Raw genomic sequence first — 72,089 nt, forward strand, 5'->3', positions numbered from 1 at the left:
GCGCATAGTGTCTTCCAAAAGTAACTCAAGAACTTGACGTCACGATCGGAGACAATCGTCTTTCGCAATCCATGAAGTCGCAAGATTTCCCTACAAAAGAGATTAGCAATATGTGAAGCATCGTCTATCTTGTTGCAAGGAATGAAATGTGCCATCTTAGAAAATCTGTCCACAACAACAAAGACGGAATCCTTGCCATTTTGAGTTCTAGGCAAACCAAGTACAAAATCCATGCTAATGTCTTCCCAAGGTTGGTAAGGAATAGGAAGTGGCATGTAAAGGCCATGGGATTGAGCTTTTGACTTAGCTTTGCGACATGTAGAGCAACGGTTGGTGAAGCGTGAGACATCACGAAACATCTTGGGCCAAAAGTAGTTCTTGGAGAGCGTGGCGAAAGTCTTGTCGCGTCCAAAGTGTCCCATGAGTCCGCCTCCATGAGCCTCTTGCAAAAGGAGCAAACGAAGAGAAGACTCGGGAATGCAAAGTTTGTTAGCTCTCATAAGATAATCATCCTTTAGGTAGTATTGTTCCCAAGACGTGTGTGTCAAACACTTAGTGTAAGCATTAGCAAAAGAAGGATCATGCTCATATAAATCTTTTATATGCTCAAAACCAATAACATTCAACTCAAGTTGAGTGACAAGCATGCATATGCGTGAAAGTGCATCCGCAACAACATTTTCTTTACCCTTAATGTACTTGATCACATAAGGAAAAGATTCAATGAATTCACTCCATTTGGCATGATGCTTGTTCAATTTAGTTTGACCTTTTAGGTACTTAAGCATTTCATGATCGGTATGGATGACAAACTCATGAGGTCTAAGATAATGTTCCCAAACATGTAGCACACGCACTAAAGCATACAATTCTTTGTCATAGATGGGATAATTAAGTTGAGCACCGGAGAGTTTTTCACTAAAATAAGCAATGGCTCATTTTTCTTGCATCAGAACGCCGCCAATTCCGGTACCACTTGCATCACAATGAACCTCAAAAGTTTTGTCAAAATTGGGCAAAGCAAGAATCGGGGCATGAGTAAGCAAAGACTTGAGTTCATCAAAAGCGATGGATTGCAAAGATCCCCAAACAAAAGGAGCATTCTTCTTACTTAAAGCATGTAAAGGAGCGGCAATTGTGCTAAAGTTTTTCACAAATCGGCGATAAAATCCTGCTAGGCCAAGGAAACTACGCACTTGATGCAAATTGGTTGGTTGGGGCCAAGTTTTAATTGCCTCAATTTTAGTTTCGTCAACATGAACACCTTTTGAAGAGACAACAAATCCCAAGAAAACCACTTTGTCAACACCAAACGTGCATTTTTTTAAGTTTGCATAAAGGCTTTCCTTGCGAAGGGTTTGCAAAACAGATTTAACATGATTAATATGGTCTTTCATTGTTTTGCTAAACACAAGAATATCATCAAAGTAAACCACAACAAATACTCCAATGTAAGGTCTAAGCACATGATGCATAAGACGCACGAAAGTACCGGGAGCTTCCGATAGACCCATAGGTCTCATACAAGCCAAATTTAGTTTTGAAAGCAGTTTTCCATTCATCACCTTCTTGAATGCGAATTTGATAATAGCCACTTTTAAGGTCAATTTTTGAGAAAAAGTTGGCTCCGCTAAGTTCATCAAGCATATCATCTAAGCGAGGAATGGGATGCCTATAGCGAACGGTAATAGCATTTATAGGTCTACAATCGGAACACAAGCGGAAACTTCCATCGGGCTTAGGCACAAGTATAACGGGAACGGCACAAGGGCTTAAGCTTTCACGTACATGACCGTTGTCGATTAGTTGTTGTACTTGTCGTTGGATTTCCCTTGTCTCTTTGGGGTTGACACGGTATGGAGCTTTGTTTGGAAGTGGCGCTCCGGGGATGAGGTCGATTCGATGCTCAATGCCTCGAAGTGGAGGTAGACCCGTAGGTAGCTCATCGGGGAAAACATCTTGGAATTCCTGCAAAAGAGATTGAAACACTAAAGGTAGCTCGTGAGAAATGTTAGATTTTGGTTCTCCATCCTTGCACACAAGGACAAAGTGCATCACACTCGATGGGTTCTCACATACTTCTCTAATCTCACTTTTGGTGGCAAATAGGATGAGGTTTTTCTCTCTAGGCGAAGAGGCGCTCATATTTGTCTTGTGGCTCTCACTCACTTTTGGATGGGTCACTTTCTCAATTTTCTCTCCATGGTGGGTGGCTTGCTTGTCGGCTATCACTTGACTAGGAGGCATAGGTCGTAGCACATACTCCTTCCCTTTCATCTTGAAGCTATAGTGATTGGTGCGCCCGTTGTGTATGACACCACGGTCGAATTGCCATGGTCGACCAAGATGGAGGTGGCAAACGGTCATTGGGACCACATCACATTCCAAAGTGTCTTCATAAGCACCTATTTTGAAAGAGACTTGGACCGTATGCTCGACTCGTATAGTGCCGGAATCACTTAGCCATTGAACCTTGTAGGGGTGCGGGTGCTTCCTCTTGACCAATTGAAGCTTGGAGCATAGTTCTTCACTTGCCAAGTTGTGGCAACTACCTCCATCGATGATGACCTTGACGGACCTTCCATTGATGTCGGCCTTTGTGTGGAAGATGTGGCATCTTTGGTCTTCTTCTTGTTGATGTTGAAGTGTCAAGACTTTGGAGACAACAAGAGCGGGGCTCGAATCCTCATAACAAAAGACTTGATCATCTTCATCTTCGTTCACGCGCCGGTGCATGGCCACTTGCTCAAGGGCTTCCATCTCCTCTTCACTCATTGAGTCATATGTGCCGTCGTCATTGAGGATCATGGTGCGCTTATTCGTGCATTCATAGGACTTGTGGCCTCGGCCGCCGCAAGTGAAACACTTGAAGGAGCTTGTTTTGACGGTCTCATCGGTCGGAGTAGATGATGAAGCACGCGGCTTGAAGTTGCTTGTAGTAGGAGGAAGACGACTTGAACTTGTCGGATTTTTCTTGTAACTTGACTTGTCGTCGTTGCTTGGAGAAGGTTTTGTTGACGTAGATGTTGGAGGAGTCGTTGAAGCTTGGATGTTGGAGAAGCCGTAGGTCTTGGATGAGTACTTGGCGTACTTGAAGTCATCTTGCACTTGACATTCCGCCTTGGTTGCTTGATGCACGAGCTCAATGAGGTTGGAATATGGTTGGAAGTCGGCGATCTTCTTGATGGGATGATTGAGTCCATTCAAGAAACGTGCCATTGTTTGCTCATCATCTTCCTTGACATTGGCTCGAATCATGGCAATCTCCATTTCCTTGTAGTATTCTTCAACACTCTTTGTTCCTTGCTTGAGGAGTTGTAGCTTCTTGAAGAGATCGCGGTTGTAGTAGGTTGGTACAAAGCGTGCCCGCATGACATCCTTCATTTGAGCCCAAGTGGTGATTGGAGGTTCACCTCTTGCTTCACGGTGTTCAAGGACTTGTTCCCACCATATGAGCACATAGTCTTGGAACTCAAGTGATGCCATAGCGATCTTCTTCTCTTCCTCATAGTTGTGCAAACGAAAGATTTTGTCGACCTTCAATGCCCATGAGAGGTACTCTTCCGGATCATTGCTTCCTTTGAACTTGGGCATTGTGAACTTGAGCTTGCCATAGCGTTGCTCTTCATTGTGTTGTTGGCGATGGTGATGATGACGTCCTTGACGTGGGGGATAGTCATCCTCATGTTGCTCTTGGCGCGGAGGAAGTCTATGATCAACTTGCTCTTGTTGAACTTGAGGTTGAAGTGGAGCTTGATGAGGTTGTGGAGGAATTTGTGGCGCTTGACGTTGCACTTGTGGTAGGTAGTTCCTTTCTTGGATTTCTTCTCGAAGAGCTTCCTCTTGATTGCGCCGTTCGCGGTTGCGGTTGGCGATGGCTCGACTTGATTCTTGAAGGGCATGTTGCGCCTCAAGCGCTTGCACTTCACGTTGTTGTTGTTGAAGACGTTGAGCCTCGGCGTCTTGTTTTTCTTGTTGTAGACGCGCTCGTTCTTCTTCTTGGCGCCGTAGTCGTTGTCATTCTTGAGCTTGAGCAAAAGCCACTTGGTTTGATTGAGGACGAGGGACTTGCTCATCGACTTGCTCTTGTGAATGCTTGTCTTGTAGTGGGTTCCGAGATGCATGACGGTCTTGACGCGCGGCTCGTCGAAGAATGGTCAATGACGGTGTACTTGAGCCGGAGAAGGTGTCATCAGAGTGTCGACTCGAGCGGCTCCGTCTTGAGGAAGAAGAAGTGGAATGATGCCGGTTCCTCATCAGTGCGCGAATCTCCTCCATTCTTGCATCATTTTCTTGCTTGTGAGAGTTGAACTTGTCGTCAAAGTAGTCTCTTGTACATTGCTCGGAGAGTCGCAAGTCGGTGGCGAGGTTGTCAATGCGGTCGCTCATAGCTTGTTGCTCTTGGTGTAGCGCCCTTTGAGCACCAAAGAGGTGGCTCTTTGTGACGAATGATGACATGTCGTCACCGTGCTCGATGAGAGGTGGATTTGTAGAAGAACTTGGCCTATCCATCATACCAAGTAAAATGTAAGTGGAAGAAGGAAAAGAACGTGTACCAAATGTACCTTGACCGATGTTGAAGATGAATCAAATTCACTCAAATGCGGACAATGAAATAGCACTGTTAGTACCAATTCTTGTCGGTTCTCACACCTACACAAGTAAAAGCTTTTGGTGGAGCTTGGTTAGGATGGTGGCACAAATTTGATGCAATAGTAAGTGAGCTTCAATAATGTTGGAAAAGATTCACAAATTTGCAAATGCAACAAGTAGACCAAGCAACTATGGGTACACGGAAACACACACGCAAATAGATAAGTGGGATTGTGCAATCCAAAAGTGAGCCAAAATGTGGAGACCACGAAAATGCTCTTGTTGCACAATACTAGAGAGACGCTAGCACGATTGCATAATAGGCGGATACGCAAACTTGTGCACAACCTACTAGGCAAAAATGCAACTATCTCTATCCCAAGTATGCTATATGTATGATATTTCGGTGCAATGATCCAAGATGATCCAATATGACAATCTTAATGTAGTATGATGCTATGGTTCTTGCTCATAAGCTCTTTGCTTATCTTTCCTCTTTGCTTAAAAGCTTGGGTGGCTCTTTCACTTTTGAGCTCTTTTCTCATGCAACACTTCACGAACCAAGGTAGCAATTGCGTATGCGATGATAACTTTGTGACACACAAGTTGATCTCAAGATATGCACCACTATGGTATAATATGTATGCTATATGGAGTATGATCACTAATGTGCACAAGTCACGTTGCCAGCAATACTCAACGGCTAGTCTCGATGGGTAAGCTACGCAAAAGTAGGGACATGTGGGTATCAATGCGATTGCAAGGTATGACAAAGATGTCGTCGAAGTTACCGTCCTTGCGATGATGAGACCCTTGGGAAGATGAGCCGTGGTAGTGATGACGTCAACCGTACCTAGATAGCCGAAACACAAAAGGATACGGAATCCACAACTCAAAATCTCAAGGACCAAAATGTGTCAAAATCGTCATCGGAGGTATCGTGGAAGATGTTTGTGTATGTGGGTTTGGAAGATGTGGTAGAATGTGGGAATGTGGAGGTGGGGAACTGTCGAACTTCAGCTTCGTCAGGGTTTCACGGACGTCCGTGATTTTACGGTCGTCCGGACTTCGTCGGACGTCCGGCCTTTTCCGGTCGTCCGGAGCCTGGGCAAAAATCGGGCTCGGGGAGAGGAACTGCGAAAAACTCCGGGGAAGAAGAAGATGGTGAGGTCGAAATCGAGCGGTTTGGTGGATGGAAAAGGGTGGGGAGGGTGAGAAAAGCTAGATCCACGCGCAGCAACACAAATCCATGGACCAAATCCAACAAAATCTCAACTCACAAACAAATCACAAAAAATTTTGGGGCTATTTTTGGTGGGCAATTTTCGGAATTAGGACGAAAACAACAAAATCAAGCTAGAAAACATGGGGTAGGGGCTCCAAAAACGTGATCAACGTGGCTCATGATACCAAGATGATGTAGGGCAGAACCCTAGGTGGATGATCTTTCACGTTTGGAGGGATCCCACGGGAGAAACACGAAGAACACGCGGAAGCACAAAGGGGAAATCACGGGGAGGACGAGAGAGAATCACGAAACCGACAAAGAATAGATCACACGAGTGCTAGATCACCGAACACAAAGAGATACATATGATCCACAATCAACAAAGGTAAGGATACAAAGGACAGTTCATCTCCTAACGGAGGTCTTGATGGTCTTCCCTAGAAAGGGGTCTTGAATCCGCTTGGGGGATCTTCTCCGAAGAGGTCCTGAACTCCGAGGAGAAGTATCCAAGTGGATGAGCAAAGGCTCTCTCACAAATATGAGCTAATCCAATGCTGCCCGTACAAGGAGGTGGGGGTGTCCTATTTATAGTCTTAGTGCAAATGGAAGTCGAAACGAAGGGGTACAAGGGCTCCAGCCCACAGGTTTGGTCAATCAGGAGTCGAACGTCCGGAAGGCGTCGGACGTCCGGAGGCTCGTGACAGTCCGGTCGTCCAAGCGGGCTCGGACGTCCGTTGTTTCAGCTCGGGTGTAGGCGCGTCGGTCGTCCGTAGGGGTTCGGTCGTCCGGGGCTTCAGGAGGGTCCGGTCGTCCGGGCGCGCTCGGACATCCATAGTTTCGGTTCGGGTGCTTGGCGTCCGGTCGTCCGGTCCACTCCGGGCGTCGGTAGATTTGGTTCGGGTGACAAAGTGTCGGACGTCCGGAGGGGTCCGGTCGTCCGTGTCCTAGGACTCGTCGGACGTCCGGACATTGTCGGTCGTCCGACGCCTGTAGCTTTGAGGCAGCTCTTCTTCTTGTTCATCATGATTGGGGTCCTCGCCGTCTTGCCTCTTGGGGGTAGCTGTTCCGTGCCTCGTTTCCAGGCACCTGATAACACACAGAGTTTCTGAATGAGGTAGTAGCCATGTCTCGTGAGTAGGAATAGGAAGTTCGGAGAGGAGCGAGTTCACCTTATCTTCAATGGCCTTAGCTCGAGCTCGTGTCATGGGTCCAAGTGGTGTTGAGGGAGATGTAGGCATGTCCATGGGGATGAGTGAGGGATGCTCCGCATCAAGGTGGCAAAGCCCATGAGTGCGAGTTGACGAACGGAAAGTAAATTGAACGCAAGGGACTCAACAAGCATGACTTTCTCGATCGTTAGATCATGAGAAATGACAACCTTGCCAAGACCCAATACCTTATAATGTGAGGCATCACCCCATTCGACATTGGTAGGCATAGATGGGATCTTGTGCATGTCCACCACCAAGTCCTTGCTCCCGGTCATATGACTTGTTGCTCCACTATCGAGCAACCATGATCCCCCACCGGAAGCAAACACCTACAAGAGATCAATGCTTGGTTTTAGGTACCCATTGAGTAATGGGTACTTTGATGTTAGTAACAAGGGTCTTAGGAACCCAAATAGACCATTCAATGTACTCATAAGGAGAACCAACAAATTTAGCATAAACATGCCCATCACTAGCACGACACAACACATAAGATGGGTTAAAGTCGCCGGCTTTGTTGGGAGAGATGGATTTGCACTCTTTGGCATCACCACTCTTCCCATTGTTCTTCTTCTCCTTAGGGGCACCTTCTCCCTCCTTCACAAAGGTTTGCGTGAGCGGAGGAGGTCGATTGGTCTTGCTCTTCTTCTCCTTGTTCTTCTTCTTGTTCTTGGACTTGGGTGAGAACCCAACTCCCTCCTTGCCCACAACTTCCTTTTGATTGCTCAAAAGGTCATTTAGGTTCTTCTCGCCTTGTATGCATGACACAAGACCTTTCTCGAGTTGTTCCTTCAACTTGGCATTCTCCTCCACAAGATGCACATGCTCACAACATGGGTTAGTAGCATTTGCATTATCAATTAATACCATGTGAGGAAATGTGGTCTTTTCCTTGGTTAGCTTAACTTGGAGTTGAGCATGAGACTCCTTGAGGGTAGCATGAGCACCTTTCAAGACCTTGTGGTCCTTGTCAAGTACATCAAACTCCTCCGTGAGTCTAACATGATCAACCCCAAGTTTAGCCTTCTCGGAAGCTAGAACACGAGACACAACAAGAGCATGATCAAGATCTTTCTTTAGTTTAGCATGACCATCATTGTGTGACTCCTCAAGAGCCAGACGATGCTCACGCTCTTCCTCAAGAGCATTAGAGAGATCCGATATCTCATCGGCATAGTCACGACTATGACTTTCCATCTTATAGATGGTTTCTTCGTGAGCCTCGATCATGTCATTGGCTTCACCAAGTTGTTCCAAGAGAGCAACAAAGTGCTTCTTGGATTTGCCCTTGAGCTTACTCATGAAGGACTCAAATTCATTGATCTCCTCATTAGACCCCTTACCATTATCAAAGTCATCCGTTGAAGGAGGGTTAGGAATAATGGTGGTTTTGATGTTGGAGGTTACCTTGTTGGTGGCCTTAGCCATGAGGCACTTGGCGGTGATGTTCTCGTTAGGTGCATCGAAGAGAGACACCCGGGGAGTTGTCACAATGGCAACGGATGCCATGGCCATTGTTCCACCATCTTCATCATCATCGTCATCCTCACAGTATTCTTCTTGAACCACCAACCCACGAGAGGGAGTCTTCTTGGTGAAGTTGTTCTTGCTGGGGAAGGACTTGGCTTTGTCTTTTCGGATGAACTTGCCACCATTGTCTTCCCGCTTCTCGTAGGGACAATCTGCAACGAAATGGCTAACATTGCCACAGTTGAAACAAGTTCTAACTCGTTGCTTCCCCTTGAGGCCACTTGAGTTGTTCTTGTTGAAGTTGGGTCTTGTATTCTTCTTACTCCAAAACTGTCTTGAGGCAAGAGCCATGTGCTCATGATAATCATACTTCGTGTCCTCGGGGTTGCTCTCCTCATCTTCCTCTTCTTCTTCTTCTTCCACACTAAGCTTGGCCTTCAAGGCAAGATTGGGCTTCTTTGCCCTTTGAGAACGGAGCACCGCATTGTCCGCGGTCTTGTCCAAGATGCTCATTGCAACAAACTCATCCAACACTTCACCAGAGGTCATGGAGTGGAAGTCTGGTCTTTGGCGAATGACGGAGGACATGGCCTTGTTGTAGGGCATCATGGCCTTGAGGAACTTGAGCTTGATCCAGTTGTCATCCATTTCCTTTCTCCCATGATCTCGGAGTGCGACCGCGAGTTTGGCCACTCTTCGAAAGAGCTCACGAGGTTCCTCATCCTCTTTCATTGCAAACTCACCGGCTTCATCTTGCACCACTTCATAGTTGGAGCGCTGAATGCTCGCACTTCCTCGATAGAGACGCTCGACACATTTCCATGCTTCTTTAGCCATGGCATGAGGTCGAAGATGAGGGAGATCTTCGGGAAGGATTGCATCTTGGATGATGAAGAGAGCACTCTCATTGAATTGATTGTCCACTTCTTCTCGAGGGGTGAAGTTGCTTGGATCATGAGGATAGAAACCTTCTTCAATAATTCTCCAAAGGTTAGTGTTCACATGTTTTAAGTGACGCTTGAAGCGATAAAGCCAAGCGTCAAAATCTTCATTTTTCACATATTTAGGAGGAGGACCGGCATGATTCAAATGAGTAGAGGGGATCGGTCCTCTATACACTGGGGGTTCCACATTGGCAAAGATGTCGGTGCCATTTCTACCACTAGTAGATAGACTCTTTTCACTGTTAGCTTCCCCCTTGTCGGAGGTAGCATCCGTCACCTTGTTAGTGGGATCACCCACTTTCATCGGTGAGGTAGATAGTTTAAGTCCGTCTAAGAAATCAGAAAACATGCTTTTAACCTCGGCCGTCATGGAGGTTTTCAATGTGTCTAAAGCCACATTGAATTCCTCACGAGAGACCGAGGCTCCCCCTTCGGCCGAGGATGAGATGGGATTCACACCGGAGTGCTCCTCCGCACCGTCGTGGATGTCAACCATACTCTTCGGATGGCAAAGTCCTTAATAAAGAGACGAGGCTCTGATACCAATTGAAAGGATCGATATGGTTGACTAGAGGGGGAGGGGTAAATAGGCAACTAACAATTTTAGACTTTTCTTTTACAATTTAAACCTTGCAATGAAATAGGTTGTCTAGATGTGCAACTACGTGGACAACCTATATGATGCAAAGACAATACACACACAAGCAAGCAATGGATATAACTTAAGTAAGCTTGCAAAAGTAAAGGGACAAGATAACCAAGAGTGGAGCCGGTGGAGACGAGAATGTGTTACCGAAGTTCCTTCCTTTTAAGGGGAAGTACGTCTCCGTTAGAGCGGTGTGGAGGCACAATGCTCCCCAAGAAGCCACTAGGGCCACCGTAATCTCCTCATGCCCTCACACAATGCGAGATGTCGTGATTCCACTATTGGAGCCCTTGAAGGTGGCAACCGGACCTTTACAAACAAGATTGGGGCTATCTCCACAACACTTGGAGGCTCCCAACAACACCACGAAGCTTCACCACAATGGAGTATGGCTTCGAGGTGACCTCAACCGTCTAGGGTGCTCAACACCCAAGAGTAACAAGATCCGCTAGGGATAAGTGGGGGGAATCAAATTTCTCTTGGTGGAAGTGTAGATCTGGGCCTTCTCAACCAATCCCGAGCAAATCAACAAGTTTGATTGGCTAGGGAGAGAGATCGGGCGAAAATGGAGCTTGGAGCAACAATGGAGCTTTGGGGGAAAGAGGTCAGTCAACTTTGGGGAAGAAGACCCCTTTATATAGTGGGGGGAATAATCCAACCGTTATCCCACTCACCAGCCCCGCACAGAGCGGTACTACCGCTAGGGAAGGGCGATACTACCGCTCCGGGCGGTACTACCGCTCAACCCAGCGGTACTGCCGCGCTGCCAGACCCCAGGGCGGTACTACCGCTAGGGAAGAGCGGTACTACTGCTTAGGGCGGTACTACCGCTCCTACTGCCGCCCGCCCTTAGTGCCGCAAAACCCGACACGAAGAACTTCGTTCGAGAATCGAAGCGGAAGTAGCCCAGGCACTCAGCGGTACTATGGCCGAAAATCCCAAGCGGTACTACCGCTGGGAGCGGTACTACCGCTCTAAGAGCGGTACTTCCACTGGGGAGCTTCGGCGGTACTACCGCTGAGGTCGCGGTACTACCGCTGGGGCAGAGAAACGCATAGCAAGGGGAAAACAGCAGCTCCAGAGATGCGGAAGGAAAGACGACGGGTGTGATAAGGATGTGTACGTGTGATTCCACCCAAGTCTTACCAAAGCGGATCCCCTCTTGATAGTACGGTGACTCCTACGAAACTAGACCACCAACAACGAAAAGAAGGAGCTACACCGTCTTGAGTACAACACCGAGGGGAGGAAATCGTCTCGTGCCAATGGATGAATCTCTGAAAGAACTAAACGCACACGATTAGTCCGCACAAGCATTGTCATCAATCACCAAAACATCTTGGGGATAAATATGCCCTTACACCCCCTTTCCTTCTCCCTCTCCCTCTCCTTCCCCCTTTCCCCCTCCAGTAGAAGGAAGGGGGGCGAGTAGGACTAGGAGTCCAAGTGGGATTCCTCCTTACTTGGCGCGCCCTAGGCCGGCCTCCTCCCCTCTCCCTCCTTTATATACCGAGGGGTGGGGGCGCCCGTAGGAGACACAACAATTGCTCTTAGCCGTGTGCAGCGCCCCCTCCATAGTTTACGCCTCCGGTCATATTATCGTGGTGCTTAGGTGAAGCCCTACGCGGATCACATCACCATCACTGTCACCACGCCGGCGTGCTGACGGAACCCATCTACTGCTTCAACCCTCTACTGGATCAAGAGCTCGAGGGACGTCATCACGCTGAACGTGTGCAGAACTCGGAGGTGACGTACGTTCGATACTCTACCGGTCGGAACGGGAAGACATTCGACTACATCAACCGCGTTGAGCAACCGCTTCCGCTTTCGGTCTACGAGGGTATGTGGACACACTCTCCCCCTCTCGTTGCTATGAATCTCCTAGATAGATCTTGCGTGAGCGTAGGATTTTTTTGAAATCGTATGCTACGTTTCCCAATAGCCCCATCTCCTTCGCCGTTGCCGCAGACGCCATCTCTCCATTCTTTCGCCGCTTGCCGCTCTGGTTGCTTTCGGAGGTTGGTTCCTCACGACGGGGGTAGCAGGGGAGAGGAGGAGCGACGCGCGGCGGCGATGGGAACATGGAGGAGTTCTGTGGTGGCTGGGGGAGGGGTGGAGTCGGAGACGTGATGTTTTTTTTCTCAACTGAGACGTGATGTTGGTTTGGGGGTACGACGTCGTGGATTAGTGGGCATGCGTGGGACCGTACGTTGGTGGCAGACTGACAGAATATTTAATCTCGTCCATTCGTTTCGATGACAAACCACCGAAGTAATACGGGCTCTTAGATATAATTAAGTGGGTTACATCCAAGGGTGCTGATTTTCTTGTGTACACTAAGTTTGGTGGGTTTAGACTAATTCATGTTTGCTCTTTTTTTTAATAGTAGTATATAGAGTATAGATATAGATTTTTATTACTTCGCCTGTTACGAAAAAGCAAAAATAAAAAGAATTTCGTGTATGTTGGGCCAGCCCAGTAGCGACCGCAGTCAACAATCCCGGGATTCCATCTGCCACGCCGACAATTTCTGTTTGGAAACACTATCAGGGTTTAAAATACATCGGGATCAAAGAGTTCGATGTGCTGATTTCCGGAATTGCAAGTTCAGGATTTGATTTAGCTTTCGTCTATAACTTTAAAGTTTGTTTTAGACTTTTTCCTTTCTTTCATCATGTCATGCAACAATCACATCCCTGTATGCGCAACTTCGGTGGGCGAAATCCAATGGTAGGCATTAAATCACGCTGGAAAACCATAACAAGAACGTTCGTATTGTAGATTTTCTGTTTTTTCATATTAAAAACACGTTCAAATAAGGTCATTTCCAATTTCCAAACCGTCGCGCCATCGCGGACAGTTCCATTTGCTGATTTGCGATCGTTATCGAACTGTTTATAAACAACAAGAAGAAATCAATGAAAAAACCGGTGGAATCAATGGACGTCTAGAAGCTAGTAGTGTTATCACGCACGCGTCACGCTCGGCTCTCGAATGCCTCGTTCCCCACCTTGATGGCACCAAAACCACCGCCGCGCGCGGCCACTCCGCCCACCGCCGCGCCGCGACTCCTCTGCTCTGGCCGTTTCAGCGCGCAGGCGCCAAACTCGCACGGCCCGTCCTCAGCGATGGTCACCATCGTCGCCGAGCGCTTCCTCCGCGCCGGGACGGCCGCAGTTGCCAGGCTAACGTGCACCTTCTTCTTCGCTGCCCCGACGTCCGCTGGCTCGGGCGCGACGCGGCGCTGTTTCGACGCGGCGCGGACAAGGTCGTCGGCGCGATCCGAGTTCGCCCGCAGGTGCATGGTCGTGGCCGGCCTGCCGAAGCCGCCGGGGCCGCGTCCACCCACGACCGCCCCCGCTGGCATCCGGCGCGCGCATCCGGACATGCAGCTCACGTAGAGGTCGCACGCTCTCGACAGCGCGCGCATCGGCGCGCCGAGGCAGAAGAAGCACCCGCTCGCTTTCCTGCCACCCTTCTTCATCCTTCTGCCTGCGTCCCGGAACTGTGTTCACTTCGCACAGAGAAAAGCACAAGATCGAGCACTATAGCTTGCCTTGGAACTCGATGGCTGGCTGCGTTATGAGAGTGTACAATGGCACCTCGACCACCTCGTGATATATATACGCTTCCATTAATTCCATCGACGTTCCGTCCGCGTAAACAGCCGCTTGGTGTTGACCTTTTTTGCGTTTACGTTCATATCCGTGGGGTCGCCAGGTTTCTGTACCGGCGGATAAGAGGGAAATGGTCAGAATCTGTAACTATTTTGATGGATTCGTAGGAATTTGTCCACGGGTTTGGAGGGGGGAAAGTCCATTTTAAACCTTGAACTTGTAGAGGTTGGGCGAAACAAACCCTCAAGTCAAAATTCTGGTCGATTGCACCCTGAACTCTACAATCCCGGTCTAAATCGAACCCTGACATCGTTTGAACCGGGATTCGTCTGGTGTGCCGGCCCGCTAGATTATGTTTTCGTTCAATAACAAAAATTCCTAAAAAGCGCACACCCTGGGGAGCTCCACGTGGCGTGCGTCCAATAGTCAGTCTAGCCTTCGCTAAAAGGGCACGCAAAACGGGCCGGCCCATTAGCATGCCTCAAGCGGATGCGAAAAAAATAACGAAAAGTAATAGCGAGTGCATGAGACTCGAACTCCCGACCTCACCACGAATAGAAACGTCAGTGGCCAGTAGTCCGGGAAACTACTTGTGAATAAAACGCAGCGCTATTAAAAAAGTACTGTGACAGATCCTTTTTTTAGAATTTGCGAAACATTTGTTGGAAAAAGGTGTGAACATATTTTCTGAAAAATGCGAATATTGTTTTATAATGAAACCAATTCCGAATTCCAAACAATATTTATGAACAAAGAACATTTTTTAAATGAATGTAAAATACATTGCACATTTTTTCACTGCGGTGAACTGTTTTTTTAAATGCAATATGGACAATTTTTCCATACGCGATGAACATTTTTGTGTACACTCACAGGGAACAGATTTTCAATGTACGTTGCACATTTTTTTCACTGCAGTGAACTTATTTTGAAAAGTGTGCAAAATTTGAAAAGGTGAAAAAAATAGAATTCATAAAAGAATTTTTTTGAATTTCAAACATTTTCCCAAAATATACAGTGAACATTTTAGAACTTTTCTGTAATATAGCATGAACATACCTAAATATACAGTGAACATTTTCGTAACACACAATGAACTTTGTATAATATAAGGAAAAAGAAACAGTAAAAAGGAAAAAAGAAATCATAAAAGGAGAAATAAAATAATAAAAATAAAATATAAAAATAAAAATAAAACAAAAAGAAAGAAGAACCAGAAAAGAAAAACCGAAAAAAATAAAGAACGAAAAACAGAAGCAACAACGTGCAGCACGCGCTGCTGTGAACTGGGCCGGCCCAACCGGGGCGCTGCGGGAGTTTTCCTCCCCAATCCCGGTCATTCTTTTCCATGTCAGCAATCCCCGTTTGGCAAATGATCCGAAGGTTTGATTTAGACCGGGATTGTAGAGTTCAGGGTGCAATCGACCGGGATTTTGACTTGAGGGTTCATTTCGCCTAACCTCTACAAATTCAAGGTTTAAAATGGATTTTTTCCGTTTGGAGGATAGGGTCGAGCGACAAGTTGATCGGCTGGCCAACTCGCACGCGCTGCGTCTGTTGATCCAGTGAATCATTGCGTATGTGCATACCACCATGCATGCATGTTGGCCGTTTTTTGCGTGCGTGTGTTGCAATTCGGCCGGCAAATATACAATAAAAAATTTCTACCGTTGCTTGTTTCAGCGCACGTAAACCATTGGAAGACAGCGACGTCTACTGCTTCGATTGTCTGCTATAGTAAGCCATGTCTCCTGAGAGAAGCTGCCATCACTTTTCCTTTTAATTTTATATTTTCTGGTTTGTAACTTGCCCCTTAATTTTGGCATATAGAGGACCAAAGAGAAAGCAGACGACACGGACACGGGTTCGGCTCCTCTACAATTATGTTATTACTGTACCCGTGCAGTTACCTATACAATCCGCCGTTCATTTCAATCGAAGGGCTCTCCTTTCTCCAGGCATCTCTGTCATAGCAACGCCTTCCTCCTTCAGCCGCCTCCGACCTCCACTTCCTCAACCCGCTCTCCGCGCGCGCGAGTGCCCTCCCGTCGGCCGCCACGCCGGCCTTCGTCCACTCCAGCCACGCCGCAAATGAACACCAAACATCCAAATTATGATGCTGCTTATAACTCCTTATGAAGAAGATGACGTGGTTGCGATCATCCCACCGGCCAGGCTCCGGTACGAGCTCCACGAGAAGGTCATACTCATGTCCACGATGCCCAGGCGCCGAAGAAGCAGACCATGGCGCCGGAGTCAGGCCCTTAGAGCGGCTACTCGCTGGCATGCTCATCTGCCAGCCACTGTCCCTCATCGTCATCGACCCAAGCCGCCCACACGAGGTGGATGTTGCTTCAGTTGTGCTGCCGTTTGGTCCTCCTCTATCATGGTCGGCGCTGCTTTGGTCGCGTCACCCTGCTACTGTGGCTCGCGGCATGCGTGCTCCATATCAGCGAAGGTATGGTCAGCAGGGACGAGATACCTCATGAACCTCTCATCGCTCGGGGCAGCGGCTAGCTGCGCATATTATTAAATCCCGAACGGCCAAGTGCAAAGCATATACTAGCATCGTAGAGATCCGCATGCACAATTGTATCTGTACGTGCAGGCGCACATTTTATCCCAAGAATTAGACGAGGACGTACATACCTAGCTATTGATACAAATAGAAGCCCCAGCTGGAGCATGCCAAGGCCGAGTTCTTTGAGTTCATCAGTGGACGGTGAACGCCGGCGGACAGCAAGAACGCTCACTTCCTCATGAAGAAGACGTCGCTGTGACGAGAAGGATGGAGAGAAAGGAGAGCCCTTCAATTGAAATGAACGGTAGATTGTAGAAGTAACTGCACGGGTACAGTAGTAACATAACTGTAGATGAGCCGAACCCCACGGACACACCACCATTACATTACGTTTACCTATCAACCTTAAGCAAAGCAATTAGGGACGGAAGCGTTAACATATGGAGATGTGGTCTTTGGAGGAGTGTAATTGTTCATATTTCTCGCGGTCAACTTTAAAATTAACCTTTCTTCCTTTTCTTCTTTTTGAAAATGAACCTTTCTAAAAAAACTTTAAAAAATAACCACATCGTGGCCGTCGATTTTTCTTCTACTCGACGGATATGCACACCCGTTTGCGAGCCAAAGCACTACTAGTCCTCCGATCCGCCGCCTGCCAGTCCATATCCCTACCGCCTACCGCACGTCACTTGACCAGCCAGCCGCCCCACTCCACCCTCCACTACGACACGAGCTTCCAGCGATGTCGTGGCTCACGCGCTCCATTGCGGCCACCCTATCCTCCGCCCCCTCCAATGACGAAGACTACCACTCCGAGGCAGCCTCCGACCAGTGCTTTAGTCGTTGCGACGATGGATATCCCCAAGGAAAAAGGTGTGCCCTTCCCTATTCTTCAGCCACCAACTCTCTTCCTCCATCAACGGAGTGAGAACAATGTGAGCTAGGGATCTGAGTGAGAGCGAGGAGAGAATTGGAGAATTTTACCCCTAACATTTGTTTACAAAAGATGGAACTCCTCAGAGAAAAAGATGTGCCCTTCCCTATTCTTCGTGACCAATTCTCTTCCTCCATCTCAAGCAAGGGATGTTTTTTTGCGGGGGCTCAAGCAAGGGATTTGACAGCGGAGTGAGAGTGATGTGAGCTAGGGATTTGAGTGAGAGCGGGGAGAGAATTGAGGATTTTTACCCCTAATGTCTATTTATAAAAGACCACCCCTCGGATTAAACTTAAGGGTTGTATTGTAAAAAGTAAAGCCTTCCCATGTGTTGTCCGTGAACCTTTTTCCCGCAAACATCGACGACTATGGCCCCACGCCAACTCACCAAGCTGTGTTGGCCTCGTTACGATGAGAAATGGCAGAATGACCAATGTGCTCATGAAACAAGTAAAGCGACCGACTCATCATATTTTGAGAGAAAATTACAAATCGGCTCAACTCGTGAGAGCATCTACAGTCGGATTTGGCAAGTCCGACCCCCTATACGTCCGCGGACTCGTCCGAGCACGCCCGCGGGTGCATCCACACGATTCCTCATATTTCCGTCCTGGCATCCACATATCTCAAATACGGACTCTCAAATACATGAAAAATACATGCACGTCGATCATACAAGACAATGTCGCACGTAAATAGCAAGTGTTGGTACGAAGCATAGATAGCGTTTACATAAAATTTATTTTAAGTGCCAAACTCAAGCATTGTCTCCTTGGTTGCCATTGTGGGTCCACATATGCTCCACAAGATCATTGAGTACTTGCGTGTGCACCTGCCGATCTCGAAGATTTTGATGCATCTACAGAAAGTTCATCAGCCGAGCCGCATCTTGATATTCTAGAATTTCAACTTGTTCTCCAGGTGTTTCGAAATCATGGGTTTGGGCTACATCATCACCCTCATCCTTGACAATCATATTGTGCAGAACTCAACATGTCATCACCTGCCACAAAGTTCTTGATTTCCAAATTATTGCAGTGCTCCACACAATTCCCCAACGAGCCTGAAGCACACCAAATGCCCTCTTCACATCCTTCCTAGCCGCTTCCTGCATTGTTGCAAAGTGGCTCTGTTTATTGCGAGGCGGCTCGAATATGGTCTTCACAAACACCGCCCACCAAGGATAGATACCATCGGCAAGATAGTATCCCATGTTGAACTCTCGGCCGTTGACGGTGTAGTTGCACAGCGGTAATTCCCCATTGCAAAGCCTCCTGAACACCGGAGATCGTTGAAGCACGTTGATGTCGTTGTGAGAACCCGACATTCTGATATAGACCGAACCTCGTGGCGAGATCCGATCCGTTGTTGCGGTCCGACCTTTCACGACACTCCACCATCACCAGTAGCAACCTCTCGCCCGCGCACGCGATGTACACGAAATAGAGGGTTTGAACCTTGCAGCCCAGCACGAGAAAACCAATCTCGACGAAGGTACTCATGCGCAAAACAATTTCCACGAAGGAAAACCAATCTCAACGAACTAGCCAACTTGAAACACACGCACGCCTAAAAGGTTTCCAAAAGACACACGTACACATATTTCCTAATTTGTAAACTCTTTCTTGGTTTAAACTAACTCCAGGATCGGCAAGCTTGGTGGGCCCCATCCAATCTCTTTTAAACATGTAAAAATCCACGTGAGAAACTCCCTGATGCTCGTGATCTTTTCTGGTGGTCGACCCCAACAGAAGTAGTAGTAATTCCAATCTCTATTTTTACCAACTGATGCAATCTTTGATTTCCTTCTGGTTAATATATATGTGTTTGCTTCCCAAATTTCTTGACGCAGCATCTGCGCTGGTGCTCTCGGGATCTCAGAAAAGGAATTAGCTTCATCACTTAATGATTCATATTTGTAGGAGTTTTGTGTATATTGCCTTCCTAATAATTTGTTTCCCTGGCAAACTGGCATGCATGCATGTAGCCGACCTTTCTTTGCTTAATACGTACCATGCAACCAACTACTCCCTCCGTTCCTAAATAGTTGTCTTTTTAGAGATTCCAAATAAACTACCACATACGATGTATATAGACATATTTTAGAGTGTAGATTCACTCATTTTGTTCCGTATGTAGTCACTTATTGAAATCTCTAGAAAGACAAATATTTAGAAACGGAGGGAGTAGAATACATGCACATGACTTCAACTAGGGCTGCAACCTTCTCCTGGTAGTTCTCACGAAAACTATTGTATTTTGGTACGTATAAATCTCTGCGCTCTAATTCTACTGACCTGTGGAAAATTTTTATAAACATTGAGAACACTGACATTAGTCGTGGCCACATCACATTCCAAAGAAAGCATGTCAAATCCATAAGCCATGTGATGCCACCGCTTCTAGTATGATGGTGGCCTCTCTGATATGACCTTGATACATTTCCCGCAGATCTTTGGGGCAGTTCTTCCATTGCTAATGCATGCAATCAATTGATCCGAGCATTTTTGAAAACCCCCTTGCCTCTCCAATAGCCAACAACTTCTTCGTGTCCTACGCATTTGGTTCTCTGAGATACTCAGGTCCAAACACCTCCGTCACGGCGCGGGCAAACCTGACAGTAGTTTTCAGGAACGTGCTCTCCCCCATACTGACCATCTCACCAACGACATCTGCAGCGGTACCAAGTGCAATCATCCTCAGAGCAGCCGTGAACTTCTGCTTGGCTGAGATAGAGAGTTGGCCGCAACAATCCCTTGTGAGTTTGAAGTAGTTGTTGTGTGCCTCCACCCTCTTCATAATGAGCAAAAACAATGGTTTCCGCATGCGAAAATGATGACGAAACCATGAATCATCCGGAAAAGTAGGTTTGGGAGCAGTGGCGAATCTACCCGTGAGGCTTCGATAGACTCGAGCCTACCCTGCAAAATCGCGAAATTGTTTTTTACTAGTATGCATCGGCAGGCCCAGCCCAGAAGAAGCTGGCCAGCCAGCCCATGCGGCCTATTTAAGCAAATTAGGCAGAACAGCCACACCCGCACGAGCAGACAACACCCCTGCTAATTTCTCTCTGGACTCTGTCTAATTTCTTGCTTTCTTTTTATGCTTGTTCAGTGCGTGTGCTGCTCCGTTGTCAAATGTTGATAATTTATTTGCTGTAGGCTTTAGCTAGTTTAGTCCCAGTGAGTAGCTACTAGCTAGCTCTATTATAATTAATTCACGAACTAATTTCTATCCTTGTTTCATTATTGTCTGTTTGACACATATTGTCAACTTAAATAGGTAAAACCATTTTTTCAAAATTTGATATTCTTCAAAAAATACAGAAAAAATACAGTAAATACACATGTTTCCAATAGTGCTCGGAATTTTTAGCTTATTTGGGCAATATGATTAGGAGATAATGTCTGTTATAGTGAACAGAGTTAAAATTTGGTTCAAAATTTGATATTTTCCAAAAAATCCAGAAATATTCTAGTGAATAGTACATGTTTCCAGTAGTAATCTGGGAAACTTTGTGCTTATTTGGACGAATGGATTTGGAGATAATGGTTATCTCACTAAAAAGCTTAAAAATTCAGTTCAAATTTTGATATTTAAAAATAAAACAAAAAATTCTAGTAAATAACATGTTTCCAGTAGTAATCCGGGAAAAAAATCAGTTTATTTGCACAAAATGATTAGGAAATAATCCATTTTTTCTTCAAAAGCGCGTCAAGTTTTCTCGGCATAAACTTTGAGCCCACCCTCCATTTTTTTTCTAGATTCGCCACTATTTGGGAGCAAAGTAGTCCCTATGTAGTAGTTTTGCTCTGGACACCCTGTCCCAGTTGATCACTCTTCTTCCTTTGATTGAGCCCTTGAAGTTGAGAATATGCTCCACTTGACTGTTCATTTCCTCTTTCATGCTCATGAGCATACTCAAGTCCATTTCTTCGTTCGAATCCGACGAGTCGAAGAACTCATCTAGAATCATTTGGTCAAGCTCTGTCGGTCCATACTCCTCGTCTGACGAAGCATCGGAATCCATCGTTTTACCTAACAAAATCACAAAATATCCGGTCGGACAATGTGTCGAACACATCAAGCGCAAGGCGGAGACAGAGAGTTGTCGGACGTACCACGGTGGCGTTCGGGCTGGCGACCACGTCCCCCGTGGTGAGGACGGAAGGGCTCTTTCGGAGCTGGCAGCGGAGAGCTTGGGAATGGCTGCGGAGCGGGCGCGGCGGCGGAGCACGAGATGGACGTCGCGGAGGAGGAAGAAGAGAGGAGATAGCAAATGAATCCGACTGGTCTTCGGGGTGGATTTGTTGCAATTTGGGATGGGATCGAGCTGTCGGGTAGGACGTGACGGGCGTGCCCGGGCACCTCCATATCCGCCTCATATTTGGGTTGGATATGAACGGTGCCGGTCAGTCCAGGCGTTTGAGGACCGTTTAAGAGGCCTGTCTGGATCAAAAAATCGTGACCGGATAATGACCAGGAGTATGAGGCGGGTTTGAGGCGCCCGTCTCTAGATGCTTTGCTTCCAGAGTTCAGTTCTCTTCAACCAACGATGTAAGGCTGGTCATAGTGGGAAGTAACTTAGACTAGTAACATCTAGTCTATGTTACTACCTTCATAGTGGGTAGTGTCATATGTGTGGTAACATAGTTGTTTTCATTTATTACTTTGTAGACTCATTATGCATTGGAAACCGCTATGTGATGGTAACATATTATGTTACTCTATTTGCCTCTCTCCTCATTAACTACTTGCCACATCACCATTTTTGCTTATGTGGCATCTATGTTACTACCTATGTTACTCCCACTATGACTAGCCTAAGGTCATTTCCAGTTTCAAACCGTTGCTCCATCACCGCAACGCCGTGACCAGCTAGCATTTATACGACGCGTCCTGCGAGAGACTGGAGACAGTTGAGCGTTGCTAGACAGACGATGCCTGCACGGCCGATGCATGAACGATTCATACGTGGCAGCACCAGCAGCTACCGATTCTCAAAAAAAAAAGCACCAGCAGCTACCGTGCGTGGTGGAGCCCTATTGGGGAGGGAGAATCGTGCAAGCGTCGTGCACTAACCGTCGTGTGTAAAGCAATTTTGGAGACAGTTCTATTTGCGTCAGTAAGGGGTCGTTTGGTGGTTTGGAAATTTCAATGTAATTTTTATAATAGATCTGATCCTTTTAAAAAAAAATCTGTCAATAAGAAATCATCAAGAGGGAGAGAGAACTTGGGGAATCAATGAATGGACATCTAGCTAGAAGAAAGAAGCTAAGTTTTATCACGCGCGTGTATTGTACGCACGCGTCACGGTCGGCTCTCGAATGCCTTGCTCCCCACCTTGATGGCACCAAAACCGCCGCCGCGCGCGGCCAGTCCGCCCACCGCCGCGCCGCGACTCCTCTGCTCTGGACGTTTCAGCGGGCAGGCGCCGAACTCGCACGGCCCGTCCTCAGCGATGGTCACCATCGTCGCCGGGGGCTTCCTCCGCGACAGGACGGCCGCCGGCGCCTGGCTAAGGTGGACCTTCCTCTTCGCTGCCCCGACGTCCACCGGCTCGGGCGCGACGCGGCGCTGTTTCGACGCGGCACGGACAGGGTCGTCGGCGCGATCCGAGCTCGCCCGCAGGTGCATGGTCGTGGCCGGCCCGCCGAAGCCGCGGCCACCCACCACAGCCCCCGCCGGCATGCGGCGCGCGCAGCCGGACATGCAGCTCACGTAGAGGTCGCACGCCCTCGACAGCGCGCGAATCGGCGCGCCGAGGCAGAAGAAGCACCTGCTCGTTTTCCTGCCACCCTTCTTCATCCTTCTGTCTGCGTGCCGGAGCTGCGTTGGCTTCTCGCAGAGAAACACAAGATCCTTTAAACTCGATGGCCGGCTGCGTTATGAGAGTGTACAATGGCAACTCGATCACCTCGTGAAATATATACGCTTCCATTTCGTCGACGTTGCCCGTTCCGTCCGCGTAAACCGCCGCTTGGTGTTGACCTTTTTGCGTTGGCGTTCATATCCGTGGGGTCGGCAGATTTCTGTACCGGCGGATAAGAGGGAAATGGTCAGAATCGGCAATTATTTTGATGGATTCGCAGGAATTTGTCCACGGGTTTGGAGGATAGGGCGGAGCAACAGGTGGTATAAAACGGCTGGCCAACTCGCACGCGCTGGGTCTGCTGATCCAGCAAATCATTGCGTATGTGCATACCGTACGTGCATGTTAGCCGTTTTTTGCGTGTCTGTTACGGAGTACTGTACTACCGGCAAATATACTCCCTCCGTCTAGGTGTGTAAGTCATCTTACGAAAACCAAATAATCCCAAAACACTTAGGCGCGGTGCATTAAATTCTACCTCATTTTTTGTTTCTTGACATATCAACCAATAAGAGAAGTAAGGTGTGCATGCTTTTAATAACTTGAGACTACTAAACACGACATGCAGTGGTTAGTTCATTGCATGCAATGCTATTAATTAGCAAATAAACATTAAGTTTTCTTTTTTTCCCTCCTCTTTGGTCACGATGCACAACCTAAAATGACTTACTCACCTAGACGGAGAAAGTACAATAGTAAAACTTTTCTATTGTTGCTTGTTTCAGCGCACTTAAGCCATTGAAACACAGCGACCTCTATTGTTTCGATTGTCCAGTAAACCATGTCTCCTGAGGAAGCTACCATCACTTTTCCTTTTCATTTTTAAATTAAATTTCTGATTGGCCACTTGCCCCTTGATTTTGGCATAGAGAGGACCAAAGAGAAAGCAGAAGACACGGACACACCACCATTATGCATTTACATCATTCTTAAGAAAGCAATTAGGGACGGAAGCGTTAACATACAGAGATGTGGACTTTGGAGCAGAGCGGAGCAATTATTCATGTTTCTCGGGGTCAACTTTGAAAATTAACCTGTCTAAAAAAACATTGAAAATTAACCAGATCGCGGCCGTCGATTTTTCTTCTACTGGACGGATATGCGCACCCGTTTGCGACCCGAAGCACTGGTCCTCCGATCCGCTGGCCGGCCAGTCCATATCCCCTCTACCGCCTACCGCACGTCACTTGACCAGCCAGCCGCCCCACTCCACCCTCCACTGCGGCCGAGCTCCCGGCGATGTCGTGGCTCGCGCGCTCCATTGCGGCCACCCTCTCCTCCGCCCCCGACGACGACGAAGACGACCACTCCGAGGCGGCCTCCGGCGACAAAAGCCCGGATCACGCCGCCAGCGCCGACGACGAGGAGGACGAGCAGCCGGACACCCCCGGCCGTGGGGTCAAGGGCGACATCTCCGAGCTGACCGAGTCTCTCACCCGACGCTTCTGGGGCGTCGCCTCCTTCCTCGCGCCACCGCCGCCGGCCGGGGCCGAGGCCGCCGAGACGTCGACGGCCGCGGCTGAGGCGGAGGCGGAGGGAGAGTATGGGCCCCAGTCCCCGCGGGTCGCCGGGATCCGGAACGACCTGGCCGAGATCGGGGGCAGGGTGCGGAGTGGCATCTCGATGCTGTCCAACGCCAACGCCGTGGTGGAGATCTCCAAGATCGCCTCGTCGTTCCTGCCTTTCGTGCCGGAGGAAGAGGAGGAGGAGGTGGATGCGGTGGGCGTGACGGAGGAGGTGGTGGTGTTCGTCAGGCACATCTCGACCTCTCCCGAGACGTGGCTCGATTTCCCCCTCTTCGTCAACGACCGGCACGCCGATGGTAAGACCCAGTTGCTTCAGACTTTTCTGCTCAAGTTTTATCTGCAGTAGATTATTATTTTTTGTCTACTTTGCACTTGTGTGGTTATGATATGCAAGTGCAGCAGAAGACTCTGAATTCTGAAACTGAGATTATTAGAGTGGAATCAGGTGTTTTAATCTAGGTCTTTGCAGTTTTGCTCAAACTATGTTTATACTGCCTATGCTGTGGTTACTAGAATGGTGTATTTGCTAAGTGTGGAGGCATGAGGATGTAGCTTCAGGCCAAATCAACCACATCATGTTCAAACTGACTGTTTCTCCACATTTTTTAAGGTTTGCCAAGGAACTGCGTTGAATTAATTAATATGTTAGCACTCCGTCTGATTACATTTGCTGATGTCCAGTTCGACAGAGTGGGTACCTGAAATGAGTTACTGTGTCTAGTCTCATTAGGGCTTTAATCGAGTTTGTTTGTTTAATTGAAGTGATAATTAGTGAGGAAGTTTTGGAGTACAGATTGCGGATTTTAATAATGAGAGAGAATGATAGTCCATGTAGTGTGTTCCAGCTCTCAGTATGCACCTTCTCATAAATGCTTATGATGAAAATTTTGTCACTTGCCATGTATTATTAGTATTGAATTGTCACGAAGCCGCAATTTCTGCAAAATCATCAGGATTAACTATGCCATTTACTGATCTACAAGACCTTCCAAAGCTAGAGATGAATTAGAAAACATCAAAACACTCAAGTGACAAAGCTAGATGCAGACTCAAAGCACATATACCAGCACCGTAACTTAACCTGATGATTCACGTAAACGACATCAAATAAGGTTGTTATAAAAATTGCTTGCTTGTAACATTAAAGTTTTACTTATTAAGATGTACAAATGAAGTCCCTACAAATAAATGAGTTGTGTCAATTGCCCGCACACCTTCAATCAAATAACTCAAAAGAAGCACTTGACCTTGACTGCTTTCTATACTTAGTGGAAGTTAGGCTTGTTTTCAAGGAATCATGGTTCCTGATGATATCAGTACATGTACACAATATAATTGAATCAAGTACATTTATCTAGCAATTTTGTTTTGTAGATTTTAGCTTTTGTACATAGACTTATTGCCAATCTTCCTGTTGTTTATGGCGTAATCATAATTTTTCCTACCTACCAAACTTGCGGACCATGGAACTATAATTGACTACTGTTCTTCTTTGCACTAACTTGGCATAGTAATCAGTCACAAATGTGTTTTTAGAATGATCATGAATGCTTATTACTATATGTTTAACATCATGCTCTCCTTCTCTTCATTATGTGGGAGTAGTGTTTACTTGCCATTCATGCATCTTGTTCCATCATGTCAGTTGTATGTTACATATCACGCCTGACTGTTGCTCAATTCCTTCGCTTATATCTGCTATGCTTTTGTGTTCAGATTTTGAACTGTCAGATGCACAATATGAACATGCATTGGCTATAGAGCGTATAGTACCAAGCTTATCATATCTCAGAACCGAACTTTGTTCGACCAATATGAGTGAAGCATGCTTTTGGAAGATATATTTTGTGCTTCTTCACTCAAAGCTCAACAAGGAAGATGCTGAACTTCTTTCAACGACACAAGTACACTCCCTTCTCTTTGTCCTATTATTTCTGTTGTGTTTTCCAAACATTCTTAGTTACTATAGATTATCATGCCATCTTGCTGCAATGCATGCAAACCTACAAATAGCTTTGTAAACAGAAACACGTGCCCATGCATTTGATTGTGTTTACCTGTTTCCGAATGGGGCCTCTCATTTCCAAATTCACCTGTTAAGAGTCAATTTTGGAGTTGTAGCTGTATTGGTGAAGTTTTTTTTATCAGGAATTCATCTTTTGATCCCTTCTATATCTGCAATACGTCATATTGCATGTTCACAAGAAAGAAGACATCAATCTGCATTCTCATTAAGCTTGAGATAGTGAAATTCCCTGATACTTTATTCTATGCAACTGTATGGAATTGGATCTGGATTGTTTATCCATAGTTGAAAAAGGGATTGAACCTATGGTCTCATAATATTGCGAGACTTGTCTGAAACGTGTAAGCTGGGAAATCAGGTCAATTTATCTGAGTACTGAAAACCAGCTTCAGAATATCTAGAACTTAAGAGTGGCCCTTGTTGGCTTTATGAACAAGGATTGAGTGTTAATCCACTTCCAGCCAAATATCAATTATGATAAATCCACCATGTACCATCATCATTGAAACAGTCTTGCTTAAGTTTATATTAGCTCTGAATGCTAAGTTGAGGATATTGTTAACTTTAAGGTCGCGAGCATAACAAAGCCCAGAAGTGGCATCTAACTATATATGATCTCCCTTAAATCTTTATGCATATCCAAGCTCCACATTGTATTCTCATTGCAGATACGCTAAGTCACTCGTCATGTTGAATCTATCGGCTCATCAAGTTGAATATACTCAGCGCTGTTATTTTTTTCAACATTCTTGTGGTGGAAACAAATAGGATTGCTTAAAACTAAGGTCTTCCAAATGGAAATATCATTGTAAAATATAGCGTACTCCCTAGTCCCTACAGCAACCTGAACAGCAGGAGGATATGTTAATGGGCCGTTAGAATTTGGATTGTGAACTAAGATTATCTTATTTTTTCTAGTATGCATATAATCCATGGACAATTTCCCGTCAATATAGTTACAGAATGGTGACCATCATGCATGTGGAATGTTGTGGATCATATTATGATGTCATCGGTAGCATGTATACTAGGGAAACTTACATTGACAACAACAAGAATTAAGAAATGTCAGACTTTCTAGTAATGTTGGAAAGGGGTTCTGGCGATGATCTTTTGCTAAATATCACCTTATTGAGATATTTCTTTCATGCAGATACTGGAAGCAAGAGAAGAGTTATTGCAGAGCTCTCCAAGGATGAAAAATGTTGCGTCTGAGGGTCCTGGGGGCTCATCAGAATGCAGCAATGTTCTATCTACCCAAGCTGAAGGTAGAGAGTTGTCACCCTCAAGCATCCAAGACAAGAGTGGAATGTCTGAAGCAACTTCTTTCCAAGAACCAACTCCTGATCCTCTGCCAGGGGCTGAGGCTGACAAGCATCCCATTTCAACCAGCGAGCCGGAAATTATTGACAAGTCTGTAATTGAAGAGGAGCTGGTGGTGAATACTGAAATCAAGAATCCGGGTGACAAACCCAACCTGTACACCCCGGAGGATGACGACGACAAAGAAGTGGAGGATTGGCTAGAGGACATGGACCATGCCGACAACAAAACAGGCAATATCACCTCGGTTGGGCAGGACGAAGACGTGTCATTCAGCGACCTGGAGGATGACGATGATGATTAAGGGTTGCCTGCTGGTATATACCGAGCCCAGTGCCTGATACATATGCTGCGGCTTCAAGACATACGGATACGGTCGCTGTTAAACGAAGGATCGTGTCTCCGTAGCCACTACAAAGCGAACAGAGCGGAAGCAGAATCACGACAAGTTGATAAGTGTATGTCTCTGGGGCTTTGCTTTCTGGATTCTAGTTGCACGTTTACTTGTGTGCCGTCATGGTCTGTACATAGAAACACTAGCCGTGCGTGTGCAACTACCGCTTCTAAGCCGCGTCGATGCAAGATTCTGAATGTAGATATCAGAACATGTTTTTTTTAGTGAACGCACAATACGACAGGAACTAAAGCTGTCAGATATCGTGTAACCGTTCAAGTTCAAGTAAAACTCGTTTTGTTTCCGTATTCTACTTCTTAGAGTTTGGGGAGCAGCCTGCTTTTTACTCTCCAGACAGACTTTCAAATCTGAGTTGGCCGTCGAAAGCAAACTCGAAGTAGCAATATCTCCAGCACAATGCATGTCCTGTTGCTCGCATTCCTGTGCTTAGAGTTTTTTTTGAGAAACTGTTTAGAGTTTGTCTAGTCCTTGATAGCCTGCGGTCTAAGAGCAACTCAAGCCGACCAACGCACATCAAAACAAAAAATACTGAGTCTCTTAAACAAGACATTCTAAAACTTAGGTAATTTATAGTCATTAGGATTTTAGTTCTATATGAAGTAAGGACTATTCGATAATTTCTTATAAACATAGGTTTTCATTGGAATTCACTCAATCAGTTAATTATGGAACAAGAGAGCTGTTTCATCTTTGTTTTAAAGAAATATAAAAATGAATTATGAATAGAAAGTAAAATGATTCAACTTTTTTTTTATAAATATCTTTATTTAGGTAATAAAATAACTTCGTTACCTAGTTATTTTATTAACGGTCCGTTTGGTGTCCATGTGGACGCATTTCTCTCCCAAATTTGCATCCGGTTTGCGTTCATATGGACAGGAAACGGAAACGCCGCGCGTCCGCTCTGTGTTTGCTGCAGCCCCACTTGTCACCTACCTCAGGCCCGCCTGGCGGTGGTTTCCGGGTCCTTTTTAATGTGAGCGTGCGTGTGTGTGGGTGGTGTGTGTGTGTGGAGGGGGTGAGGGGTCTGGTTCACGATGGCGACGATGGAAAGGGAAAGGCCAAGGGGGGGGGGGGCTCATCCACTTCCATCTCATGTCGACATCTAGCCTAGCTTGCCCCCTCGTTGGCGACAGCCAAACCCTAGCTCGTCATGGGGTTCTTCAGCGCCAAGGGCAAGGGGAAGTTTTGCCCCGACGCGAGCTCGTGCCGCGCACCTCTTTCTCCTCTGCCGCTGGCTCATCGACGTGGCGGGCCGCCACGGGAGCGGGATAGGCTGTACATCCCAATCCATCAGGCACGGTGGCACTGGCAGTACTGCCGGCCCCTCCTGTACCTAGATGTCAGCCTGCCGCAAGGCTGACATCTGGACCCGCAGCGTATCTCGATTCTGGCGGTGTCGTGCTCGCTGCGGGCGCACGCCGAGGAGGTTCGTCGGTGCCGCAAGCTCTTTACGCTGGAGCAGTGCCTTCTCTGTATGTACGCGCCGGACTATCCCAGTTGGGAGGTATGGTTCGCGTTGGAGCATGAGGAGGAGCGCCGCCGCGGTGTGCAGGTCAACCCCGACATCCCCTCGCCGCTCTCAGAGGTCTTGCCGGAGGAGAAGGTCGCGTACCAGGCCGCGCTCAAGGCGGCCCTGTTGTGCGCACTGGAGGAAAGCCAGCGCGAGGAGGACACACAATGGGAAGGCCTGGAGCAGGCCCTCGCCCTGTCGGCGGTGGGGGACTTCGTCCATGCTCCCCTCAACACCTCACCACCGCCGCAACCCGTCCTCGAGCCCAAGGACGAGCCCAAGCCCATGCATAGCGTAAGCACTCGCTGCCGCCACCTACTTGGCACGAGGAGATGTACTCGTGTATCGGTGTGGTCTGCGAGTGGGTGAGCGCGCCTCTAGTCGACTTCGACACAACGGTGGAGAAGGAGGCAACCCACCTGGAGTGCTGGAAACAACACTAGCTCGCGGAGGAGCGGGCTGACGGCGAGCAACAGATGTTGTGGGAGCGCAAGCAGTAGGCGGAGGAGCATGCCTGCCGCCGCGCAATGCAGCCGCCGCCGCAGACGCCGGAGGAGGCGGCGTTGGCGGCGTGGCAGAGCGCTTTCCCTTGGGTTGGGCCGCCGCCACACTTCATCGACTTCACCGGCGACGCCGAAGATGGAAAGGGAAAGGGCAAGGACGAGGCCTAGGGCAGCGTGCGGGCGCAGTTTTTTGAATATTTTATTAATGTTTAAGTGGACTTTGGCCAGGGGTTGACCGGTCATTAATGTTTAATTATGTTTATTTCGGCCGCATGTTTTCAAAATTGCATTTTTTTGGACGAGGGAAAAATGGATCGGCCATCCATTGGGTGCACCGGCCGACCTAAACCAAAAAGCGGACGCGCTCGTTCACTCGGCCGACCCAAACGAATAAAAAGCGAACAAAACACATGTCTGCTTTGGGTCTGTGCGTCAGAGTTGCCTGATGAAAGCACGCGTACGGACGCTAAAAGTGAAGGAAATATGCCCTAGAGGCAATAATAAAGTTATTATTTATTTCCTTATATCATGATAAATGTTTATTATTCATGCTAGAATTGTATTAACCGGAAACATGATACATGTGTGAATACATAGACAAACGTATTGTCACTAGTATGCCTCTACTTGACTAGCTCATTAATCAAAGATGGTTATGTTTCCTAACCATAGACATGTGTTGTCATTTGATTAACGAGATCACATCATTAGGAGAATGATGTGATTGACTTGACCCATTCCGTTAGCTTAGCACACGATCGTTTAGTATATTGCTATTGCTTTCTTCATGACTTATACATGTTCCTGTAACTATGAGATTATGCAACTCCCGTTTACCGGAGGAACACTTTGTGTGCTACCAAACGTCACAACGTAACTGGGTGATTATAAAGGAGCTCTACAGGTGTCTCCGAAGGTACATGTTGGGTTGGCGTATTTCGAGATTAGGTTTTGTCACTCCGATTGTCGGAGAGGTATCTCTGGGCCCTCTCGGTAATGCACATCACTATAAGCCTTGCAAGCAATGTAGCTAATGAGTTAGTTACGGAATGATGCATTACGTAACGAGTAAAGAGACTTGCCGGTAACGAGATTGAACTAGGTATTGAATACCGACGATCGAATCTCGGGCAAGTAACATACCGATAACAAAGGGAACAACGTATGTGCTTTGCCCTCTTTCCCCCCTTCTCCTAGTTGGACTAGGAAAGAAGGAGTCCTACTCCCGGTGGGAGTAGGACTCCCCTTGGCGCGCCCTCCTCCTAGGGCCGGCCTCCTCCTCCCTTGCTCCTTTATATACGGGGGCAGGGGGGCACCCCATGACACACAAGTTGATCTTCGTGATCGTTCCTTAGCCGTGTGCGGTGCCCCCCTCCACCATATTCCACCTCGGTCATATCGTTGCGGTGCTTAGGCGAAGCCCTGCGTCGGTAGAGCATCATCATCGTCACCACGCCATCGTGCTGACGGAACTCATCCCCGACACTTTGTTGGATCGGAGTCTGGGGATCGTTATCGAGCTGAACGTGTGCTGAACTCGAAGGTGCCGTGCGTTCGGTACTTGGATCGGTCGGATCGTGGAGACGTACGACTACATCAACCGCGTTGTCATAACGCTTCCGCTTACGGTCTACAAGGGTACGTGGACAATACTCTCCCCTCTCATTGCTATGCATCACCATGATCTTGCGTGTGCGTAGGAATTTTTTTGAAATTACTACGTTCCCCAACAGTGGTATCAGAGCCTAGGTTTTATGCGTTGATGTTATATGCATGAGTAGAACACAAGTGGGTTGTGGGCGATACAAGTCATACTGCTTACCAGCATGTCATACTTTGGTTCAGCGGTATTGTTGGATGAAGCGACCCGGACCGACATTACGCGTACGCTTACGCGAGACTGGTTTTACCGCCGTGCTTTGCACACAGGTGACTAGCGGGTGTCTGTTTCTCCAACTTTAGTTGAACCGAGCGTGGCTACGCCCGGTCCTTGCGAAGGTTAAAACAGCACTAACTTGACGAACTATCGTTGTGGTTTTGATGCGTAGGTAAGAACGATTCTTGCTCAGCCCGTAGCAGCCACGTAAAATTTGCAACAACAAAGTAGAGGACGTCTAACTTGTTTTTGCAGGGCATGTTGTGATGTGATATGGTCAAGACGTGATGCTATATTTTATTGTATGAGATGATCATGTTTTGTAACCAAAGTTATCGGCAACTAGCAGGAGCCATATGGTTGTCGCTTTATTGTATGAAATGCAAACGCCCTGTAATTGCTTTACTTTATCACTAAGCGGTAGCGATAGTCGTAGAAGCAATAGATGGAGTAACGACAACGATGCTACGATGGAGATCAAGGTGTCGCGCCGGTGACAATGGTGATCACGACGGTGCTTCGGAGATGGAGATCACAAGCACAAGATGATGATGGCCATATCATATCACTTATATTGATTGCATGTGATGTTTATCCTTTATGCATCTTATCTTGCTTTGATTGACGGTAGCATTTTAAGATGATCTCTCACTAAAAATTATCAAGAAGTGTTCTCCCTGAGTATGCACCGTTGCGAAAGTTCTTCGTGCTGAGACACCACGTGATGATCGGGTGTGATAGGCTCTACGTTCAAATACAACGGGTGCAAAACAGTTGCACACGCAGAATACACAGGTTAAACTTGACAAGCCTAGCATATAACAGATATGGCCTCGGAACACGGAGACCGAAAGGTCGAACGTGAATCATATAGTAGATATGATCAACATAGTGATGTTCACCATTCCATCTCACGTGATGATCGGACATGGTTTAGTTGATTTGGATCACGTGATCACTTAGATGACTAGAGAGATGTCTGTCTAAGTGGGAGTTCTTAAGTAATATGATTAATTGAACTTAAATTTATCATGAACTTAGTCTTGGTAGTATTTTGCAAATTATGTTGTAGATCAATAGCTCGCGTTATTGCTTTCATATGTTTATTTTGATATGTTCCTAGAGAAAACTGTGTTGAAAGATGTTAGTAGCAATGATGCGGATTGGATCCGTGATCTGAGGTTTATCCTCATTGCTGCACAGAAGAATTATGTCTTTAATGCACCGCTTGGTGATGGACCTATTGCAGGAGCAGATGCAGACGTTATGAACATTTGGCTAGCTCAATATGATGACTACTTGATAGTTTAGTGCACCATGCTTAACGACTTAGAATCGGGACTTCAAGGACGTTTTGAACGTCATGGACCATATGAGATGTTCCAGGAATTGAAGTTAATATTTCAAGCAAATACCCGAGTTGAGAGATATGAAGTCTCCAACAAGTTCTATAGCTAAAAGATGGAGGAGAATCGCTCAACTAGTGAGCATGTGCTCAGATTGTCTGTGTACTTCAATCGCTTGAATCAAGTGGGAGTTAATCTTCCAGATAAGATAGTGATTGACAGAATTCTCTAGTCACCATCACTAAGTTACTAGAACTTCGTGATGAACTATAGTATACAAGGGATGACGTAAACGATTCCCGAGCTCTTCGTGATGTTGAAATCGACGAAGGTAGAAATCAAGAAAGAGCATCAAGTGTTGATGATTGACAAAGATCACTAGTTTCAAGAAAAGGGCAAAGGGAAAGAAAGGGAAACTTCAAGTAGAATGGCAAACAAGTTGTCACTCCCGTGAAGAAGCCCAAAGCTGAACCAAAGCCTGAAACTGAGTGCTTACACTGCAAAGGAAATGGTCACTAGAAGCGGAAATGCCCTGAATATTTGGTGGATAAGAAGGATGGCAAAGTGAACAAGGGTATATTTGATATACAGGTGTTTGATGTGTGCCTTACTAGTGTTTATAGTAGCCCCTGAGTATTTGATACTTGTTCGGTTGCTAAGATTAGTAACTCGAAACAGGAGTTACATAATAAACAGAGACTAGTTGAGGGGAAGTGACGATGAGTGTTGGAAATAGTTCCAATATTGATATGATCATCATCACACACTCCCTATATTTTCGAGATTAGTGTTAAAACTAAATAAATGTTATTTAGCGTTTGCGTTGAGCATGAATATGATTTGATCATGTTTATTGCGATAGGGTTATTCATTTGAAGTTAAAGAATAATTGTTATTCTGTTTACATGAATAAGACCTTCGATGGTCATACACCCAATGAAAATAGTTTGTTGGATCTCGATCATAGTGATACACATATTCATAATATTGATGCCAAAAGATGCAAAGTTAATAATGATAGTGCAACTTATTTGTGGCACTGCCGTTTAGGTCATATCGGTGTAAAGCGCATGAAGAAACTCCATACTGATGGACTTTTGGAATCACTTGATTATGAATCACTTGGTACTTGCGAACCGTGCCTTTTGGGCAAGATGACTAAAACTCCGTTCTCCAGAACAATGGAACAAGCTACTGACTTATTGGAAATAATACATACCGATGTATGCGATCCAATGAGTGTTGATGCTCGTGGCAAGTATCGTTATTTTCTGACCTTCACAAGATGATTTGCGCAGATATGGGTATATCTACTTGATGAAACATAAGTCTGAAATAGTTGAAAGGTTCAAAGAATTTCAGAGTGAAGTGGAAAATCATTGTAACAAGAAAAATAAAGTTTCTACGATCTGATCGTGGAGACGAATATTTGAGTTACGAGTTTGGTCTTCAATTAAAACAATATGGAATAGTTTCACAGCTCACGCCACCTGGAACACCACAACGTTATGGTGTGTCCGAACGTCGTAACCGCACTTTATTGGATATGGTGCGATCTATGATGTCTCTTACTGATTTACCACTATTGTTTTGGGGTTATGCATTAGAGACAGCTGCATTCACGTTAAAAGGGCACCATCTAAATCCGTTGAGACGACACCGTATGAACTATGGTTTAGCAGTAAACCTAAGCTGTCGTTTCTTAAAGTTTGGAGTTGCAATGCTTATGTGAAAAAGGTTTCAACCTGATAAGCTCGAACCCAAATCGGAGAAGTGCGTCTTCATAGAATACCCAAAGGAAACTGTTGGGTACACCTTCTATCACAGATCCGAAGGCAAAACATTCGTTGCTAAGAATGGATCCTTTCTAGAGAAGGAGTTTCTCTCGAAAGAAGTGAGTGGGAGGAAAGTAGAGCTTGATAAGGTAATTTGTACCTTCTCCCGAATTGGAAAGTAGTTCATCACAGAAATTAGTTCCAGTGATTCCTACACCAATTAGTGAGGAAGCTAATGATGATGATCATGAAACTTCAGATCAAGTTACTACAGAACCTCGTAGGTCTTCCAGAGTACGGTCCGCACCAGGGTGGTACAGTAATCCTGTTCTGAAAGTCATGTTACTTGACCATGATGAACCTACGAACTATGAGGAAGCGATGATGAGCCCAGATTCCGCAAAATGGCTGGAGGCCATGAAATCTGAGATAGGATCCATGTATGAGAACAAAGTGTGGACTTTGATGGACTTGCCCGATGATCGGCAAACCATAGAAAATAAATGGATCTTCAAGAGGAAGACGGACGTTGATAGTAGTGTTACTATCTACAAAGCTCGACTTATCACAAAAAGGTTTTTGACAAGTTCAAGGTGTTGACTACGATGAGATTTTCTCACTCGTAACAATGCTTAAGTCTGTCTGGATCATGTTAGTAATTGCCACATTTTATGAAATCTGGCAAATGGATGTCAAAAACTGCATTCCTGAATGGATTTCTGGAAGAAGAGTTGTATATGATGCAACCAGAAGGTTTTGTCGATCCGAAAGGTGCTAACGAAATGTGCATGCTCCAGCGATCCATCAATGGACTGGTGCAAGCATCTCGGAGTTGGAATATACGCTTTGATGAGTTGATCAAAGCATATGGTTTTATACAGACTTTTGGAAAGGCCTGTATTTACAAGAAAGTGAGTGGGAGCACTACAACCTTTCTGATAAGTATATGTGAATGACATATTATTGATCGAAAATGATGTAGAATTTTCTGGAAAGCATAAAGGAGTGTTTGAAAGGAGTTTTTCAAAGAAAGACCTCAATGAAGCTGCTTACACATTGAGCATCAAGATCTATAGAGATAGACCAAGGCGCTTGATAAGATTTTTCAATGAGTACATACCTTGATAAGATTTTGAAGTAGTTTAAAGTGGAACAGTCAAAGAAGGAGTTCTTTCCTGTGTTGCAAGGTGTGAAGTTGAGTAAGACTCAAAACCCGACCATGGCAGAAAATAGAAAGAGAATGAAAAGTCATTCCCTATGCCGTGTACTAGACCTATTGTATACCTTGCTTTGAGTTTGGCAAAGGAATACAATTTTGATCTAAGAGTAGATCACTGGATAGCGGTCAAGAATATCCTTAGTGAGGACTAAGGAGATGTTTCTCGATTATGGAGGTGATAAAAAGAGTTCGTTGTAAAGAGTTACATCGATGCAAGCTTTTACACTGATCCAGATGACTCTAAGTCTCAATCTGGATAAATATTGAAAGTGGGAGCAATTAGCTAGAGTAGCTCCGTGCAGAGCATTGTAGACATAGAATATTTGCAAAATACATACGTCTCTGAATGTGACAGACCCGTTGACTAAGCTTCTCTCACGATCAAAACATGATCACACCTTAGTACTCTTTGGGTGTTAATCACATAGCGATGTGAACTAGATTATTGACTCTAGTAAACCCTTTGGGTGTTGGTCACATGACGATGAGAACTATGAGTGTTAATCATATACATATATGAATATTGGTGTTAAATCACATATCGATGTGAACTAGATTATTGACTCTAGTGCAAGTGGGAGACTGAAGGAAATATGGCCTAGAGGCAATAATAAAGTTATTATTTATTTCCTTATATCATGATAAATGTTTATTATTCATGCTAGAATTGTATTAACCGGAAACATGATACATGTGTGAATACATAGACAAACGTATTGTCACTAGTATGCCTCTACTTGACTAGCTCATTAATCAAAGATGGTTATGTTTCCTAACCATAGACATGTGTTGTCATTTGATTAACGAGATCACATCATTAGGAGAATGATGTGATTGAATTGACCCATTCCGTTAGCTTAGCACACGATCGTTTAGTATATTGCTATTGCTTTCTTCATGACTTATACATGTTCCTGTAACTATGAGATTATGCAACTCCCGTTTACCGGAGGAACACTTTGTGTGCTACCAAACGTCACAACGTAACTGGGTGATTATAAAGGAGCTCTACAGGTGTCTCCGAAGGTACATGTTGGGTTGGCGTATTTCGAGATTAGGTTTTGTCACTCCGATTGTCGGAGAGGTATCTCTGGGCCCTCTCGATAATGCACATCACTATAAGCCTTGCAAGTAATGTAGCTAATGAGTTAGTTACGGAATGATGCATTACGTAACGAGTAAAGAGACTTGCCGGTAACGATATTGAACTAGGTATTGGATACCGACGATCGAATCTCGGGCAAGTAACATACCGATGACAAAGGGAACAACGTATGTTGTTATGCGGTTTGACCGATAAAGATCTTCGTAGAATATGTAGGAGCCAATATGAGCATCCAGGTTCCGCTATTGGTTATTGACCGAGAATAGTTCTAGGTCATGTCTATATAGTTCTCGAACCCGTAGGGTCCGCACGCTTAAGGTTTCGATGACAGTTTTATTATGAGTTTATGAGTTTTGATGTACCGAAGGAGTTCGGAGTCCCGGATGAGATCGGGAACATGACGAGGAGTCTCAAAATGGTCGAGACGTAAAGATCGATATATTGGACGACTATATTCGGACATCGGAAATGTTCCGAGTGATTCAGGCATTTTTCGAAGTACCGGGGAGTTACGGGAATACGGGGAAGAGTATTAGGCCTTAATGGGCCTTAGTGGGAAGGAGCCAGGAGGTGGCGCGCACCCCTCCCAAGCCCAGTTCGAATTGGACAAAGGGTTTGGGGCGCGGCCCCCCTCTCCCTTCCTTCTCCACTTCCCCCCTTTCCCCCCTTCTCCTAGTTGGACTAGGAAAGAAGGAGTCCTACTCCCGGTGGGAGTAGGACTCCCCTTGGCGCGCCCTCCTCCTAGGGCCGGCCTCCTCCTCCCTTGCTCCTTTATGTACGGGGGCAGGGGGGCACCCCATGACACATAAGTTGATCTTCGTGATCGTTCCTTAGCCGTGTGCGGTGCCCCCCTCCACCATATTCCACCTCAGTCATATCGTTGCAGTGCTTAGGCGAAGCCCTGCGTCGGTAGAGCATCATCATCGTCACCACGCCGTCGTGCTGACGGAACTCATCCCCGACACTTTGCTGGATCGCAGTCCGGGGATCGTCATCGAGCTGAACGTGTGCTGAACTCGGAGGTGCCGTGCGTTCGGTACTTGGATCGGTCGGATCGTGAAGACGTACGACTACATCAACCACGTTGTCATAACGCTTCCGCTTACGGTCTACAAGGGTACGTGGACAATACTCTCCCCTCTCGTTGCTATGCATCACCATGATGTTGCGTGTGCGTAGGAATTTTTTTGAAATTACTACGTTCCCCAACAAAAAGGCCCAGCCAAAGCCCTACCGATCAGTGGAGCAGGGTGCATGGAAGGACCACACATCAATATTACTTTTACTAAATGACCCCTGAATGATCTTATGTCGCCCACCAACCCCCAAAAAACTTATTTCGTTGCCTGACCCTCCCCTTTCATGCCTGACTGATAGGCATCTCACTTGCACGTCGCCCGCGAAGGCGCCCTTGACCGGTCATGGTCCACGGTCGCCGGTCACGCCACCAGTGTGGTGCCGGTCTGACGCGCCCGATGAAACGACGCTATACGTTGCTAGAATATCTAGCTTTATTGCAATGCCGAGCATCCTGGCATCAATACATCAGATGTCCTAGTTGGATGTTCTGATGTACAACTGAAATGCCTAGGTGATAGGCGTCAAAACTTGGAAGTGAACACGACCATCCGTTTGGCGTGTTTCACTTATGATTCTCCTTAGGGTTTGGCGTTTCGAAAAAAAGTACGCCCTTCTGTTTGGCCTGGCTGTCTGCCAATTAGGTGTGGTAAATCCTCCACCCGCCTGTCAACTTGGCGTGTCAGGCCATCGACCATGCTGCCTGCAAATTTGGCATGTCATGGCCTCGACCGTGTCGCCTGGCAATTAGGCATGGTAGGTCATCGACGCATATGTGACGTGTCCTTTGTTGTTTGTCCGCGCGTATGTCATAGGTGTGTCGTGTCTGTCTATAAAAAAAATTAAGCCATTTGGTTCTCGTTTTTAGGATTGGGCGTGGTGGAATTTGTCCATTTGAGCTCGACCCCGCCCCCCAACCACCTTCCCCCGAAACAAGTCATCCCCTCCCTCTCCATAGAGCCACACTTGCAGGTCACCCACCTCGTCGGCTCCTCCTTGTGTTCCCCACAGACCCGGTGGCCCATTCCAGGAAGGCTTGGTACCGGCGCTCGCCCCTCTTCCCTACGGTCCCTCGCCGCATACCATCCTCCTACCAACCTTGACCCCAACCCCAAATCCCCAGTCGTCGTAGAGTCCAAGGGTGCAGACGACACAGGAGCAGCCAGATCTGGCGAAACCAGCATGTAATCTTCTTATGAATCAACTTCAGAGGATGTATATCAGTTTTATATATGACATATCATTAGGTAATAGGAGGGTGCCAACCAGTGCATATCATTTTTACATATGACGGTACACCGAACCTGTCACGTGTGAATTGGGTCAATGTTGGCTATATTGCCTTTTTATGTAGGATGGCGTACGGTAACGTAGTGCATCTACATCATGGCGGCGCTCTTAACATCCAACCTAGCAGCACCGGTGTGGAGTTTGTGAACACCCACTTGTAGTCACCGTAGGAATTAGTTGCTGAAGTTAATCAAACACCATTCCCAGTTTGCTCGCCCAAACCAAAGATTCTCAGCAATAAATTGTTGCACAGAAGAGCTCCATCTCAATCAGAACCCAGTGAACGTACTTGGCCAGAATTCCTATCATTAGCTTCCAGTGAATGGCTTGCAAAGATTTTGGCTAGCTAGCTTTTGCTGCCGGTGCCATGCATGTATGCATGTGCGCGTGCTGAGTAGTTCATTCACATTTCGGTAGACCTGCAAAGAAATTAAGCGTCCCACTGCGTGTTGCCAAAGAGGGTATAGCTCCTTGGCGGACGCAACTTCGCGGCAGTTTCCCTTTGTCATTGCCATGGGATAGACACCGTCACATGCTTGCTTGTTTACATGCCGAACCGCACCAGACTCTCCTCCTCACTCTGTGTGTGTGTGTGTGTGTGTGTGTGTGTGTGTGTGTGTGTGCAGCTCTGAGTGAGGCTGCTCGACACGTAGTCGGTGTGTGTGTGTGTGTGTGTGTGTGTGCACCAGACCCTTCTCTCTCTCCACTTAAACAGCCCCGGCCGGCCTCCACCACCGTTGTTGTGCTCTACAATTGCAGCTCGAGCCTCTTCAGGAAAGAAGCACGCCAGGCGACGAACCTCGCTTGCATCCAACCAGCTACGGTGAGTCCCCTCCATCTCCGGTCACCTTGCTAATGTGCTTTTCTTCTTCCTTCCTTTCTGTTGAATGGCGACATGAAATTAGAGAAGGGGAACTAACCTACGCTGTTGCTGAGTTTGGACAGCCATGGACGCCGGCAAGACGCCTCATCCGCTGCCTCTGAGCGCGGCCCAAAACCAGATCCGGGATGATGTCCCACTGGTCTGCGCATGGGCGCTCGTCAACGCCTTCGCCATCGCCGGCAGCCAAGCATCCCTCTACATAGCTGGCTACACCCACCTCGCGTGCATCCAGATCCAGGTAACTAACTACCCCTTGGATGCTTGACATCGCGACCGATTCATCATGCGCCAAGTTGATATGGTGTCCTCTGCAGTCATCATCCATTCTGCCCTGCCTCTGGGTCGGGATGCTGTGCTGCGCCGCAACCCAGTCGGCCGCGGCGGCGCTGGCGCTGCTGCTCCCATGCCACCGTCGCCGGGCCCGCCGTGCCCTCGCCTACCTCGCGCTCGCGGTCACTGTCCTCTTCCATTGCATGTACGCCATCCACTTCCGGATCTCCCTCGCCGCCTACCCAGGAGGATACATCTTCGGCTGGATCGTTTACACCGTGGTCCTCTGCTACATGGTGGTGCGCGACCTGACCTGCCTGACCGACCTCCTTCGAGGTGATGGTTGGGGCAAGCAGTAGTGCAGTACGCGGTCTATTGGTTCAGCTAGCTTAGCAGCAAGCTGCAAGGGATCATGTCCGTGGATCAGCTTATGAGGTACTGATGAGAGCCTAGTTCTAGGGAATAATTTAGGGCAGTATGCATTAATTCCGCAGTGACGATTGATGGAGTAGTGCCGTATTTGCGAATCTAGTAGCTGGTCTAGTGTTAATATCCAGATCGACTCTAGTATTTGGGCTATGCTTTGCTTGCTATATAATTAGACTGGATGGATTGTGGCTATCTTCGATGTATTCGACCTTAATTTTCTCTATATGTGATCGTCAGACATGAGTTATATGCTTATTTAGCACCAGCTTCGGTATAATCGATGCTGCTGAAATTGCTGCCGTGTATATCCATGTTGCTGCTTTGTATAATTCGACCTTTAAGTTTCACAGTCTTCCCAACCAAACAACTTCAGAAGGGAAAATGTGTAGACCCTTTTAAGTTATTTGCTCGAAAAAAAGAGAGTAAATACATGGAGCTAACTTTGCAGTGTATGTGAGCGCCCCATTACAAATACGTGGGCAATCCCAAATATGTAGGCACGAGTTGAGTCCAACTGACAAGTGTAATTCCCACATAAATACAGTTTACATAGAGCTATTGATGGATGACCCCACCGATGTATACATGCAGATATTGTGCACCCATGTAGGCTAATGGTCTAGACATAATTAGCTCCCCTTCCCACCCGATGACTCTGATTCGCTCCAAGGATGGGAGTAGGTGACCTCTCGGATGGTCGGGAGGCCAACATTTTCGTCGTTGTTCGTGAAGTAGATTGGTTCGCCGATATTGCTTTCCTCGTCGTTCGTGAAGTAGATTGGTTCTCCGATACAGCTTTCGTCGTCAGAGATCGACACGACATCGACTACGTTTGTACTGTCGCTGGTGGTGAAGCTGGTGACGATGCAGTCCTCTGGCGTGTGGCCGATGAGGCAGTTGCCGCAGACAATCGCGACGAGCTGAGAGGTTTGCGCGGGCCGCTCTGGGCATATGAAGCCGGAGCAACCCCGAGCCCCCGTTATCCGGGGAGAGGGCTCCGCCCACTTGTTGCCGTTGTAAGGTTCCGACGCCCATGGCGAGAGAGTTTGGGGGCCAGATTGTATGGAGGTTGGTGGCGTGGACGTTAAGGCCGTGGGCGACATCATGATCTGTTGGTCTTGGGGCCTCCTCGGGAGAATGCATTTGTTGCCGGGGATCATGGCAATTGTTGGGTTCACCTTGGTCGTGGTGTTTGGGTGGGCCGCTGGGTTGACATTGACCCGGCCTGCTCCGTCAACGATGAAGGTGAGAGAGCCTAAGAGGCTAAGATTAGGCTTTCTCACGGCGAGAGGCCGCCGAGACACGAAGAAGATCCGATCTAAGACCAGTCTCCAGCCGACACCACCCGTGCCTGGCGCGCCAACTGACGGTGCAAAATACCGTCAGATCCCTCGATAGAGGTCCAAGCGCAGCTGGAAGTCTTAGATCGGGAGATCACACAAGGGTTTTACCTAGGTTCAGGCCTCCGAGGAGTAATACCCTACATCCTGCTTGTTTTGATTATTCATGGTGGAGGAATACCTTGTGCGAGGGGTTACAATGGTGTATGAGATTGCTACCGAAGGTTTCTATCTGAAAATAGATCGAAAATGAGGGTTCCCTAGCCTCCCCTTGTATAGGCGGTGGAGGACTAGGGTTGACGGAGTGGTAGATGCGATCACCTTCGCTGCTGCCCTTGTCTTGAAGGATAAGAAGCTCTCCAGAGCCCTCCTTAGGGTTTCTCCCTTGTCTTGGGCCTTATGGGCCCCTGGTCAAGCCTGGTCGGGCTCCCTTGGGTGAGCCACCCCCGGTGTATGACATCTTCAGAAAGGTATTGTAAGCCATAAATACTTGCACGATCTTCATATGCCCATCACAATCAAAAACACAAAAGAGAAAGTAAAGAGCGATTGTATGCCTAATAATATCAGGTAGGAAAACTTTAAAGCGAGAGGCCACCATCTTTTGTTCTTGATTACGGATAATATTTTAGTGGCTTACATGTGCTTCCATACAATCAAGAACAAAAGAGAAAGTAAAGGGCGATTGTGTGCTATAAAACTAGATATTCACAAAGCTTATGGCCGAGTTGAGTGGCCTTTTCTGAAGGATATTATACCGAGTCTTGGTTTCCGTGAAAATTTGGTAAATTTTATATGCAACGCATCTCAACAGTTGAATGCCAAGTTTAGTTTAATGCAGAGGAAAGTGAAATTTTTATGCCTATAAGGGGGTTAAGGCAGGGTGACCCGTTGTCACCTTACCTATTCTTATTGTGCACGAAGGGGATGACTGCTTTTCTCACACTCGCGGAGGAAAATGAAAATATTTCAGGAGTGAAAGTCTGCAGAAAAGCCCCACCTATTATAATTTTTTCTCATTGCCGATGACTCACTCGTTCTTAGAAAAATTAACCTGCGCGGTGCGGAGGCTCTAAAATCAGCTCGAGAATCATATTGTGCGGCTTCGAGGCAATTGGTTAGTGTTGATAAATCCAACATCTTTTTTAGCTCTATTACAAAGATGGAGATCAGAGAACAAATATGTACCATGCGGAATATAATGACTGATGCCCTTAATGATAGATATTTGGTCTTGCCAGCCAATGTGGGATTAGATAAAATCATAAAACCGATTGCTTCCAATACTTAATTGAATGTATTATTATGAAAATCAATGGTTGGAAGGAAAAATTACTTTCTGCCAAAGGAATGGAGATCCTTCTCAAGTCTATTTTTCAAGCCACCTACCTATGCAATGTAGGTCTTTAAAATTCCTAATTTTTTTGTGAAGGAACTATTTATGTAATGGCACATTTCTCGTGGGGAGATGAGAAGAACGAGAGGAGGATGCATGGGATGGCATGGTAGAAAAAGTGTGTCCCTAAAAAGTGTGTACTACCTGTAATGAGCTTGTATTGATGTAAATTCTTACAACAATTTCTTAATTTTATCCGCATGTGAGAAACATACCGTCAATACTTAACAATATTTTCACTATTGTCCTATGATCAACAATTTGATCATTCTGATAACTTTACTCACAACTAACTTGGAGTACTCGACATATCTGGTTGTTTACATAACATGGAATACAAGTGTGACTGAAATCATATATTTCGCTCATAAGTATTCCAGGATACCGATTCTCGCTAAAACTCTTTCCATGTAACTTTGAAAATAAACTCTTCTTGATGTTTTTCATAATACATTGTTTTAGTATCTTGTCAATATGTATTTTGGATAAGCCCGATTAGACACTACTATCCCCATAGATCACTATGCCTGATTCCAATGCTCTATTGCCTAAGTACTTTATTGAAAAACTACTTTCAATAAACTTTTAATTCAAGTCAAGAAATTTATATAATTTCCAATTAACAATTTTTCATGCACACACAATATTTAGAAATATTATCACACTCCACTTACTTTCTTGTAAATACAAGAATCTTTGCATTCCTCGACGAAATCAAATTATTCGAATACTCCATCAAAACAAAGATTCAATTCCGTTATGATTTATTCATTCCATTATAGGATCTCTTGAAGTTTGCACACTTACTAGCATCCTCTGGATCGAAAAACTACCTTGGACTGTATCACATATACAACCTTGGTTCTATTTCCATCTCATGGAAATCATTTTGACATCCATCTATTATATCTCATAATTGAAATTTTTAACAATTGCAAGTTTAACCCTAACTGGCTTTAAGTTTTGCTATGATGAGATAATTTCGTTATAGTTAAGTTCCTGATCTTCTCATAAGCTATTAGTAACAAGTCAAGCTTTATAAATCATTTTTTATTTTATTTTTCAGTTTGTAGATCCATTACTTTTCATCAGACTCCAAGTCTTCTGGCGGGTTTACCAAGTTCTAAACTTGAATTATACAAATGGATAATATCTCGGATAACTTTGGCATATAGCCAATTTGCGGAGTTAGGGACCATCAACACTTATTTTTGTATTATATATTCATTGTTTGTTCAACAATATTTCGTCTACACACCACAAAGGTCTATATGAATTTTGCCCAACCTATATAGCTTAGCTGCAGGTTCGACCGAAGTCTCTACATCTCATGTAAAGACTTTTATATCAGTCGCAGTAGGAAATTCTAGAATCACTTCTAGCGTTTCTTTTCTTTGACCTGATCACGAAGATTCTGCAACCTTGTCGAGGTACATTGTCCTCCCACTCACTCTTTTGCACAAAACATTTTCTTCAAAATTTCAGCACTATGTGGGAAAACACTTTGCCTCGGTGTAGTGATAGAGGAATACCCAACAATTTGGGATAACCTCCAAAGTAGCACTTATTTCAAAAAATTTGATAGCGCACCCCCGCAATGACACTAAAGTAAAAAAGTAAAAAAAAAATCCGAAACTTCATGGAATTTTTTATGAGCAAATGTTTTACAAATTGCAATGTTTGGTCCCCAAATAACATCGAATGCTCTCCATATGAAATGAAATACAATCTCTTGCTCTGCACCCACATTTTAGATTTTATATTTTAGCACAAACTTTGTTATTTTATACAAAGCTCTAGGATTTCATTTGGCCATAAAATTTTGCAAGCACCTAAAACATTTGCTCATAACCGGATCCGCAAAGTTTCAGATTTTTTTGATTTGTTTTGCTAAGTTTTAGATCATGGGTGTACCGGGAATGCATTGTCCACGGGTGTAGTGTTGGGGAACGTAGCATGCAATTTCAAAAAAATTTCTACGACCACGCAAGATCTATCTAGGAGATGCATAGCAACGAGAGGGGGAGAGTGTGTCCACATACCCTCATAGACCAAAAGCGGAAGTGTTAGATTAACTTGGTTTATGTAGTCGAACGTCTTTTGCAAGCACCAAACGTATGACACCTCAGAGTTCTGCACACGTTCAGCTCGATGACGTCCCTCAAACTCTTGATCCAGCAAAATGTCGAGGGAGAGTTTCGTCATCATGACGGCGTGGTGACGGTGATGGTGATGTGATCTGCGAATTTTGCGCAGGGCTTTGCCTAAGCACTACGATGATATGACCGGAGGAGTAAACTATGGAGGGGGGCACCGCACACAGCTAAGAACAATTGATGTGCTTTGGGGTGCCCCATGCCCCCGTGTATAAAGGAGGAGGGAGGCCGCTGGCCCTAGGGGGCGTGCCATGGGGGGGAACCGACTAGGACTCCTAGACCAAGTCGGTCCCCCCTCCTTCTCTTGGAGGTGCAAAGGGGGAAGGAGAGGGAGAGGGGGAAGGAAAGGGGGGCCGCACCTCCTTCCCCTTGTCCAATTCGTACAGCCCATGGGGGGGCGCGCCACCCCTTGTGGGCTCGCCTCTCTCTCCCCTATGGCCCATTGATACATCTCCAACGTATCTATAATTTTTGATTGTTCCATGCTATTATATTATCCATCTAGGATGCTTTATATGCATTTATATGCTATTTTATATGATTTTTGGGACTAACCTATTAACCTAGAGCCTAGTGCTAGTTTCTGCTTTTTCCTTGTTTTTGAGTTTTACAGAAAAGGAATACCAAACGGAGTCCAATTGACGTGCCAATTTTTGACCATTTTTTATGGAACAAAAGAAGACCCTGGAGTAAAAGAGTTGGGCCAGAAGAGTCCCAGGCCGTCGATGAGGGTGGGGGGCGCGCCCACCCCCCCGAGTGCGCCGCCCTATCTCGTGGACGACTCGGGCACCTCCCTGACTTGTTCCCGACGCCAAAAATTCCTATAAATACTGAAACCTCCAGAAAATAATCTAGATCGGGTGTCCCGCCGCCGCAAGTCTCTGTAGCCACCAAAAACCAATTGGGGCCCTGTTCCGGCACCCTACCAGAGGGGGGATCCCTCACCGGTGGCCATCTTCATCATCCCGACGCTCTCCATGACGAGGAGGGAGTAGTTCACCCTCGGGGCTGAGGGTATGTACCAGTAGCTATGTGTTTGATCTCTCTCTCGTGTTCTTGATATGGCACGATCTTGATGTATCACAAGCTTTGCTATTATAGTTGGATCTTATGATGTTTCTCCCCCTCTATCTCTTGTAATGGATTGAGTTTTCCCTTTGAAGTTATCTTATCGGATTGAGTCTTTAAGGATTTGAGAACACTTGATGTATGTCTTGTGTGGGATACCCATGGTGACAATGGGGTATTCTATTGATTCACTTGATGTATGTTTTGGTGTTCAACTTGCGGGTTCCGTGACCTTGGGAATCTACGCATAGGGGTTGACACATGTTTTCATCTTGAATCTCCGATAGAAACTTAGGGGCACTCTTTGAAGTTCTGTGTGTTGGTTGAATAGATGAATCTGAGATTGTGTGATGCATATCGTATAATCATATCCACGGATACTTGAGGTGACATTGGAGTATCTAGGTGACATTAGGGTTTCGGTTGATTTGTGTCTTAAGGTGTTATTCTAGTACAAACTTTATGATAGATCGAACGGAAAGAATAGCTTCGTGTTATTCTACTACGGACTCTTGAATAGATCGATCAGAAAGGATAACTTTGAGGTGGTTTCGTACCCTACAATAATATCTTCGTTTGTTCTATGCTATTAGTGACTTTGGAGTGACTCTTTGTTGCATGTTGAGGGATAGTTATATATATGATCCAGTTATGTTATTATTGTTGAGAGAACTTGCACTAGTGAAAGTATGAACCCTAGGCCTTGTTTCCTAGCATTGCAATACTGTTTACGCTCATTTTTATCGCTTGTTACCTTGCTTTTTTTATAATTTCAGATTACAAAAACCTATATCTACCATCCATATTGCACTTGTATCACCATCTCTTTGCCAAACTAGTGCACCTATACAATTTACCATTGTATTGGGTGTGTTGGGGACACAAGAAACTCTTTGTTATTTGGTTGTAGGGTTGTTCGAGAGAGACCATCTTCAACCTATGCCTCCCTCGGATTGATAAACCTTAGGTCATCAACTTGAGGGAAATTTGCTACTGTCCTACAAACCTCTGCACTTGGAGGCCCAACAATGTCTACAAGAAGAAGGTTGCGTAGTAGACATCACCCATGTAGGTCCAATACTTCCCCGGGGGGTTCCGGTAACCTCCCGGTACTCCCAAAAATACCCGAACCTTTCTGAAACCATTCCGGTGTCCGAATACTATCGTCCAATATATCAATCTTTACCTCTTGACTATTTCGAGACTCCTCGTTGTGTCCGTGATCTCATCCGGGAGTCCGAACAATCTTCGGTCACCAAAACACATAACTCATAATACAAATCGTCATCGAATGTTAAGCGTGCGGACCCTACGGGTTTGAGAACTATGTAGACATGACCGAGACACATCTCATATCAATAACCAATAGCGGAACCTAGATGCTCATATTGGTTCCTACATATTGTACGAAGATCTTTATCGGTCAAACTGCAATGACAATATACGTAATTCCCTTTGTCAACGGTATGTTACTTGCCCGAGATTCGATCGTTGGTATCCTGATACCTAGTTCAATCTCGTTACCAGCAAGTCTCTTTACTCGTTCCGTAATGCATCATTATGTAACTAACTCATTAGTCACATTGCTTACAAGGCTTATCATGATGTGCATTACCGAGAGGGCCCAGAGATACCTCTCCGGTACTCGGAATGACATATCCTAATCTCGATCTACGCCAACCCAACAAACACCTCTGGAGATGCCTGTAGAGCATCTTTATAATCACCCAGTTATGTTGTGACATTTGATAGCACACAAGGTATTCCTTCGGCATTCAGGAGTTGCACAATCTCATAGTCAAAGGAATATGTATAAGTCATGAAGAAAGCAATAGCAATAAAACTTAACGATCATTATGCTAAGCTAACGGATGGGTCTTGTCCATCACATCATTCTCCTAATAATGTGATCCCGTTCATCAAATGAAAACAATGTCTATGGTTAGGAAACTTAACCATCTTTGATAAACGAGCTAGTCTAGTAGAGGCTTACTAGGGACACAGTGTTTCGTCTATGTATCCACACATGTATCAAGTTTCCGGTTAATACAATTCTAGCATGAATAATAAGCATTTGTCATGATATAAGGAAATATAAAATAACAACTTTATTATTGCCTCTAGGGCATATTTCCTTTAGTGTCCCACTTGCACTAGTCAATAATGTAGTTCACATCGGCATGTGATTTAACACCAATAGTTCACATCACCATGTGATTAACACCCATAGTTCACATCGCCATGTGACCAACACCCAAAGGGTTTACTAGAGTCGGTAATATAGTTCACATCGCCATGTGATTAACACCCAAAGAGTACTTAGGTGTGATCATGTTTTGCTTGTGAGAGAGGTTTAGTCAACGGGTCTGCCACATTCAGATCCGTATGCATTTTGCAAATTGTATGTCTACAATGCTCTGCATGGAGCTACTCTAGCTAATTGCTCCCACTTTCAATACGTATCCAGATCGAAACTCAGAGTCATCTGGATCGGTGTAAAAGCTTGCATCGACGTAACTCATTACGACGAACTCTTTATCACCTCCATAACCAAGAAATATTTCCATAGCCCTCTAAGGATAATTTTGACCACTGTCCAGTGATCTACTCCTCGATCACTATTGTACCCCCTTGCCAAACTCATGGCAAGGTGAACAATAGGTCTGGTACACAACATGGCATACTGTATAGAACCTATGGCTGAGGCATAGGGAATGACTTTCATTCTCTATCTACCTTATGCCGTGGTCAGGCTTTGAGTCTTTACTCACCTTCACACCTTACAATACAGGAAAGAACTCCTTCTTTGACTGATCCATTTTGAACTCCTTCAAAACCTTGTCAACGTATGTACTCATTGAAAAATCTTATCAAGCGTCTTGATCTATCTCTATAGATCTTGATGCCCAATATGTAAGCAGCTTCACCGACGTCTTTCTTTGAAAAACTCCTTTCAAACACTCCTTTATGCTTACCAGAAATTTCTACATCATTTCTGATCAACAATATGTCATTCACATATACTTATCAGAAATGCTACAGAGCTGCCACTCACTTTCTTGTAAATACAAGCTTCACCATAAGTCTGTATAAAACCATATGCTTTGATAACACTATCAAAACGTATATTCCTACTTCGAGAGGCTTGCACCAGTCCATAAATGGATCGCTGGAGCTTGCACACTTTGTTAGCACTTTTAGGATCGACAAAACCTTCTGGTTGCATCATATACAACTCTTCTTTAAGAAATCCATTAAGGAATGCAATTTTGACATCCATTTGCTAAATTTCATAATCATAAAATGCGACAATTTCTAACATGATTCGGACAGACTTAAGCATTGCTACGGGTGAGAAGGTCTCATCGTAGTCAACTCCTTGAGCTTGTCAAAAACCTTTCGCAACAAGTCGAGCTTTGTAGACAGTGACATTACCGCCAGCGTTAGTCTTCTTCTTGAAGATCCATTTATTCTCTATGGCTTGCCGATCATCGGGCAAGTCAACCAAAGTCCATACTTTGTTCTCATACATGGATCCCATCTCAGATTTCATGGCCTCAAGCCATTTCACGGAATCTGGGCTCATCATCGCTTCCTCATAGTTCGTAGGTTCGTCATGGTCTAGTAACATGACTTCCAGAACAGGATTATCGTACCACTCTGGTGCGGAACATACTCTGGTTGACCTACGAGGTTTGGTAGTAACTTGATCTGAAGCTTCATGATCATCATCATTAGCTTCCTCACTAATTGGTATAGGCATCAATGGAACTGATTTCTTTGATGAACTACTTTCCAATTTGAGAATAGGTATAACTACCACATCAAGTTCTACTTTTCTCCCACTCACTTCTTTCGAGAGAAACTCCTTCTTTAGAAAGGATCCATTCTTAGCAACAAATATCTTGCCTTTGGATCTGTGATTGAAGACACACTTCTCCAATTTGGGTTCGAGCTTATCAGGCTGAAGCTTTTTCACATAAGCATCGCAACCCCAAACTTTGAGAAACGACAGCTTAGGTTTCTTGCCAAACCACAGTTCATACAGTGTCGTTTCAACGGGTTTAGATGGTGCCCTATTTAACGTGAATGCAGCTGTCTCTAATGCATAACCCCAAAACGGTAGTGGTAAATCGGTAAGAGACATCATAGGTCACACCATATGTAATAAAGTACGGTTACGACGTTCGGACACACCATTACGCTGTGGTGTTCCAGGTGGCGTGAGTTACGAAACTACTCCATATTGTTTCAAATGAAGACCAAACTCGTAACTGAAATATTCGCCTCTGCGACCAGACCGTAGAAACATTATTTTCTTGTTACGATGATTTTCCACTTCACTCGGAAATTCTTTGAACTTTTCAAATGTTTCAGACTAATGTTTCATTAAGTAGATATGCTGATATCTGCTCAAATCATCTGTGAAGGTCAGAAAATAACGATACCCGCCGCGAGCCTCAACACTCATCAGACCACATACATCAGTATGTATTATTTCCAATAAGTCAGTGGCTCGCTCCATTGTTCCGGAGAACGAAGTTTTAGTCATCTTTCCCATGAGGCATGGTTCACAAGTATTAAGTGATTCATAATCAAGTGATTCCAAAAGCCCATCAGCATGAAGTTTCTTCATGCGCTTTACAGCAATATGACCTAAACGACAGTGCCACAAATAAGTTGCACTATCATTATTAACTTTGCATCTTTTGGCATCAATATTATGAATATGTGTATCACTATGATCGAGATTCAAAAAAATAGACCACTCATCAAGGGTGCATGACTATAAAAGATATTACTCATATAAATAGAACAACCATTATTCTCTGATTTAAATGAATAATCGTCTCACATCAAAGAAGATCCAGATATAATGTTCATGCTCAACGCTGGAACCAAATAACAATTATTCAGGTCTAAAACTAATCCCGAAGGTGGATGTAGAGGTAGCGTGCCGACGGCGATCATATCGACCTTGGAACCATTTCCGACGCGCATTGTCACCTCATCCTTAGCCAATCTTCATTTAATCTATGCCTCCATTTTCGAGTTGCAAATATGAGCAACAGAACCCGTATCAATTACCCAGGTGCTACTACGAGCATTAGTAAGGTACACATCAATAACATGTATATCAAATATACCTTTCACTTTGCCATCCTTCTTATCCGCCAAATACTTGGGGCAGTTCCGCTTCCAGTGACCAGTCCCTTTGCAGTAGAAGCACTCAGTTTCAGGCTTAGGTCCAGACTTGGGCTTCTTCCCGGGAGTAGCAACTTGCTTGCTATTCTTCTTGAAGTTCCCCTTATTCCCTTTGCCCTTTTTATTGAAACTAGTGGTTTTGTTAACCATCAACACTTGATGCTCCTTCTTGATTTCTACCTCCGCAGCTTTAAGCATTGTGAAGAGCTCGGGAATTGCCTTGTTCATCCCTTGCATATTATAGTTCATCACGAAGCCTTTATAGCTTGGTACCTGATACGTCTCCAACGTATCTACTTTTCCTAACACTTTTCCTCTTGTTTTGGACTCTAATTTGCATGATTTCAATGAAACTAACCCCAAACTGACGTTGTTTTCAATAGAACTACCATGGTGTTGTTTTTGTGCAGAAATAAAAGTTCTTGGAATGGAATGGAACTTTGCGAGGAATTTTTATATAATAAATAAGAATTTCTGGAGCCAAGATCCACCGGAGAGGGGCACCTGGGTGGGCACAACCCACCAGGGCGCGCCCTCCCCTCCTGTTGCGCCCAGGTGGGTTGTCCCCACCCGGTGGCCCCGCAGACCCTGATTCCAACACTATAAAATCCTATTTTCAGAGAAAAATCAGGGAGAAAGAATTATCGTGATCCATGAGATGGAGCCGCCGCCAAGCCCTGTTCTTCCTCGGGAGGGCAGATCTGGAGTCCGTTTGGGGCTCCGGAGAGGGGGATCTTCGTTCTTCATCATCACCAACCCTTGTCTATCGCCAATTCCATGATTCTCCCCACCAGGAGTGAGTAATTCCTTCGTAGGTTCGCTGGTCGGTGAGGAGTAGGATGAGATTCATCATGTAATCGAGTTAGTTTTGTTAGGGCTTGATCCCTAATATCCACTATGTTCTTAGAATGATGTTGCTATGAATTTGCTATGCTTAATGCTTGTCACTTTGGGCCTGGGTGCCATGAACTCAGATCTGAACCGTTTATGTTATCATCATTATATCCATGTTTTAGATCGGATCTTGCAAGTTATAGTCACCTACTACGTGTTATGATCCGGCAACCCCGGAGCGACAACAACCAGGCCCACTCCCGGTGATGACCGTAGTTTGAGGAGTTTATGTATTCACTATGTGTTAATGCTTTGTTCCGGTTCTCTATTAAAAGGAGGCCTTAATATCCCTTAGTTTCCAATATGGACCCCGCTGCGACAGGAGGGTAGGACAAAAGATGTCATGCAAGTTCTTTTAATAAAGCACGTATGACTATTTACGAAATACATGCCTACATTATATCGATGAGCTGGAGCTAGTGCCGTATCGCCCTAGGTTATAACTGTCACATGATGAATATCATCCAACATGTCACCGATCCAATGCCTAAGAATTTATCTTATATTGTTTCTGCTAAGTTACTACTGCTACCATCACTGTTACACTTGCTACAAAATTACTGCTATTACTGTTACTGCTGTCACTATTATCAAAACTATCAAACTACTTTGCTACTGATCACTTTGCCGCAGATAATTAATCTCCAAGTGTGGTTGAATTGACAACTCAGCTGCTAATACCTTCAAATATTCTTTGGCTCCCCTTGTGTCGAATCTATACATTTGGGTTGAATACTCTACCCTCGAAAATGGTTGCGATCCCCTATACTTGTGGGTTATCTGGACCTTTTTCTGGCACCGTTGCCGGGGAGGATAGCTATATTTGTTGAGTCACTTGGGATTATTATCATATTATCACTATGAAGAATCTGAAGGATCCAAAGACTAAGATATTTCCCTCAAGGACGAGGGGAGGTATGGAACTGCCATCCAGTTCTGCTTTAGATTCACCTTTTGTTATGAGTAAACTTGCAACATCACCACATGCTATCAATTCTGATATGTCGCAAGTTATTGATGATGCTACTTCTGCTATGGATAATTCTTATGATGATGCTAGTACCTTGCTTGATAATGATGATGTGCCACTTGGTGATTTTTTTGATGCACAAATTGCTAGAGTAATACAACCTGATGTTGTTGAATCTGATGATGAGCTTGAAACTAAAAGTCTTGAAACACTTGCTAGAATTAGCCTTCCTAGATATGAATTGCCTAAGGTACCAGAAGGTTATGTTATGAATGAGGAGACAACTAGAGATATTCTTGCTTGTAAGGATAGAGATGATCTAGAGAAATTACTATGTAAGTATAAAGAAAAATCTCTGAATGCTAGAATGAAATATGATCCTAAGTTTGCTACTTCACCTATCTTTATTGATGACAAGTATTATGAATTCTTTGTCGACCAAGAGTTAATTACTTTGGTTGAATCTGATCCTTTCCATGGTTATGAAACTGAAACTGTTGTGGCACATCTTACTAAGTTGAATGATATAGCCACCCTTTTTACTCATGATGAGAAAACTGACTATTACTTTATTCTCAAATTATTTCCTTTCTCATTAAAGGGTAATGCTAAAGCTTGGTACAATACTCTTACTCCTGGTTGTGTGGGTAGTTTCCAGGATATGATTTATTACTTCTTTGAAAAAAATCCTTCTCATAAGAAACAAGCTGCTTTACAGGAAATATTTAACTTTGTGCAAACTAAAGAAGAGAGTCTCCCACAAGCTTGGGGGAGGATTTTCCAGTTACCTAATGCTTTGCTGATCATCCTCTTAAGAAAAATGAAATACTTGATATCTTCTATAATGGACTAACCTATGCTTTTAGGGACTTCCTAGATAGTTGTGCTGCTTGTGTTTTCAGGGAACGAACTATTGGACAATCTGAAGAATTATTGAATATCATATTGAAAAATTATGATGATTGGACTAGTCCTGAACCACCACCTAAACCCACTCCTAAGAAGATGGGTATATTATATCTCAGTCCTGAAGATATGCAAGAGGCAAAGAAATCTATGAAGGAAAAAGGTATTAATGCCGAGGATGTTAAAAAATTACCTCCTATTGAAGAAATACATGGGCTTAATACACCACCACTGCCTAAGGTGGTAGAGGTAAATTCTCTTATGAATTTCAATGATAATGATAATCCTCACAATATGCATCCTAGTCAATGCCTTTATGAGTTTGAAAACTATATTAGAAAACAAGATCACTTCAATGCAAATGTTATGAAACAATTGAAATATAATTCTGATATGATTGCTCACTTGAGTGACTTGTTATTTAGAATCTCAAATGATGTTAGAGGTGTTGGGAAACATGCTTATATGGTTCAAACTCAGTTTGAACAAGTTTCTAAATCACAAAGAGAATTACTTGATGAAATGAATCATAATATGCATGACTTTGCTGTTAGAGTTGCAACTAGAGGAGGTAAAATGACTCAGGAACCACTTTATCCTGAGGGACACCCTAAAAGAATTCAACAAGATTCACAAAGAGTAAACACTGATGCACCTAGTCCTTCTAGAATGAAAAAGAAAAAGAAAAAGAAAAATGATAGGACTTTGCACACTTCTAGTGAACCTGAAATAGAAAAACCTCCTGATAATGATAATGAAACCTCTATCTCTGATGCTAAAACTCAATCTGGTAATGAACACTCACCTAGTGATAATGATGAGGTTCTTGAAGACACTCAACCAACTAATGATAAAGAACCAGATAATGATGTTGAGATAGAACCACCTGCTGATCTTGATAACCCACAACCTAAGAATAAAAGGTATGATAAAAGAGACTTTGTTGCTAGAAAACACAGTAAAGAAAGAGAACAGTGGGTTCAATAACCTATGCCTTTTCCACCCAAGTCAACTAAAAAGAAAGATGATGAAGAATTTGAACGCTTTGCTAAAATGCTAAGGCCAGTCTTTTGGCGTACTCGCTTGACTCATATCTTGAAAATGCCTCCTTATGCAAAGTATATGAAAGACATCATCACTAACAAGAGAAAAATACCGGAAGCTGAAATCTCCACTATGCTTGCTAATTATAATTTCAAGGATGGAGTACCTAAAAAACTTGGAGATCCAGGAATACCAACTATACCTTGCTCCATCAAAAAGAATTATGTGAAAACTGCTTTGTGTGATTTAGGAGCTGGTGTTAGTGTTATGCCTTTCTCTTTATATAAAAGACTTGATCTGAATGAACTCACACCTACTGAAATATCTTTGCAAATGGCCGACAAATCAACTGCCATACCTATCAGTATTTGTGAGGATGTGCCCGTTGTTGTTGCTAATGTTACTATTTTGACTGACTTTGTTATACTTGAGATGCCCAAGGACGACAACATGTCGATTATCCTTGGTAGACCCTTCTTGAATACTGTATGGGCTGTTATTGATTGCAATAAAAGCATGGTCACTTTTCATATTAATGGTAATGAGCATACGGTGCACTTTCCGAAGAAACAATTCCAAGTGAATGGCATTGATGTTATTGAAAAATCTCCGACAATCACTATTGGAAGTTTTCAAATACCTCTACCTACTGTCAAAAAGAAATATGAAATGCTTATTGTTGGGGACATCCATATCCCCATTTAGGTAACTTAGTGACTTACGAAAGTTCTTCAGTTTCATGCTAATCAAAAGTGGTTGTTAATAAGACCTGATCAACCTTATTAATGAATCATTTTTGAGCGGTATGAAGTTGATGAATTTAGTAAGCACTACCTTCTGTCCCTATCTTTTGTTTTCTGTTTTTATTAGTTAAATAAATTAAAATGCCATGTTTTGTCTGTTTTCTGAATTTCCAATGCAATAAAAAAATGACCCAAAAATTAAAGTTCTCAGAATGCCCTGAAAACTTAATACGATTTTTTTCTGAATATTTACATATTTCTGGTGCAAATAATATCAGAGGGAGGTGCACCAGGTGGGCACAATCCACCTGGGCGCTCTAGGACTCCCAGGCGTGCCCTGGTGGGTTGTGGTCCCCACTGGGCCCCCTCACTTACCTCTTCGTCCCACATCATCACTTACCTCCAGAAAAAAAAAATTCTCCATTGCTCTCTCTCCCGTGTTCTTGCTCTCAAACCTGCAGATTTCGATCTCTTTGCTCGAAGCTCCGTTTTCGAAACTGTTTCGGGGGATTGTTGCTTGGTATGTGACTCCACTGTTTGTCCAATTAGTTTTTATTTTAGTGGTTTATACTTTGAATAATTAGCTACTCTTGGTGCTGTTGTAGATGAGCTTGCATGTTAAATTCTTAGTGGTCTAAGTAGTTTGAATGCTTGCTATGGCCTCTATGTATCCCTATGAGTAGTTGCTATCAGTTTTATAAAGTTTTGTCACCCCAAAATTTTTATTTTCAGAAAATTGTATGCGGACATGAATATCTTTAGGAAGTTTGGGTCTAAGCAGAACTCCAAGGGTATTATTGGGGAGTCTTCTGACAGTGATTTCCACCCTCGGAGGTTGGCGGAGGTACGGCCGTGCGAATGGCTACACACCCGTTCCTGGAAGAGGCTGGAATTCTTCCGGAGTTTACACAATATGTTGCCAATGCCGGCCTCACTGACTTCATCACAGATGAGTGTGACCAGCAGCAAATCCTCACAAACATCTTTGTTCAAAGTTTTACTTTCCTGCCTAGGAATAATCCTCCTGAAGTGAGCTTTGATTTATATGCTGAAAACCATCAGATACCACTTACTGAATTTTGTGACATATGCATGATCCCCTCTGATAGGATCTTAGTCAAGCCTAGGCCGGCTGGGTTTGAGGCCTTTTATCGAACTTTGACAGTGGGAGATGAGAGAGGGGTGTCAGCCACCACGGCTGCTAGCATACACTTTCCAGCCGTACATTATTTTGCTTTATTTGTTGCTAAGTGTCTGCTTGCTAGAAAGAAAGTAGGTGCGCTTAGCGCACACGCCAGGCACTAGAGGGTGACAACACTTATAGCTTGGGAGCTATTTTGGCTCATCGCTTGCATCTTAATAAATCCCAGGGGGAAATACATGGTGGGATTTTTGCTACTCGTTTGGCGGCCCACTTTAATGTTGGTATATGCCCTCATGACTACTCGCTGACCAAGGTTTACCTAGACCGAGCAGCCATGGATCACCACCATTTCACTAATAATGACTCTCCTAGCATTCCCATTCCTTATAACCTCGTCTTTAGCATTAAAACTTGTGATATTATTCCCTTGTCTTCACCTGCTTTGTTTGATTCTGCTGCTAAGGGAGGATATAGGATTATGCCTGCGGACATCATCGCCTACCGGAACGCTCAGGCTGCTGCGGAGGCGGCACGGGAGGAGCCTCAACAGTGGAATGAGTGGATGCCCGCTCCTTAGGATCCCTACTACCCTCTAGGCTACTGATTGGTTTCCAACTTAGGCCAAAAGCCTAAGCTTGGGGGAGTATGTGTTTCTCACCGACATTACATTCATGTCTACACATCATTTGATTCGTCGGTGTTCACACTTTTTCATTGTATCATCCACGCTTAGATTTATTTTCTTGCTTTCTTCTTGTGTGTTTGAAAAACTTTAGAAAAACCAAAAATTAGTTCTAGTAATTTACTTTCTATGCATGCTTAGTAGTAGTATTAAAAAGAAAATCCAAAAAGATTTCCTTGTTCTTCTTTTGCTTGTTGGGAGCTTTCCTGTGTAAATAGTTTTTTCTCGTTTTTGTTTTTCCCTTTTATTTGCCTGTTCAAGAAAACCAAAAACTCCAAAAATATTTCAGTGCGTTTTCTCTGAATTTCTTTTCATTTTATTTGAGTTGTACCGAGGAGAAGACCATGATGAAAATGTTGAGTGGCTCTCATAAGAATAATTGTTGAACTAATAAAGAGCACATTTTACCTTGTCTTCTCCTATTGAATAAAATGTTTGCAGATTCCAGCTTAGTCCACATCATTCTTGCACTATTATTATTCTCATATCGTTCGGTCATGCAAGTGAAAGGCAATAATGACGATATTTGATGAACTGGCCGTGGCAGAGAGAAACTGGTATGGACTCGACTTGTTCTGTTTGTGTAAATATGTTTAACCTAGTATCCATGATTCAGTCCATTATGATTAAACATGTTTGCAATGACAATTAGAGATTATAGTTTCTCATGCCATGCATAAGTAGCTGAGAGTTGATAATGATTTATCTTGGATATCAACATAGCGTTAAAATGACTGTGATGTAGTATGATGATATGGTATCCTCCTCTAAATGTTTGAGTGGCTTGACTTGGCACATGTTCATACATGTAGTTGAATCAAAACCAACATAGCCTCTATGATAGTTATGTTCATGGTGTTCATATCCTACTCATGCTAGTGTCCAATGTTACTTATGCATAATACATGGTTATGATCGTTGTTGCTCTCTACCTGGCCGCTTCTCAACCTAATTGCTAACATTCGCCTGTACTAAGTGGGAATTCTGCTTATACATCAAAAATTTTGAACCCAAAGTTATTCCAGATGAGTCCACTATACCTACCTATATACGGTATTACCTTGCCGTCCTAAGTAAATTTGCATGTGCCACCTCTAAAAACTTCTGAAAATTATCCTTTTTGTGGGCCTGGATCGTTCATGGAACGACAAGAGGCGGTCGGTATCTTCCATGCTAAGCGGGTTATTCTCAGGTCGAGTGTTTATTCACTCGCCATCGGATGAGAAAAGGGCGGTAATAGGGATGCCCAGTCCCAAACTGCAAACATGAAAAAGAGTTCATCTCTGAAATAATCAAACAAAAACTCCTAATGGTGTCAAAACCTTTACTTTTGTCGCTTTGGAACCGCCACTAGCGTGCTTAGCATGGAAGATGTTGATAACTGATGGTCATGAAGTAAATGAGAAGGGTGCATGTCTCAAAATAATCATTTACCTCTGTTTTAAAAATTGAGCTCTGGCACCTCTGCAAATCACTGCTTCCCTTTGCGAAGGGACTATCTATTTACTTTTATGTTGTGTCATCACCTTCTTAAACAAGAGCCAGAAACTGAGAGAGCACAATTGTCATGATTTATGCATTGTGTGTAGCTAATGTTGGGGGCATCACGACTGGATATTTTCTACCATGAATTACAATCTTTAGTCACTGCTTGAACTTTGGAGGTGCTCTGCATTTATGTTTTGCGGTCTCAGAAAGGGCTAGTGAGATACCACTATTGTCATATTATATCATGGTTGTTTTGACAACGTGTTGCTGTTCGAGATATTTTATTATTGCTCGCTAGCTGATTATGTCATTGATATGAGTGTTTGTAATCTTTAAGAGTTATTGTCGGCATGGTTAGTTATAATGATTGGCTGAAAACCTGGGTGCTATTTAAGCTTATTTATGCAAACAAGAGCAAAATAGTTCATAAAAGTTTTTTTTCACTTTCAGTTTATCAACTTAATTGCTTGAGGACAAGCAAAGGTTTAAGCTCGGGGGAGTTGATACGTCTCCAACGTATCTACTTTTCCTAACGCTTTTCCTCTTGTTTTGGACTCTAATTTGCATGATTTGAATGAAACTAACCCCGGAATGACGCTGTTCTCAGCAGAACTACCATGGTGTTGTTTTTGTGCAAAAATAGAAGTTCTCGGAATGGAACGAAACTTTGCGAGAATTTTCTATATAATAAATAAGAATTTCTGGAGCCAAGATCCACCGAAGAGGGGCACCTGGGTGGGCACAACCCACCAGGGTGCGCCCCCCTTCTCCTGGCGTGCCCAGGTGGGTTGTCCCCACCTGGTGGCCCTGCAGACCCTGATTCCAACGCTATAAAATCCTATTTTCGGAGAAAAAAATCAGGGAGAAAGAATAATCGTGATCCACGAGATGGAGCCACCGCCAAGCCATGTTCTTCCTCGGGAGGGCAGATCTGGAGTCCGTTTGGGGCTCCGGAGAGGGGGATCTTCGCTCTTCGTCATCACCAACCCTTCTCCATCGCCAATTCCATGATGCTCCCCACCGGGAGTGAGTAATTCCTTCGTAGGCTCGCTGGTCGGTGAGGAGTTGGGATGAGATTCATCATGTAATCGAGTTAGTTTTGTTAGGGCTTGATCCCTAATATCCACTATGTTCTTAGAATGATGTTGCTATGAATTTGCTATGCTTAATGCTTGTCACTTTGGGCCTGGGTGCCATGAACTCAGATCTGAACCGTTTATGTTATCATCATTATATCCATGTTTTAGATCGGATCTTGCAAGTTATAGTCACCTACTACGTGTTATGATCCGGCAACCCCGTAGCGACAACAACCAGGCCCACTCCCGGTGATGACCGTAGTTTGAGGAGTTTATGTATTCACTATGTGTTAATGCTTTGTTCCGGTTCTCTATTAAAAGGAGGCCTTAATATCCCTTAGTTTCCAATATGGACCCCGCTGCCACAGGAGGGTAGGACAAAAGATGTCATGCAAGTTCTTTTAATAAAGCACGTATGACTATTTACGAAATACATGCCTACATTATATCGATGAGCTGGAGCTAGTGCCGTATCGCCCTAGGTTATAACTGTCACATGATGAATATCATCCAACATGTCACCGATCCAATGCCTAAGAATTTATCTTATATTGTTTCTGCTAAGTTACTACTGCTACCATCACTGTTACACTTGCTACAAAATTACTGCTATTACTCTTACTGCTGTCACTATTATCAAAACTATCAAACTACTTTGCTACTGATCACTTTTCTACAGATAATTAATCTCCAGGTGTGGTTGAATGGACAACTCAGCTGCTAATACCTTCAAATATTCTTTGGCTCCCCTTGTGTCGAATCTATAAAGTTGGGTTGAATACTCTACCCTCGAAAATGGTTGCGATCCCCTATACTTGTGGGTTATCAGTGGAATTGATTGAAGAACTATGTCAATGATACTATCATCAGGAAGATTAACTCCCATCTGAGTCAACTGGTTATGGTACCCAGAAATTCTGAGTATGTGTTCACTGACAGAACTATTCTCCTCCATCGTGCAACTATAGAACTTGTTGGAGACTTCATATCTCTCAACTCATGCATTTTCTTGAAATATTAACTTCAACTCCTGGAACATCACATATGCTCCATGACGTCCAAAACGTCTTTGAAGTCCCGATTCTAAGCCGTAAAGCATGGTACACTGAACTATGGAGTAGTCATCAGATTTAGTTTGCCAAACATTCATAACGTCCGGAGTTGCTCCTGCAGCGGGCCTTGCACCTAGCAGTGCATCAAGGACATAATTCTTCGTTGTAGCAATGAGGATAATCCTCAAGTTACGGACCCAGTCCGTGTAGTTGCTACCATCATCTTTCAACTTAGCTTTCCCTAGGAACACATTAAAATTCAAGGGAACGGTAGCACGGGCCATTGATCTACAACAACATAGATATGCAAAAACTATCAGGACTAAGTTCATGATAAATTAAAGTTCAATTAATCATATTACTTAAGAACTTCCACTTAGATAGACATCCCTCTAGTCATCTAAATGATCACGTGATCCATATCAACTAAACTATGCCCGATCATCACGTGAGATGGAGTAGTTTTCAATGGTGAACATCTCTATGTTGATCATATCTACTATATGATTCATGTTCGACCTTTCGGTCTCACTGTTCCGAGGCCATATCTGTATATGCTAGGCTCGTCAAGTTTAACCTGAGTATTTTGTATGTGCAAAACTGTCTTACACCCGTTGTATGTGAACGTAGAGCTTATCACACCCGATCATCACGTGGTGTCTCGGCACGACGAACTGTAGCAATGGTGCATACTCAGGGAGAACACTTATACCTTGAAATTTAGTGAGGGGTCATCTTATAATGCTACCGCCGTACTAAGCAAAATAAGATGCATAATAGATAAACATCACATGCAATCAGAATATGTGACATGATATGGCCATCATCATCTTGTGCCTTTGATCTCCATCTCCAAAGCACCGTCATGATCTCCATCGTCACCGACTTGACACCTTGATCTCCATCGTAGCGTTGTTGTCATCTCGCCAACTATTGCTTCTATGACTATCGCTAACGCATAGTGATAAAGTAAAGAAATTACATGGCGATTGCATTTCATACAATGAAGCGACAATCATAAGGCTTCTGCCAGTTGCCGACAAATTTTACAAAACATGATCATCTCATACATCAAAATATATCTCATCATGCCTTGACCATATCACATAAACAACATGCCCTGCAGAAACAACTTAGACGTCCTCTACTTTGTTGTTGTAAGTTTTACGTGGCTGCTACGGGCTTCTAGTAAGAACCGTTCTTACCTACGCATCAAAATCACAACGATGTTTTGTCAAGTTTGCTATTTTAACCTTCAACAAGGACTGGCCATAGTCAAATTCGATTCAACTAAAGTTGGAGAAACAGACACCCGCCAGCCACCTTTATGCAAAACAAGTTGCATGTCTGTCATTGGAACCGTTCTCATGAACGTGGTCATGTAAGGTTGGTCCAGGCCGCTTCATCCAACAATACTGACGAATCAAAATAAGATGTTGGTGGTAAGCAATATGACTATGATCACCCACAACTATTTGTGTTCTACTCGTGCATATCATCTACGCATAGACCCGGCTTTGATACCACTGTTGGGGAACGTAACATGCAATTTCAAAAAAATTCCTACGATCACGCAAGATCTATCTAGGAGATGCATTACAACGAGAGGGGGAGAGTGTGTCCACGTACCCTCGTAGACAGAAAGCGGAAGCATTAGCTTAACGCGGTTGATGTAGTCGAACGTCTTCTCGATTCAACGAATCAAGCACCAAATATACAACACCTCCGAGTTCTGCACAAGTTCAGCTCAATGACATCCCTCGAACTCTTGATCTAGCAAAGTGTCAAGGGAGAGTTTCATTAGCACGATGGCGTTATGGCGGTGATGGTGATGTGATCCGCGCAGGGCTTTGCCTAAGCACTACGACGATATGACCGGCGGAGTAAACTGTGGATGGGGAACCACACATGACTAAGAACAATTGATGTGCTTTGAGGTGCCCCCTGCCCCCGTATATAAAGGACGAGGGGAGGAGGCCCCCAGCCCTAGGGGCTCGTCATGGGGGGGGGGAAACCGACTAGGACTCGTGGTCCAAGTCGCCCCCTTCCTTTTCTTGGAGGTGGAAAGGGGGAAGAAGAGGGAGAGGGGGAAGGAAAGGGGGCCGCGCCCCCGTCCCCTTGTCCAATTCGGATAGCCCATGGGGGGGGGGCGCCACCCCTTGTGGGTTCCCCTCTCTCTCCCCTATGGCCCATGTAGGCGCAATACTTCTCCGGGGGGTTCCGGTAACCTCCCGGTACTTCGAAAAATACCCGAACCTTTCCGAAACCATTCCGGTGTCCGAATACTATCGTCCAATATATCAATCTTTACCTCTCGACCATTTCAAGACTCCTCGTCATGTCCGTGATCTCATCCGGGACTCCGAACAATCTTCGGTCACCAAAACACATAACTCATAATACAAATTGTCATCGAACGTTAAGCATGCGGACCCTACGGATTCGAGAACTATGTAGACATGACCGAGACACATCTCCGATCAATAACCAATAGCGGAACCTAGATGCTCATATTGGTTCCTACATATTCTACGAAGATCTTTATCGGTCAAACTGCAATGACAACATACGTAATTCCCTTTGTCAATGGTATGTTACTTGCCCAAGATTCGATCGTCGTTATCCTCATACCTACTTCAATATTGTTACTGGCAAGTATGTTTACCCGTTCTGTAATGCATCATTCCGTAACTAACTCATTAGTCACATTGGTTGCAAGGCTTATCATGATGTGCATTACCGAGAGGGCCCAGAGATACCTCTCTGATACTCGGAGTGACAAATCCTAATCTTGATCTATGCCAACCCAACAAACACCTTTGGAGATACATGTGGAGCATCTTTATAATCATCCAGTTATGTTGTGATGTTTGATAGCACACAAGGTATTCCTCCGGCATTCCGGAGTTGCCTAATATCATAGTTAAAGGAATATGTATAGGTCATGAAGAAAGCAATAGCAATAAAACTTAACGATCATTATGCTAAGCTGACGGATGGGTCTTGTCCATCACATCATTATCCTAATGACGTGATCCCGTTCATCAAAAGACAAAACATGTCTATGGTTGGGAAACTTAACCATCTTTGATAAACGAACTAGTCTAGTAGAGGCTTACTAGGGACACAGGGTTTTGTCTATGTATCCACACATGTATCAAGTTTCCGGTTAATACAATTCTAGCATGAATAATTAACATTTATCATGATATAAGGAAATATAAAATAACAACTATAGTATTGCCTCTAGGGCATATTTCCTTCATGTATAACAACCACACTCGCAAACTAATTCTATTTCCCAAATTCTCCTCTCTTTGAGTTCGAGGAGCAAACTTCTTTTTACTCCCCAGAGTACTAAATCTGGATCTTGCTTGTTGAGTCTGGATCTTGTTTGTTGAGTCTCAAAACTGGATGTTGCTTGTTGAGCAATATATCCATCTCAGTGCATGTCATGTCTTCCTTGTCAACTGAGTGGTTAGGTAGCTGGACTGGTTATGTTTTTTTTGCTTTTTGTGTTAGCCCACGGTCTAATTGAAAACCCACCGCACAGAGGGCCGTCCGTAGCGAAGCGCGGTTGGCCGAACTCAAAGGTGGCAGAAACCAACATCAACAACAATGAGAGAGAGAAAAGTTGAAGGAACAAACGGGAGATGATGAGTTTAACTAACAAGCCGAGGTAGACATTAGAGATCAGATTCAGATGGGCAGGGTTTTTAGAGCGGAGGGAAAACTGTTAAAGAAATCTACAACCAAATTGGTGGAAGATCAAATTGTCCTGGAATTAAACATGTTGTTGTCATGCAACAACACAAGATGAACTTCTCAGCATGGTGGGACATGTATGTGCAAATCGATGCACTGCACCGTAGTAGGAAGCATATCCAATCCAATTCATGAAAATCGGAAGAGATGGTTATGTAGCACATGGACCAGTGAAGAGAGCTAGAATTATTCAAATAGAGGCTGGTTGTTTTTTGTTTGATCAGTCGGTCTTTTTGCTCTTTCAAGAATTCAGGCTTCCATAATTGACGATCGGAAATATTTCGGTCTTCTCAGTTCTACACTATTCGGTCTTCAATCTTTATAGAAATGGTGTTCGGCCCTAAACAAACAAACCAAATTTCATGCTTAAGTTCAGATTCGCATACATTATAGTAGAAGTGTATGAAATCCGAATTTAGACAATAGGCATGTGTAACAGGTGTAGAAACAAAAATTCCTAGTTCACACAACATGTGTATACAGTAGATGTATGCAACTAGAATTGTGACGTAAACTTCCAGAGAAGACTGAGGACTGTGCTAATTGTGCTATAAACATCCAGAGAATTGTGTCAATTCAGTCTATTCAATTTATTCTGTCATCCAGAAAACAAGACCGATCCGACCGAACTTAACTCGGTCTTCTAGTTTTGACAACCGGTTTTAGCTTGGTCTTTTTTATAGTCCGGTCTTTACGGATTCGGTCTTGGTCTTTATGGGTTCGGTCTTTGGTTTTATGCACGGGCTTGCATATGACCACATAATATAATTGTTATCTTCCTAAAACACTTTTTTATCAGTTTTGTCATTGGTTGGGCCACACTACTCACTTTCCACTAAAAATTTCAACTACTCAAAAATGTCATCCTTACATTAAGGTGTGCCTAAAAATTCCACTCGGCACCATTACCGTACCGTCAAAGGCCATTGCCCAGAAGTGACTGCTACCTCTCAAGCATGCGTTGGTTTTCCCTTGAAGAGGAAAGGATGATGCAGCAAAGTAGCATAAGTATTTCCCTCAGTTTTTGAGAACCAAGGTATCAATAGAGTAGGAGGTCACACGCAAATCGCCTCATACCTACACAAACAAGTAAGAACCTTCCAACCAACGCGATAAAGGGGTTGTCAATCCCTTCACGGCCACTTGCAAAAGTGAGATCTGACAGAGATAATAAGATAAATATTTTTGGTATTTTTATGTTATAGATTGGAAAGTAAAGATTGCGAAATAAATGGAAGCAAATATAATAAATTGATAGGAAGGCAATATGATGGAAGATAGACCCGGGGGCCATAGGTTTCACTAGTGGCTTCTCTCAAGATTGCATAATTTACGGTGGGTGAACAAATTACTGTCAAGCAATTGATAAAAAAGCGCATAGTTATGAGATTATCTAGGCATGATCATCTATATAGGCATCACGTCCATAACAAGTAGACCGACTCCTGCCTGCATCTACTACTATTACTCCACACATCGACCGCTATCCAGCATGATCATGTATATAGGCATCATGTCTGTGATAAGTAGATCGAAACGATTCTCCATCTACTACTATTACTCCACACATCGACCTCTATCCAACATGCATATAGAGTATTAAGTTCATAAGAACAGAGTAACGCATTAGGCAAGATGACATGATGTAGAGGGATAAACTCAAGCAATATGATATAAACCCCATCTTTTTATCCTCGATGGCAACAATACAATACATGCCTTGCTGGCCCTGCTGTCACTGGGAAAGGACACCGCAAGATTGAAACCAAAGCTAAGCACTTCTCCCATTGCAAGAAAGATCAATCTAGTAGGCCAAATTAAACCAATAAATCGTAGAGACTTGCAAAGATAACAAATCATACATATAAGAATTCAGAGAAGAACCAAATATTATTCATAGATAATCTTGATCATAAACCCACAATTCATCAGATCTCGACAAACACACCGCAAAAAGAATTACATCGAATAGATCTCCAAGAGAATCGAGGAGAACTTTGTATTGAGATCCGAAGAGAGAGAAGAAGCCATCTAGCTAATAATTATGGACCCGAAGGTTTGTGGTAAACTACTCACACATCATCGGAGAGGCTATGGTGTTGATGTAGAAGCCCTCCGTGATCGATTCCCCCTCCGACGGAGCGCCGGAAAAGGCTCCAAGATGGGATCTCACGGGTACAGAAGGTTGCCATGGTGGAAATAGGGTTTCGTTGTGCTCTCGGATGTTTTTTTGGGTATATGAGAATATATAGGCGAAAGAAGTAGGTCGGTGGAGCCACGAGGGGCCCACGAGGGTGGGGGGCGTGCCTACGCCCCAGGGCGCGCCCTCCTGCCTCGTGGCCTCCTCGTTTCTTTCTTGACGTCCACTCCAAGTCTCCTGGATTGCGTCTGTTCCAAAAATAACTCTCCCGAAGGTTTCATTCCGTTTGGACTCTGTTTGATATTCCTTTTCTGCGAAACACTGAAATAGGCAAAAAGAACAACAATTTGCACTGGGCCTTGGGTTAATAGGTTAGTCCCAAAAATAATATAGAAGTGTATAATAAAGCCCATTAAACATCGAAAACAGATAATATAATAGCATGGAACAATAAAAAATTATAGATACGTTGGAGACGTATCAAGCATCCCCAAGCTTAATTCCTGCTCGTCCTTGAGTAGGTAAATCATAAAACAGAATTTTTGATGTGGAATGCTACCTTACATAATTCTCAATGTAATTTCCTTTGTTGTGGCATGAATTTTCAGATCCGAAAGATTCAAGATAAAAGTTTAATATTGACATAAAAAATAATAATACTTCAAGCATACTAACAAAGCAATCATGTCTTCTACAAAATCATATAGTCTAGCTATGCTCTATCTTAATCACACAAAGTATTTAAATCATGCACAACCCCGATGACAAGCCAAGCAATTGTTTCATACTTTTGATGTTCTTAAACCTTTTCAATCTTCATGCAATACATGAGCGTGAGCCATGGACATAGCACTATATGTGGAATAGAAGGGTGGTTGTGGAGAAGACAAAAAATAAGAAGAAGATAGTCTCACATCAACTAGGTGTATCAACGGGCTATGGAGATGCCCATCAATAGATATCAATGTGAGTGAGTAGGGATTGCCATGCAACATATGCACTAGAGCTATAAGTGTATGAAAGCTCAACAAAAGAAACTAAGTGGGTGTGCATCTAACTCGCTTGCTCACGAAGATCTAGGGCATTTTGACGAAGCCCATCATTGGAATATACAAGCCAAGTTCTATAATGTAAAATTCCCACTAGTTTATGAAAGTGACAACATAGGAGACTCTCTATCATGAAGATCATGGTGGTACGTTGAAGCACAAGTGTGGTAAGTAACATTGTCCCTTCTCTCTTTTTCTCTCATTTTTTTATTTGGGCCTTTTTCTCCTGTTTTATGTACTCTTTTTTTTCTTTCATCCGGAGTCTCATCCCGACTTGTGGGGGAACCATAGTCTCCATCATCCTTTCCTCACTTGGGACAATGCTCTAATAATGATGATCATCACACTTTTATTTACTTACAACTCAAAAAATTACAACTCAATACTTAGAACAAATACAACTCTATGTGAATGCCTCCAGTGGTGTACCGGGATATGCAATGAATCAAGAGTGACATGTATGAAAGAATTATAATGGTGGCTTTGCCACAAATACGATGCCAACTACATGCTCATGCAAAGTAATATGACAATGATGAAGTGTGTCATAACAAACGGAACGGTGGTAAGTTGCATGGCAACATACTATCTCGGAATGGCTATGGAAATGCCATAATAGGTAGGTATGGTGACTGTTTTGAGGGAGGTATATGGTGGGTGTATGATACCGACGAAAGGTGCGGGGTATTAGAGAGGCTAGCAATGGTGGAAGGGTGAGCGTGCGTATAATACATAGACTCAACATTAGTCATAAAGAACTCACATACTTATTGCAAAAATCTATTAGTTATCGAAATGAAGTACTACGCGCATGCTCCTAGGGGGATAGATTGATAGGAAAAGACCATCGCTCGTCCCCGACTGCCACTCATAAGGAAGACAATCAATAATTGAATCATGCTCCGACTTCATCACATAACGGTTCACCATACGTGCATGCTACGGGAATCACAAGCTTTAGAACAAGTATTTCTCAAATTTACAACTACTCAACTAGCATGACTCTTATATCACCATCTTCATATCTCAAAACAATCATCAAGTATCAAACTTCTCATAGTGTTCAATGCACTTTTTATGAAAGTTTTTATTATATCCATCTTCGATGCCTATCATATTAGGACTAATTTTATGACCAAAGCAAATTACCATGCTGTTCTAAGAGACTGTCAAAATACTATAAGTGAAGCATGAGAGATTAGTAATTTCTATAAAATAAAACCACCACCGTGCTCTAAAAGATATAAGTGAAGCACAAAGAGTATTCTAATAAATTCCGATTCATGTGTGTCTCTTCAAAAGGTGTGTACAAAAAGGATGGTTGTGGTACTCAAATCATACAAGATGCTTCAAGCAAAACACATATCATGCGGTGAATAAAAATATAGCCCTAAGTAAAGTTATTGATAGACGAAGACGAAAGAGGGGATGCCTTCCGGGGCATCCCCAAGCTTAGGCTTTTGGTTGTCCTTGAATTTTACCTTGGGGTGCCTTGGGCATCCCCAAGATTAGTCTCTTGACACTCTTTATTCCATAATCCATCAAATCTTTCCCACAAAAAAATCCATCAAATCTTTACCCAAAACTTGAAAACTTCACAACACAAAACTCAACAGAAAATCTTATGAGCTCCGTTAGTATAAGAAAACAAATCACCACTTTAAGGTACTGCAATGAGCTCATTGTTTATTTATATTGGTGTTAATCCTACTATTCCAACTTCTCTATGGTTCATACCCCCCGATACTAGCCATAGATTCATCAAAATAAGCAAGCAACACACGAAAAACAGAATCTGTCAAAAACAGAACAATCTGTAGTAATCTGTATCAAACATATACTTATGTAACTCCACAAATTCTTAAATAAATTGGTGGACGTGAGTACTTTGTCTATTAATCATCTTAAAAAAGAATCAACCTAAAAGAACTCTCCATTAAAAAATGGCAACGAATCTCGTGAGTGCTAAAGTTTCTGTTTGTTTACAGCAAGATCATAAAGACTTCACCCAAGGCTTCCCAAAGGTTCTACTTGGCATAAACACTAATTAAAACATAAAACCACATCTAACCATAGGTTAGCTGAATTATTTATTACTAAACATAATCAAAAAGCAAGAAACAAAAATAAAATTGGGTTGCCTCCCAACAAGCGCTATCGTTTAACGCCGCTAGCTAGGCATAAAAGCGAGAATAGATCTAGGTATTGCCATCTTTGGTAGGCAATCCATAAGTGGCTCTCATAATATATTCATAAGGTAATTTAACTTTGTTTCTAGGAAAGTGTTCCATGCCATTCCTTAACGGAAATTGGAATCTAATATTTCCTTCTTTCAAATCAATAATTGCACCAA

The 72,089-nt window shown here is 44.2% G+C and overlaps 4 protein-coding genes across 4 annotated transcripts; 2 read left to right on the top strand and 2 right to left on the bottom strand.

The window, feature by feature from the left end:
• Positions 1-12,969: 12,969 nt before the first annotated feature.
• LOC119281555 lies at positions 12,970-13,642 on the bottom strand. The gene has a single exon (XM_037562049.1). The coding sequence runs from the start codon at positions 13,577-13,579 to the stop codon at positions 13,073-13,075; it is 507 nt and encodes a 168-aa protein (XP_037417946.1). The 5' UTR covers positions 13,580-13,642; the 3' UTR covers positions 12,970-13,072.
• An 8,786-nt stretch (positions 13,643-22,428) lies between these two features.
• LOC119281556 lies at positions 22,429-23,041 on the bottom strand. The gene has a single exon (XM_037562051.1). The coding sequence runs from the start codon at positions 22,973-22,975 to the stop codon at positions 22,478-22,480; it is 498 nt and encodes a 165-aa protein (XP_037417948.1). The 5' UTR covers positions 22,976-23,041; the 3' UTR covers positions 22,429-22,477.
• Positions 23,042-24,215: 1,174 nt separating this feature from the next.
• LOC119277102 lies at positions 24,216-28,616 on the top strand. The gene is made up of 3 exons (XM_037558324.1): positions 24,216-24,861; positions 26,282-26,469; positions 27,745-28,616. Exons 1-3 carry the CDS (start codon positions 24,279-24,281, stop codon positions 28,216-28,218), a joined length of 1,245 nt encoding a protein of 414 aa, XP_037414221.1. The 5' UTR covers positions 24,216-24,278; the 3' UTR covers positions 28,219-28,616.
• A 12,020-nt stretch (positions 28,617-40,636) lies between these two features.
• LOC119277103 lies at positions 40,637-41,920 on the top strand. The gene is made up of 3 exons (XM_037558325.1): positions 40,637-40,856; positions 40,979-41,154; positions 41,231-41,920. The coding sequence occupies exons 2-3, from the start codon at positions 40,981-40,983 to the stop codon at positions 41,543-41,545; spliced, it is 489 nt and encodes a 162-aa protein (XP_037414222.1). The 5' UTR covers positions 40,637-40,856; positions 40,979-40,980; the 3' UTR covers positions 41,546-41,920.
• The last annotated feature ends 30,169 nt before the right edge of the window (positions 41,921-72,089 follow it).

The sequence above is a fragment of the Triticum dicoccoides genome, chromosome 3B, assembly GCF_002162155.2.
Source record: "Triticum dicoccoides isolate Atlit2015 ecotype Zavitan chromosome 3B, WEW_v2.0, whole genome shotgun sequence".
NCBI classification, from domain to species: Eukaryota; Viridiplantae; Streptophyta; class Magnoliopsida; order Poales; family Poaceae; genus Triticum; species Triticum dicoccoides.

What these genes read in the sequence shown, in the direction of transcription:
- LOC119277103 (XM_037558325.1), top strand. Translation starts at nt 40,981, where the DNA reads ATGGACGCCGGCAAGACGCCTCATCCGCTGCCTCTGAGCGCGGCCCAA. An exon ending in TCGCGTGCATCCAGATCCAG is followed by an intron (nt 41,155 to 41,230) that starts GTAACTAACTAC and finishes TGTCCTCTGCAG; the next exon opens with TCATCATCCATTCTGCCCTG.
- LOC119281555 (XM_037562049.1), bottom strand. Translation starts at nt 13,579, where the DNA reads ATGAAGAAGGGTGGCAGGAAAGCGAGCGGGTGCTTCTTCTGCCTCGGC.
- LOC119281556 (XM_037562051.1), bottom strand. Translation starts at nt 22,975, where the DNA reads ATGAAGAAGGGTGGCAGGAAAACGAGCAGGTGCTTCTTCTGCCTCGGC.
- LOC119277102 (XM_037558324.1), top strand. Translation starts at nt 24,279, where the DNA reads ATGTCGTGGCTCGCGCGCTCCATTGCGGCCACCCTCTCCTCCGCCCCC. An exon ending in CAACGACCGGCACGCCGATG is followed by an intron (nt 24,862 to 26,281) that starts GTAAGACCCAGT and finishes TTTTGTGTTCAG; the next exon opens with ATTTTGAACTGTCAGATGCA. An exon ending in AACTTCTTTCAACGACACAA is followed by an intron (nt 26,470 to 27,744) that starts GTACACTCCCTT and finishes TCTTTCATGCAG; the next exon opens with ATACTGGAAGCAAGAGAAGA.